This window comes from Ammodytes marinus, assembly GCF_949987685.1.
Source record: "Ammodytes marinus genome assembly, chromosome: 1".
Classification (NCBI taxonomy): Eukaryota; Metazoa; Chordata; class Actinopteri; order Uranoscopiformes; family Ammodytidae; genus Ammodytes; species Ammodytes marinus.
Window position 1 is genome coordinate 28,802,804 of NC_137230.1, and position 72,089 is coordinate 28,874,892.

General features: G+C 41.1%; 3 protein-coding genes across 4 annotated transcripts in view; 1 reads left to right on the forward strand and 2 right to left on the reverse strand.

Annotated features, from left to right (window-relative positions):
• Positions 1 to 210: 210 nt before the first annotated feature.
• Positions 211 to 29,651, reverse strand: wdhd1 (WD repeat and HMG-box DNA binding protein 1). Of its 2 annotated transcripts, none has more exons than XM_080034253.1 (26): positions 29,606 to 29,651; positions 29,202 to 29,295; positions 27,001 to 27,112; positions 26,703 to 26,854; positions 25,645 to 25,756; positions 25,457 to 25,507; positions 24,879 to 24,974; positions 24,616 to 24,708; positions 23,504 to 23,610; positions 22,939 to 23,080; positions 22,505 to 22,715; positions 22,163 to 22,347; positions 21,805 to 21,989; positions 21,481 to 21,722; positions 20,940 to 21,077; positions 20,627 to 20,783; positions 20,239 to 20,353; positions 19,722 to 19,853; positions 19,387 to 19,604; positions 18,656 to 18,798; positions 18,490 to 18,546; positions 18,317 to 18,348; positions 18,060 to 18,224; positions 17,458 to 17,600; positions 17,217 to 17,352; positions 211 to 610 (listed from the first exon to the last, which is right to left on the reverse strand). In XM_080034253.1, exons 2-26 carry the CDS (start codon positions 29,276 to 29,278, stop codon positions 410 to 412), a joined length of 3,402 nt encoding a protein of 1,133 aa, XP_079890379.1. In that variant the 5' UTR covers positions 29,279 to 29,295; positions 29,606 to 29,651; the 3' UTR covers positions 211 to 409. The 2 variants fall into 2 exon arrangements, with proteins under 2 accessions (XP_079890379.1, XP_079890380.1); XM_080034254.1 differs by having other exon boundaries at positions 29,551 to 29,645.
• A 3,656-nt stretch (positions 29,652 to 33,307) lies between these two features.
• On the reverse strand, positions 33,308 to 34,480 carry socs4 (suppressor of cytokine signaling 4; the record flags this gene model as incomplete). The annotated part of the gene is made up of 1 exon (XM_080031221.1): positions 33,308 to 34,480. One exon carries the CDS (start codon positions 34,478 to 34,480, stop codon positions 33,308 to 33,310), a length of 1,173 nt encoding a protein of 390 aa, XP_079887347.1.
• Positions 34,481 to 61,458: 26,978 nt separating this feature from the next.
• LOC307254394 (C-myc promoter-binding protein-like) overlaps positions 61,459 to 72,089 on the forward strand; it is a gene marked incomplete at both ends in the record, with an annotated part of 37,406 nt that continues 26,775 nt past the window's right edge. Inside the window, 5 exons of the mRNA XM_080032777.1 lie at positions 61,459 to 61,769; positions 65,262 to 65,508; positions 67,419 to 67,488; positions 69,304 to 69,473; positions 72,009 to 72,089. The exon at positions 72,009 to 72,089 is cut by the window's right edge and continues 215 nt beyond it. Coding sequence (XP_079888903.1) covers positions 61,459 to 61,769; positions 65,262 to 65,508; positions 67,419 to 67,488; positions 69,304 to 69,473; positions 72,009 to 72,089 — 879 coding nt within the window. The remainder of the gene's footprint in view (positions 61,770 to 65,261; positions 65,509 to 67,418; positions 67,489 to 69,303; positions 69,474 to 72,008) is intronic.

The window sequence follows — 72,089 nt, forward strand, 5'->3', positions numbered from 1 at the left end:
CAGACTTTTTCCTTTTTGTTCCTTGTAAAAGTTCACAACTGTAATTTCTCCCTTTGAACTGCTTCATGTGAATAAAGTCTATGCCAGTAAGAGGAAATCAAAAGACCAAAATGTCAACCAACAAACATTTACATTTATTCAATTGTTAAAATACAGTAAAGAGTTTTAGAAATATTACAAATGTAAAAAACAAAACAAAAACACAGGAAATGAAAACAAGCATACTCCATTATTGATAAATGTCACTGATCCATCACCAACGTCGAAGGCATTTTAAGGGCTTTAAATGTTCCGTCTTAAGTGCCTCAAATCACAGAGAACGTGGTCATCAACACAGCGAACAGATTAAACCTTGCTTTATCACACATAAATCTGACCAAAAAATTCCTCAACAATCCATCAAAAATGTTTAACTCTTGTTAAAAGCAAATGCCGAGAGCTTGGCGAAGGGATCCACAGATTTCTTCTTCTTGGCATTATTTTCATCTGCTTCTGCCTGTCCATTTTCATTTTCATTTTCAGCTCCTCCTCCTTCACCTCCTTCTGCTCTTTTCCTCTTCTTCAGATCTGCTGCATCTCCAGTCTGACCTTTCGCTTTTTCCGTCCACGACTGAAAAACAAAGAGAAAAAAAATATGAAATGCACACATGACTAAAACAAAACTGTATTTTTCTTGTGTTTCAATCCAGGCCGCAAACACCTACATGATGCTGACGACTAAAACACACACACACAAACACTCAGTCGTGCAGTTTGCAATTGCATCCCGTCATGTATAATCACTATTGACAGGCTGCATCTCTTTGGCCTCTTCTCCTACTCGTGCTTTTATTCCCCCCCGCCCTCCGCTCGGAGACAAAAGGAAGCGTTTTGCTGGACGTAATGGAGCCGGGATGAATCATCAGGCCTGGTGAGTGGACTGGCATCACACACACTTGAGTGGACTGGCAGCCAGACAGACACACACACACACACACACACACACACACACACACACACACACACACACACACACACACACACACACACACACACACACACACACACACACACACACACACACACACACACACACACACACACACACACACACACACACACACACACACACACACACACACACACACACACACACACACACACACACACACTTCACCTCCAGCGCTTGATGAAGCGCTGCCATTAACCCTGTGCTTATTCAAAAACACATACACACAGAGACCGCCATTACAGAGCTGGTACAAGCTGTGACATCTCGCTATTCAATTGTCATTTTATTGTATTTGGACAAAATAATGTGATCAGGAGCCACACGCACAAGAGTCCAGGGTCAGACACTAACAGGGTTTCAGGCTAAACGCACCTCTGCCTCTTCATTTTTTTTTCAGGACCTATTCACAACTTAAATATGCTTCAAAACACAAATGAAAGCCTCAGCTGTGACTGAGTTAAATTTGTATCGTCAAAATAATATAGAACAAAAGATTGTCTATTTGGGAGATTAAAGAAGAAGATGGAATTTAAAATCAAAAAGTCCAGTTTTAAGGATGCAAAGGTTAGTAATGAAATAAACCCTACATCAGTCGATGACCTGTTATGTGGCAGACATAAAGCAAGTCACCAGTTTAGGACATTTATTAAGGAAAATTCAAATTATTATTTGGTTCTCAAAAGTGAGGATTTTTCGCTTTTCTCGTTTTATTTCACTGTTAATTGAATATCTTTGGGTCTGGACTTTTGGTCAGATGAAGCAAACAATTGGGAGGAGTCTAACCGCTGAGTGTTTGACCTTTAATAGCATTTTGGAGCAATATACTGTATTTGCGTTTGGGTATGTTCGTTTGTAACAGCATTTACATCCAGCCGATGGTTTCAAACTATTCCAGAGCAAAAGGAATTAAGGATTAAATATAGTAGATAAATAATTGGTGAGGAGGGTGGTGGTATGTCTCCCCTTAATCTTAGGGATTATTACCGCTGTGCCCAATTAAAAACTAGGACTATGGTGTGACAGTTGATATGAGGCAAGATTGAAGAGGACAGTGAAAGTATGCAGAGATAATCACGTACAAACTATGATTAAAGATATAAAAAAAAAAAAGCAATAACTTATTGGGACAACTTGAGCTCCTTCATACAATTGTGTTTGGTTAAAAAAGGTTTCTTAAGTCTGAGGTCCATCTCCTCCAAACGACACTTTCACTCTGTTCAGTTTTCCGAGGACTTGAGGTGAAAAGCGTCTTTGACACAGTATTATAATAGGATCAATGCTTTGTGCCCTCACTGCCAGACAACACTCCACAAGGTTCCCAGGGCAACAGGCGTGCCCCCCTCCCCCCTAGCGACACATCCACTTCCTCTTTCCTTTCTTACTGTCGAGTGTCATCCAGTTTTTTTGTGCTGAGAGTCTTGATGTATGCAGGGTCAGGACCTGGTTATACACAAGCGTGCACGCATTGACATCTATTAGCCCTAGTGTGGATGGAAAGACGAGGTGGTTCATTACAGGCACAATCGCCCCTCATTTGTTCACCTATCGAATGGACGCAGCTGACGCATCACATTCGAGTGAAAATGTGTATAAAAATAGTAATTAAAAATAATTGCGTGAATGGGTTTCAGGCGCATGCTCGTTAGTGCTTTTTGCACAATGACACAGTTCCTAGAATAATGTTTACAAAGTGATAAAATGTGCAAGCACTTGGGTGGTTAATCATGTAACTGGTCGTTAGGGTTTTTATAAGGTATTTTGTTAGCGGTCGTTCAGAATGTTTACGTGCACACGATCCAACAGATTACACAGGAGATCAGGCAATTCATTTACATGCTCCGTAGTGCACTGGTTACAGCCTGCTGTTTTACTATGATTTCCCCCGTCTGTAAGTCTTTGTACATATGAAACCTGGAACGCTGTTACACACATACATGGTGGGGAAATCTGCTTTGTCTCCTCACACAAATCCAGCTGGGAAAATAATTCACGTGACATTTAAGAAACCTGATTACTGCAGGAAGCCATTTAAGCAGAACATAATTACTTAATAAATGGTTTATAACAAACAGAGGATGATATTGTATACTATATAATATATTTTAGAGATTACAACTGTGCTATATTATCTTGTTTAGCATTCATTATTTTCTTTTAAAACAGTCACAGATGGTTCATATGGGTGTGATTCTGGAGAGCGCTGGTTGTAAAAGCCTTTTCTCTTTAGAAAAAAAAAAAAATCAAAAAAAAATCAGTGAATATCTCCTCACGATCCACTACCTGACTGTACTGTGTGTGCGCTGCAAAAAACAATCCAGTGTTAGTACACAGCCTAGGCTCTGTAAACAGGTATGTTGTGAGCTATGGTGGGCCCCCTTTGTTTACATACCCGTTGTTTACTTACAAGTTGCAGATCGTGAAGAAATATTCACTGACTTTGAAAGAAAGCCATTTTGTCAATAAGTTCTCTCAAGAATAGCCGACTCCACCTTTAAAATCGATACTAAAATGCACTTTTTAAATCAACTACATCAAAATGCGTTATAGACCATTTATTACTTTATTTAACACTGATTATAAATGCAATAGGGGGTTAAACTAAAGTGTTTTCTAAGTAGATCACTGATTATCATCAATCGGGCATCAGAATAATATTCACAAATATGCATTTAAATATATGCATCTTAATTCTGCTGTTTGTCCAGGATTTAAATTAGATACAAGGAGGATTTGACAGAGAGCGCAGAGACAAGTGAGGAGCTTCTTTGGGCTGCACTGTGAGGGAGGGGACGGGTTAGTGGATCTGCAGCTGATGATCACGACTGCCTGACAGACTGTAATTGATGGCTTTCACTGGTCAATTGTCCCTTCAGGGTAAACCACACGCAGGCAGGATGAACTGAAAACAGCTCACTATTACGTATATATTGTGATGGCAATTCTTTATGTAACCATGTTCTTTTTAGCTATCTACCATACGCATTCAGTTCCAAATGTATTTAGAACTTTAGAGGAGGGTTCCTAGAAACTGTAAGAGATGCTCTCAAAGAATGTTTAATAGGATGTTCCTGTGTCGTCTGAACAAATGGTGACGTATGTCATTGTAAAATTGTATGACGTGAGCGGTTTGAAGGAGGAACATTGTCATTCTTCCAATCCATTCGTGGAAAAAGAAGTGAGAACCTTTTCAGCTGAGAGGTACATTTTTTGACTCGGTTTGTTTTTATCCTTTTATGTTGAATACTTAAAAGGTTCAGTAAGCGGAATGGTCAGTTTAGCTAACTTCCTGTCAGTTACTGCAGTTAGCAGTCCCCTCCCTTGTCCCCACGTCATCACATTAATGCACTGTGGTCTTCAAGAAGCGAGTTAGCATCATCTCATATCCGTAAGTGTGATAAAACATGATAAAAACAATCAAAACAGACATTGGGAATTTTTACCTGCTCCGCCATTGTAGGCGCATACACACTAACCCATCTGTTGCTCTGCACGTGCACCGTCAGTGAGAAGGGTGCCGGTTTGTAGCGTTCTCTCTTCTGATTGGATACCAGTAGTGGGTTCACAGAAAAGTTTATTTGCTGATTACATGCACAGCGGGTGACTTTATCAGCTTTATGAAACGCGCACACTGTATAAGTAAAGAGCGATTTAACAATTATATTAACATAAATAAATCACTTACTTCACCTTTAAAACTCAGTTGAGTTTTAGTTTTTCTTATTTCTGTACAAAGTTAGATATGTCAAAATTATACGTCATATATTTAGACCATATCCCTTCTGAGGGAGACAATGAAGGCTTGTGTGCAATTAATTAATTTTTTTTTTTTTGATAAATTGTGGTTTTGGTCTCAGGTGGCAAAGACATCTTTATAAAGGGTCAATTGATTTTTGACAAGATGGGGACATGAATAAAGAGAGACAGAGGTGGAATCAGCAGATGGTGTGTCAGGATTTGTAGATACAATCTGATCATTAAGGCTTTTGTTCTAATTTGAGAGATACACCAACATTATAATATAAAAACTATTTGAGATTTTAGTAGCCTCATAATGTTACAAAAAGGAAGAAACAAAAACACTGTCTGAAAATTTTAGTGAAACATTTTTCTACTTCCCAAATATCATTTAAAAGTTCAAATGTGACTACGATGGCCAGAAGAAGATCATCTGAATTTGTCTGTTCAAAAATAGCTGATGATTAATAATTGATTTGAGTTGAGCTACATCAGTCAGTCAAAGGCTCACTGAACACTAGGGCTGGCCCGAATTATTCGAATATCCGAGTATTCGTTTGTTAAATTAGTATTCGGAGCTCAATTCAGTATTCGGGATATTAGTTTTTATTTTATTTTTTTAAAAATGGTTTTAATTTTTTTTTTGCAAAGGTAGCTCAAACTGCAGTATATTTTGTCAGCAAACAATATTTGGATACACAAGTTATAAAACAATTGTAAAATACAAATTAGACGTTCATTTAAAATATATTATCGAATTATTTGAACTTTGACCTAGTTGGCCGCTGCCGGTGCAACCGGTGATGTAGTAGGCTATGTGATGTTACAAGAGTGAGGCAAACTAAAAGCGGCACCAAGCGCAGGAGGGAGAGAGAGATGGAGGAAGAATAGATTGTGTTCCTAATAACTCTATAGGCTACCACAACATTAGCGTGATTTCGGAAGGAAATGTACCGTACTTTCCGTACTATATGCCGCACTGGACAATAAGCCCCAGGTGTTATAATGTTTAATTACCATATGTAAAAGTTTGTGCACAGAGGGGATTGTCGGGAAAGAGATGGCTGCTTGAGGAAGCTCCCACATTTCAACAAACAAGTTGCATATTTGCATAACGTACGTAAGTGTTACCATTTTGTGCAATAGTAGCTATTAGGGATGGGCACGAGTGTTTTCGCTACTCGTGTGATCGCTTGCATTCCTCGAGGATCAATCGATTCCTCGTTAAACTTTTTTCTATTTTTAGGACGCAACGCATCTGTCTACAGAACAACGGTTGACCGCAATAAAGCGCTCAATGCTTATGTCAAACAGTCACAGTTGCCATATGATATTAAGGATTTATTTTCCACAAGTTTAAAACACATTTTCCTAACTGAAAGTAATTAAATAAGCGGGCCACAATTTAAACCGATAGAGTAGGTCTGCGGTGGAGAGAGAAAAAAGAGAGAGAAAAAAAGCATGGGCTACAGTTGGCTAAAATAACGACGCTGAAGTTGGCAGCTGATTCGCAGCAGCCGATTCGGCAGTTAAGGAAAAGTTAAGGGATTCTTAAGGAGCGGCGAAGTGACTGATTCTCCGTTGTTTAACCTCCTAAATCGCCGCAGTAAAGCCACATTAATTAGTCTAGATTATCTAAGAGAGTCTAACCATTCTTTAAAAACAGTTTAAAATTGATTTAACCTTTATTAAGTTTGTTTAAAAGAAAGAGAGGGGAGATTTCACAGCTTTTTTTGGGGTCTAGACCGCATTAGAACTGGTCCTGATTGAAAACCACTGCACCTAGACTCTTCAAATCTGGACTAGAATATCACAGTGAGGCTATACATTATAGAAAACATAGTTTCTGATTTGTGAAACTTTTTTTCTATTTGTGAAAATGAAATAAAGGCACATGTCAATGCTTTTTTGGGGTCTAGACCACATTAGAACTGGTCCTGATTGAAAACCACTGCACCTAGACTCTTCAAATCTTGACTAGATTATCATAGTGAGGCTATAGATTATAGAAAACATAGTTTCTGATTTGTGAAACTTTTTTTCTATTTGTGAAAATGCAAAGAATGCACATTTTAATGGTTTTTAGTGGTCTAGGCCGCATTAGAACTGGTCCTGATTGAAAACCACTGCACCTACACTCTTCAAATCTGGACTTGAATATCACGGTGAGGCTATAGATTATAGAAAATATAGTTTCTGATTTGTGAAACCTTTACCCTATCTGTGAAAATGCAATAAAGGCACATGTCAACGCTTTTTGGGGATTCAGACCGCATTAGAACTGGTCCTGATTGAAAACCACTGCACCTAGACTCTTCAAATCTGGACTGCATTATCACAGTGAGGCTATACATTTTGGAAAACATAGTTTCTGATTTGTGAAACTTTAACCCTATCTGTGAAAATTCAATGAAGGCACATGTCAATGCTTTTTTGGGGTCCAGACCGCATTAGAACTGGTCCTGATCGAAAACCACTACACCTAGACTCAACAAGAGAAAGAGCAGGCTTCTAGTACAGGCATTTTGTGAGAAAATATGGGTGGACCTCTCAAAAATTGCAACAGAAGCCATTTAAACTGTTTTTGACTCATGAATATGTAATTAATAACATACTAAAAGTCTTAAGGAATCCAAGTGGTGGAAAGTTATTTTCTAAGGGGTTTCTTAACCACACCTTTATGTCAATTTTCGGCTTCCTAAAGTACTGTTTTATGGTAGAGGGGATATGTGCAAAATTGTTAACCCCTTCAGAAAAGCTTGAAACTTGGTACACTTATACAGTTTGGGGCTCTGAACATTTTCAGATATTAAGCCATTGCAAAATTGAATCATGGTTGCCATGGAGACCATTTTACTTTCCGCCATAGCCTAATTATGCATTTTTCATCACAACTCCTGAACCAAACATAATACCACATAACTAGTGATGTCTAACCCTATGTTTTCATGGTCAGGGATTACTATGATACCACATACAACATCATAGACAGTTAAGGTCAATAGTTAAGGGTGAATCCAATGTTAATTTTTATTTATTTATACATACATTCTTTTCTGATATCCACACAAATCGTTCATTACTGTCCAAATCAACCGACAACTTTGTTTAACAAGAGATATGGTACAATGCATGTGAAAATAAATGATAACTATGAAGTCATAATATTAATTTGATTTAATTTTCTTGCCATAAATTTATTAAACGTTTTCAAGATAACAATGTCAAGTTATTTTTGGGTAATTTTTGCCTTTATTAGTTAGAGAGAGAGATCAGAACCATATGACCCGACAGCAGACCTGGAACTCATATGGAAAACTGCCATCCTGTTTGTCTCACAAAGGCCAGCATGGTCTAGTATGATGCAATTTGCACAGCATGGCAATCACCTGGGGAAAACATCCTTTGTGTTTACCCCATTGGTTGATATGAGACGTAGTGACCCTACATGCATCTACTCCGCATGTAAGTTCCTATGTGAACATGCCCACTGCCACAATTCCACCCCAATCATCAAATTTTATCAACCACTGGTGGAAGGCATTTCTTATGAAAGCAGCTGAGCCAGAGGTTAGTGACATGGGGGCTTCCACACTGATATTAGTTGTTGGGGTCCATTGGGCATGTTATGGTTGATGCTGGCAAGAGGAAGTGATAATGATTTTCTATGCAGCTGTTGTGCACATTATGACAGGGAAGATGCTAGGATTGGATTTGCATTGAAAGAGTCCTTAATTGCCTGATTCTGCCTGATGCACTTGTTGTAACTCCCCATTAGCTGCAAGGAGATCCAAAATACTATGATGAAGAGATGTCATCAGCAGATGATACCTGCTGGAGATTGTTTATAAAACTCTGGTGTCAATTAAGTTGCTGCAATATATGCAAAGCTGATAGTCGATGTCTGCAGAGAAGGCGTGCCATTCTGATGTGATTCTCAGAATAAGATGACTTCTCAAATGCAAAACTGAATCCTTAAAATCCATTGGTAGACATATTTTGCAAGGTTCTGAGAATTGGGAACTTCACCTTGAAACAATATCAGAAATGCTTCCTTTCATGGTAGTATCAGGGCATAATCTCTACACAAAATCAGCTCACATCTACAGTATGTGCAGACAGGGGTAGAAAGTGTGAAGGCTTTCTAGGGCCCAGCCACTTGGGGGGCCCATGGTCTTTGGAAGCCAAGAACCTACCTAGATAACCTTTATTTTTAGATTTTTAGATATTTATGTCAATATCTATTCAAAGTTGGGTGTTTACACAGAGCCGCGGCTCCACTTAAGGCCATTTAAAAAGCAGTAGAAAAGCTACTTGTGTCTGGGTGTGGTTGTGAAAAGTATTTGTACCCCATGAAAAAACAGGTTGGGTACCTTTTGTAGTTCTTCTACATTCTTATAAAGAGGACAGGCTAGTTACTCTGTCATTGTCCTGAGTCTACAAACAGGTTTAAATTATCTCTCCCCATAAAGTACATTTTTGTGAAAAAGAATTTCCCTTTGGGGACTATAACTTCTAAAGGCTTTGACATAAGTCTTCAGGTTGACACGACCAGCCAGGTCTGACCAGTTTTTCAGAAACCTGGCCAATCGACCAACCAGCCGGGTCATACCACAATGAAGCTGACAAGCAGCATCATCCTGTTTTAATCATTGTAACCACCAAGGAATTTGTTGTTGATGTTAATTTTTAAGCGTTATTTATTTCAACAATACCACCAAAATATTTCAAATGATTTATTGTCATCAACAATCAACAACAAATTCTTCACACAAAAAAGAAAAAAAAGGCGGTTCTCTACATGAATAACCAAACCAACCTACCCTTCAAAACTATAAAGTTGGCCTATATTTGGTTGCAACATTTAGGCTTAGTTCATTCTGCTCTCATCACTGCAAAATTACTGAAAACATTACTGAAATCATTACAAAAAATGTCTTAATCTTTGAACACAAATCTGTTCCTTCAGTTATTTCCAACTTCTTTGTGCCTTGTATCTTTCTTTGCATTAAGAACTTTTTAAGGTCTATTTTCATTTTTTATTTTTAGAAACAATACAGAAAGCAGGACCATGGTGGTTACAATGATTAAAACAGGATGATGCTGCTCGTCAGCTTCATTGTGGTATGACCCGGCTGGTTGGTCAATTGGCCAGGTTTCTGAAAAACTGGTCAGACCTGAAGACTTATGTCAAAGCCTTTTGTTTGTAGACTCAGGACAATGACAGAGTAACTAGCCTGTCCTGTTTATAAGAATGTAGAAGAACTACAAAAGGTACCCAACCTGTTTTTTCATGGGGTCCAAATACTTTTCACAACCACACCCAGACACAAGTAGCTTTTCTACTGCTTTTTAAATGGCCTTAAGCGGAGCCGCGGCTCTGTGTAAACACCCAACTTTGAATAGATATTGACATAAATATCTAAAAATCTAAAAATAAAGGTTATCTAGGTAGGTTCTTGGCTTCCAAAGACCATGGGCCCCCCAAGTGGCTGGGCCCTAGAAAGCTTTCACACTTGTATACCCCTTATGGGCGGCCCTGTCTGCACATACTGTAGATGTGAGCTGATTTTGTGTAGAGATTATGCCCTGATACTGTCATGAAAGGAAGCATTTCTGATATTGTTTCCCAATTCTCAGAAACTTGCAAAATATGTCTACCAATGGATTTTAAGGATTCAGTTTTGCATTTGAGAAGTCATCTTATTCTGAGAATCACATCAGAATGGCACGCCTTCTCTGCAGACATCGTCTATCAGCTTTGCATATATTGCAGCAACTTAATTGACACCAGAGTTTTATAAACGATCTCCAGCAGGTATCATCTGCTGATGACATCTCTTCATCATAGTATTTTGGATCTCCTTGCAGCTAATGGGGAGTTACAACAAGTGCATCAGGCAGAATCAGGCAATTAAGGACTCTTTCAATGCAAATCCAATCCTAGCATCTTCCCTGTCATAATGTGCACAACGGCTGCATAGAAAATCATTATCACTTCCTCTTGCCTTTGTGAGACAAACAGGATGGCAGTTTTCCATATGAGTTCCAGGTCTGCTGTCGGGTCATATGGTTCTGATCTCTCTCTCTAACTAATAAAGGCAACAATTATCATGGTGCAATTCGAGACACGGCCCATGACATTCTCCAGTTCCTCCAGGAAATGTTGGAGGTGGGCAAATCTCCCTCGACATTGAGGGGAATAGTGGCAGCCATAAAGGCAGCCCGTATTGGACCTCGGAAGCTGGCAGAAGGCTGTTGCGACCTTATTGCTCAGTTTCTTAGAGGTGCTCGTAGGGTTACTCCACATCGCAGAAGGCCAGCTGTCCCCCCATGGGATTTGGAGGTGGTGCTGTTGGTCTTGCAGAATGAGCCATTCGAGCCCCTGGATACAGCTAGGCTACAATGGCTTTCTCTCAAGACAGCGTTTTTGCTCGCAATTAATATGGGAGAGCTGCATGCTCTTTCAGTGCATGAGGACTGCTGCCGCTTCTTGCCAGGTGGTGCTGGGGTGGTGCTGCGCCCGAACCCTGCATTCCACCCTCAAGTCTGTTCTGAGTCCCACGCCGGTCGATCTATTGAGCTGCACCCTTTCCACCCTCCTCAGGAAGGTGAAGCAGGGTGGAGTCACTACTGTGCCCAGTCAGGGCCCTAACAGTGTATCTGCATCGGACACGTGGCCATAGGACAACGGACCAGCTCTTTGTCTGTTACAAGCCCAACCGTCTTGGACAGCCAGTCTCCTAGACCAGGCTTGCCCACTGGGTTGTGGATGCTATCCAGCAGGCATATGAGAGGGCAGTCAAGCCGACCCCAGTAGGGGTGCGGGCGCACTCCACACGGGGCATTGCTACGTCATGGGCACTATGGCAAGGGGCCCCTCTATCGGAGATTCGTACGGCGGCCTCTTGGTTGACCCTGTCGACTTTTATCCGGTTCTACTGCATGAATGTGGCAGCCAGCACCCCATTCTTGGAGCGAGTGCTGGGCTCAATGCAGCAGGACGGGGCGCGTTTGGGCAAGGCCATCTACCCATTCATGGCTGGCTTTAGCGTCTTGCAGGGCCAGATTAGCCTTTGTAGCGTCTGGCGCCTTGGCGAGGAGTGTGTACATATGTATAATTGTAAATAGTTCCTTTATACTGGGCACATGGGTGAACACTGGTGGTGGTGACGTGTCATTCGAACTCAACTGCCTTTTTTTATTTAGGCTCCCGCAGGAGCAGCTGGGTCTGCTTGGTTTCCTCGCGGTGTGTCTTACAGAAGTCCCCGTACATATGGAATATGTAGGGTGGAGAGATAGTCTTGACACGATAGAGAACGGTTGGTTACGTTGTAACCCAGGTTCTCTGAGTGGAGAGACTATCTCTCCAGCCAAGATGCCGCTCAGAAACGCGTTCCAATCAAGGTTCAAACCGAAGAGGCCACACATGTGTGTAGTTTATATAGCCATGGCAGGCAAATCATGCGTGGCCGCCACAAGTGATGTGTCTTAAAGAGTATCCACGTCAACTGCCCCTGTGGGGGTCAGTCCCCGTACATATGGAATATGTAGGGTGGAGAGATAGTCTCTCCACTCAGAGAACCTGGGTTACAACGTAACCAACCGTTCTCTGCATGTCACTCCCCTCTCTGCCCCATTTCAACTCTGTCTCTACACTGTCAATAAAGCATAAAAATGCCCAAAAAATATCTTTAAAAAATAGAACAAAAAAAAAATATATATAAAGACATCAGCTTCAATCAGGACCAGTTCTAATGCAGTCTGGACCCCAAAAAAAACTTGAAATGTAACTTTATTGCATTTTCACAAATAGGAAAAAAGTTTCACAAATCAGAAACTATGTTTTCCATAATGTATAGCCTCTCTGTGATATTCTAGTCCAGATTTGAAGAGTCTAGGTGCAGTGGTTTTCAATCAGGACCAGTTCTAATGCGGTCTGGACCCCTAAAAACCATTAAAATGTGCATTCTTTGCATTTTCACAAATAGAATAAAAGTTTCACAAATCAGAAACTATGTTTTCTATAATCTATAGCCTCACTGTGATATTCTAGTCCAGATTTGAAGAGTCTAGTTGCAGTGGTTTTCAATCAAGACCAGTTCTAATGCGGTCTGTACCCCAAAAACGCCTTGACATGTGCCTTTATTTCATTTTCACAAATAGAAGAAAAGTTTCACAAATCAAAAACTATGTTTTCCATAATCTATAGCCTCACTATGATAAACTAGTCAATATTTGAATAGTCTAGATGCAATGGTTTTCAATCAGGACCAGTTCTAATGCGGTTTGGACCCAAAAAAAAACTTGAAAAGTAACTTTATTGCATTTTCACAAATAGGAAAAAAGTTTCACAAATCAGAAACTATGTTTTCCATAATGTATAGCCTCTCTGTGATGTTCTAGTCCAGATTTGAAGAGTCTACGTGCAGTGGTTTTCAATCAGGACCAGTTCTAATGCGGTCTGGACCCAAAAAAAACCTTGAAATGTATCTTTATTGCATTTTCACAAATAGGAAAAAAGTTTCACAAATCAGAAACTATGTTTTCCATAATCTATAGCCTCACTATGATATTCTAGTCCAGATTTGAAGAGTCTAGGTGCAGTGGTTTTCAATCAGGACCAGTTCTAATGTGGACTAGACCACTAAAAACCATTAAAATGTGCATTCTTTGCATTTTCACAAATAGAAAAAAAGTTTCACAAATCAGAAACTATGTTTTCCATAATGTATAGCCTCTCTGTGATATTCTAGTCCAGATTTGAAGAGTCTAGATGCAGTGGTTTTCAATCAAGACCAGTTCTAATGCGGTCTGGACCCAAAAAAGTAATTGAAATGTAACTTTTTTGCATTTTCACAAATAGGAAAAAAGTTTCACAAATCAGAAACTATGTTTTCCATAATGTATAGCCTCTCTGTGATATTCTAGTCCAGATTTGAAGAGTCTAGATGCAGTGGTTTTCATTCAGGACCAGTTCTAATGTGGTCCAGATGCAAAAAAAGCGTTGACATGTGCCTTTATTTCATTTTCACAAATAGAAAAAAAGTTTCACAAATCAAAAACTATGTTTTCAATAATCTATAGCCTCACTATGATAATCTAGTCCAGATTTGAAGAGTCTAGGTGCAGTGGTTTTCAATCAGGACCAGTTCTAATGTGGTCTAGACCCCAAAAAAGCCTTGACATTTGCCTTTATTTAATTTTCACGAATAGAAAAAAGTATCACAAATCAGAAACTATGTTTTCCATAATATATAGCCTCACTATGATATTCTAGTCCAGATTTGAAGAGTCTAGGTGCAGTGGTTTTCAATCAGGACCAGTTCTAATGCGGTCTGGACCCCTAAAAACCATTAAAATGTGCATTCTTTGCATTTTCACAAATAGAAAAAAAGTTTCACAAATCAGAAACTATGTTTTCTATAATGTATAGCCTCTCTGTGATATTTTAGTCCAGATTTGAAGAGTCTAGGTGCAGTGGTTTTCAATCAGGACCAGTTCTAATGTGGTCTAGACCCTAAAAAAGCGTTGACATGTGCCTTTATTTCATTTTCACAAATAGAAAAAAAGTTTCACAAATCAAAAACTATGTTTTCAATAATCTATAGCCTCACTATGATAATCTAGTCCAGATTTGAAGAGTCTAGGTGCAGTGGTTTTCAATCAGGACCAGTTCTAATGTGGTCTAGACCCCAAAAAAGCCTTGACATTTGCCTTTATTTAATTTTCACGAATAGAAAAAAGTATCACAAATCAGAAACTATGTTTTCCATAATATATAGCCTCACTATGATATTCTAGTCCAGATTTGAAGAGTCTAGGTGCAGTGGTTTTCAATCAGGACCAGTTCTAATGCGGTCTGGACCCCTAAAAACCATTAAAATGTGCATTCTTTGCATTTTCACAAATAGAAAAAAAGTTTCACAAATCAGAAACTATGTTTTCTATAATGTATAGCCTCTCTGTGATATTTTAGTCCAGATTTGAAGAGTCTAGGTGCAGTGGTTTTCAATCAGGACCAGTTCTAATGTGGTCTAGACCCTAAAAAAGCGTTGACATGTGCCTTTATTTCATTTTCACAAATAGAAAAAAAGTTTCACAAATCAAAAACTATGTTTTCAATAATCTATAGCCTCACTATGATAATCTAGTCCAGATTTGAAGAGTCTAGGTGCAGTGGTTTTCAATCAGGACCAGTTCTAATGTGGTCTAGACCCCAAAAAAGCCTTGACATTTGCCTTCATTTAATTTTCACAAATAGAAAAAAAGTTTCACAAATCAGAAACTATGTTTTCCATAATATATAGCCTCACTATGATATTCTAGTCCAGATTTGAAGAGTCTAGGTGCAGTGGTTTTCAATCAGGACCAGTTCTAATGCGGTCTGGACCCCTAAAAACCATTAAAATGTGCATTCTTTGCATTTTCACAAATAGAAAAAAAGTTTCACAAATCAGAAACTATGTTTTCTATAATGTATAGCCTCTCTGTGATATTTTAGTCCAGATTTGAAGAGCCTAGGTGCAGTGGTTTTCAATCAGGACCAGTTCTAATGTGGTCTAGACCCTAAAAAAGCGTTGACATGTGCCTTTATTTCATTTTCACAAATAGAAAAAAAGTTTCACAAATCAGAAACTATGTTTTCTATAATGTATAGCCTCTCTGTGATATTGTAGTCCAGATTTGAAGGGTCTAGGTGCAGTGGTTTTCAATCAGGACCAGTTCTAATGTGGTCTAGACCCCAAAAAAGCGTTGACATGTGCCTTTATTTGATTTTCACAAATAGAAAAAAAGTTTCACAAATCAGAAACTATGTTTTCTATAATCTATAGCCTCACTATGATAATCTAGTCAAGATTTGAAGAGTCTAGGTGCAGTGGTTTTCAATCAGGACCAGTTTTAATGTGGTCCAGATGCAAAAAAAGCAGTGAAATCTCCCCTCTCTTTCTTTTAAACAAACTTAATAAAGGTTAAATCAATTTTAAACAGTTTTTAAAGAATGGTTAGACTCTCTTAGATAATCTAGACTAATTAATGTGGCTTTACTGCGGTGATTTAGGAGGTTAAACAACGGAGAATCAGTCACTTCGCCGCTCCTTAAGAATCCCTTAACTTTTCCTTAACTGCTGAATCGGCTGCTGCGAATCAGCTGCCAACTTCAGCGTCGTGCTAAAATAGACATTTTAAATAAGAAGGGCAGCAAATACAATACAATTATTGTCCTACAATTTAAACACATAGATAGGCTAAATAACTCACCAAAGCAGTAGAAGTAGTAGGCTAGTATCCAACCGCGTATGCTCACTCCTGTCCGTGACTAATTACCGCGACTAATTCCTCGTTAACGGAACGTTACACCGTCGCTTTTGAATCTCAATCCTATATTCCATAATAAAGGCTTCTTATCGTTTGCTCGAATGTGCCCGAAGTCAGCCTGGCTTCTTTACGTGCCTTTCCAAGTTTTCCAGCACCGCATTCAGCTCCGCGGTGCTGTGGAGACCACACACTGGCTGCGCTGCACGGAGGTGGCAGTTATTTGCGGTTTCTGTTTGACACAACGCTTAGTTTATTTAACTTGGATCAAAATATTTAATTTTGTTAAACTTTACATCCGTTTTGTGCCGTTTTGTACACGTATATAACATTTTAAAATAGGGGCGGCCCGCCGGCCGGCCTAAAGGCTACAAACACTAGAAAAAACAAAAAACTATTTTCCTCATCCACCAATCGAGATCATTTGAAACGAGGAGTACTCGATTACTAACGCCCATCCCCAGTAGCTACAGAATATATACTGTGCTGTGTAATAACAGGGTCGAAAAACGGGGAAAAAGTCGCGGCTTGTAGGCCGAAAAGTACGGTAATGCTTATGCTTGGCGTAATGCTAACGTTAGCTTAGCTCAGCTGTTTGTTTACATCAGCCATCATCAACCGTGACTCGCTTGCATCATGGGAATAGGCGGTCAATAATGGATATAATATGGACAAAAAAAGACTATCAATATTGGATCTTTGTATGGATTTATAAATCGCCGAAAAGATGCATGTTCCTGGATGAATTGATAAGCTCCTGTATGGGTTACGATGGCGCAGAGGACAGCTGATTTGGAACGAAAAACAGCTGTTGCCTCCACGGGGAAAAAGTAAGGAACTCCAACTTTACTACCGTTCGAAAGTTATTAAAGCATCAACAAACTACGCAGATTGCTGTCTCGGCTCACACACTCGGTTTCATTGAGTACATTGGCATTATTAATGTTGGTTTGATGGTGTGTTTTTCTGGAACGAATATCCGAATATTCGCTCGGAAAAACCAACGAATACTCGAAGCCTGAAAAATGGCATTCGGGCCAGCCCTACTGAACACAGCTGTAATTTTGAATAAAATCTAAATTCAAAAATTTTACCGGGCTTTTTGAACTTTTTGGGTAGCAATCCCTTAGTGTGCCCCACCCCCAGCCCTCTGAACCCAGCTGTTTTCCCTCACCAGTCGATCGTCTGCAGACAGAGTCCTGAAGCGTCCCATGGCCTCTTTGATGACGTCGGTCTCCTCTAGGTCTGGCAGATCGGCTACTATAATCTTCCTGTTCTCTTCAAGCCACAGCTGGAAGCCTGTCTTTGGCCTGAAGGGAACACAGTCAACAACAGCAACAACCAAGTTAACCTCAAGTCTACCTGGCAGCTTCCAACCAAGTCATTTCAAAAGGTTTGTCAGTTCCATCCGTTACCTCTTGTTTTCAGTGTTCTCTGCAGGCGGGGTGGGAGGAGGGACGTCTGCTTGTTTCAGCTGATCGGCAGCCGGCTCTGTGTTCTCCTGAGGTTTCTTCTTGGCCGTCTTTGTGCTGGTCATCTGCAGCAGAGTGGACTGAGTCTGGAGAGAAGAGAGAGAAAAGATAAGCAGAGAGCTAAGGAAAGGTGTAACAATGTTTCACCTAAATGTATAATAGAGTCAGCAATTCTGGAGAATGATTGTTGTCAAAATACATTTCTGTCAAAATCAGTGAATATCACCTCACCGTTGGATACCGGTCTGTACTGTGTACACTGGGAAAGCCAGCCTAGGCTCTGTAAAAGGGCATGTTGCTAGCTGTGGTGGGCCCTTAATTTACATACCCTTTGTTCACATACCAGTTTATAGAGCCTAGCCTGTGTATTAACACCATTTTTTCAGCGCACACACACAATACAGACAGGTAGCGGAGTTTGAAGATATATTAACCAATTTTGACATAAAGTTATTTTGACAACAGTTTTTCTCAAGAATCGCTGACTCCACCTTTAACAATAGAATAATCTGTATTAGTTAAGAGCAGTGTGGAGATGATGGTACCTTGGTCTTGGGCCTTGGGGCCAGTGGTTTGAGAACGGGGCCTTTGTTTGGTTTCCCTGTATGTGCACTGAGTGGAGCAGACTTCTTGCTGGACGGCATGTTGTCCAGGATGTTTGTCACTCTAGGCTGACCGGACGAAGACGAGGGTTTCCCTGAGCCGAGCATCTGCATGAAGCACAAACAGAACAGTTATTACTCTTGCACAAAAAAAACACTTCCTGCATATTCACTTTGTTTCAAGTTGTTTGTTTTTTTACCTTAAAAGGATTTGCACGTCCTGCTTTAGTAACTGTAAAAAGAAATTATCAGATGCTTATTTAAATGCAGAATATTCCAATCACAACCCTAACTTTGAATCACATTTAAAATTAACAAATATTATGGTGGATCTCTGTAAATGTAACAGTTATACTGTGTAGTGTGTACTCACTTGGTGTCAGAGATGGCATCACAGGTGAACTTGGACCTTTAGCAAACGGATTCACACCTTCAGTATAAGACAAAAACACATTAAAAACGTTAGCTAATATCATTGACATCTTTTGCGGAGAACATTTGTGTGCCATCTTCAAGCTGGAGAACAAAGTGGAACTCACGTTTCCTGGGTTCTGCTGCTTCCTCTGTCTCCATCTCCTGTCCATCCTCTTCCTCCCTCAGCTCTACTTCTTCCTCTTCTTCCTCCTCCTCCTGATGACGTCTGTTGCCGTAGCGTCCTGCTGTAGCCTCACTCTGCCCATACCTGTCCACATAATAAACTTATGAATCACACACACTGCCTCTGCACAGTAGCTTTGAGTAGGTTAATAATACCTGTATCTGTCGATACAAAGTCCAACTCAAAACTTATGATTACTTAAATTGTCATAGTGGCTTTAGGGTAAAAAAAAAATCAATGATTGCCAAAGAGAGCAGTCACAGGGTCAGGCTTATTGGGAAACAGTAAGATTTCAGAGATGGTTTGGAAAACTGAATTCCCAAAATCTGCTAGGCAATGGCATGAGCAGTTTTCAATTGTTGTTTTTTTTGTATGCCGTGACAAAAACCCCTTCTGCCTTTTTTTTCTCCCATAAACGATTTTTATTGAATTTTTCCTTTTTTAACAAACATACAAAACATTTTTAACCCCACCCACCCCACCTTCTGCCTTTTAACACATAAAATAAATAAAATCTACGGCCCCCTGCACATCTAGGGAACAGTTGACCGGCCAAAGGCAAAATCTCATAAGACACTGTCCTGGTGATACAGAGTCCAGTCTTAAAAGTACAGTTGACACTTATCTACAACAAGTTAAAAAGGGACAGATATGTATTTTTTTTTTTTTTACCCGGGGGTCCGTCTGGAGTATTGGGGCTCCTCTTCCTGTTCCTCTGGCTCTTCTTCCAGGACCTGGTTGGATTTCTCCAGGGCGATCTCACTGAGCCGCTGGGCCAGGGCGATGCGGCGCGATCGTGACGCGTATTTAATGGCCAGAGTCACAACGTTCTGAGTCATCAGCTCCGCCAGCTCCACACAGCGGAACTCTCTCTCCAGCTTACAGGACAACTGGAGAAGACACCATCCACTCTGCGTTAATTAACCACCAGGAGAGTCTTGAGGCAGCTGACATAAACTTTGGTGTGACCCCCACAGCTGATGTTTGTGTGGAGCTTTCATACTCACTGCAAACATCTTCATGAGCAGCTCCTGTTGCTCCTTCTGGGACTGACTCTGTCCCTCCTCGTCCACCTCATATCCGCTGGCAGACAGGAAGCTGTAGTGGTTATGGAAGAGAACGGAACGCAAGAACTGCTCCTGGAGGACAGAAGATGAGGACATAATGAATGGAAACTGTGGACTTTTCGAATAGCTATTTAAACCTTTTATTGGTAGTTGAGAGGGGAGAGTAGTAGGTGGAAATAGGGAGAGAGAGGGGAATGACATGCAGTAAAGGTCCCCGGGTCCGATTTGAACCCGCGACCACTGGGAGAAGGACTGCGTCTATATGGTGCGCGCTCTACCCACTACGCCACCGGATCGCCCAGTGGACTTTTTAATTAACATTAAAAGACAACTATTAGCGTTTATCTGCCATCAAAAGGGCATTGTAATTCCCCACCACTATTACTAGAAAATATGTGAAGGAAATCCTGCTGCTGAGTTAGCGTCTGTGCAGTTTATCTGAGTTTGGTTCATTTACCTCCATCTGTCCTTTCTCTGTGCTAGTCTGACACAGAGGCAGCTTGAAGGGAATGATGGCCACGGCAGGTCTGGGCAGGGTTGGGGGAAACCGGGAGCCTTTACATGGGATACACCTGGCAAGACAAAAAGGAAAAAAGGCTGGATTTAGGACAGAAACACAACCTTTAAAAACTTTATTGTTCATCGGCAAGAACAACAGGATTACATCACATAATATCCTGTGTTTTTTGTTTAGTAAAAAAAAAAGAGTTTTGAATTGACCACGTCCTTGCAGGTGCAAATATTTAAAAGAAAAAGACACAACATTTTGGCAACTTCTCAGATATGAAAAAGTCAAATCTGATAGGAAAATGAAGAAAGAGTTTGATGGATGAGAGTGAGGTCACCTGAGCTGCTGAGGGTTCTCGTGCACTCCCACCACCCAGTAGTGGTCTGATTTGCTTTTGAACGTCTCTCTGGTGTTACACACTGGTGTCCACGTGTTGCCAAGGGAACGGTTCAGCATCCGGACCACGCCCTCTGAATCCACGTAGCATGGGGTACCTGGAAGAAAAAAAAAAAAACACACACACAACCGGTCACATCTTACAAATCCACAAACTTCATTTTGTTAACATTCTGTTCATGAAAAAGGTGAAAAAAAACAAGGTGAGGAAAATGAATTGTGGGAGGATGTAAAATATATCATTTTACACTGACCTTCTGCAGTGAATCCCAGCCAGCACAGGTGTGACAGGTAGGACAGAGGGAGCGCTTCACCGTGGATGAGCTGTCTCCTCCGTCGACCCAACTGCAGCAGCTGGACACCCAGAGCCTGTTCCCCATCGAACCCTGTCGCTGATGACGTGAGATGAGACACATGCGCCAATGTTAGGCCTCGGGTGATGCATTTCATTTCAGCAAATTTACATTATACAGCATTCACTACAAATAACCTTGCATCTCTTTTGACCCTTTTCCAGATTACTTTTTATTTTTTTTAAATCTTGCATCTAGTCCATTCAAGTGTTTGAATTTAACGTAACTGAGGTTGTTGTGGATTGGACAGACGGGCCTTTCTCGTCTGCGTTCAAATACTTTTTTTCTTTTAAACACAACTTTTCGATAAAAAAAAGTGTGTATAGGAGACACATATGGCAAATGTAAGCTTTTGTTGAGGGCAAATACATGTAAGAAAGCTGGAGATTCTGCATAATAATCCAGAGGAGGGTGTACGTGCATGCGTGTGTGTGTCTCTAACCCCGGTGGTAGACGATGAGCAGCTGCTCTCCGTGTCCGGCCATACAGACCACCGGCCCGGGCAGACTGCAGATTTCTCTCTGGACTCCTCCGCTGGAGAAGAGGCGGAGCATCAGCTTGTCCGTGGCGACCGCCGCCCAGCCCTGACCCATACACAACGCACGCACGTCCTCGCCCTGAGGCAGGTCCACCATCCACTCCTTGTTGGTGTCCCACGAAGAAAAGTGGAGGCACTGAAGCTTGCTGAGACGAGAAGAGAAAAATGAGCAGGTTAAAAGATTTAAAAAAGAAAGAAAGAAAAAAAGAGGTTAGGTAGAATGTTTACCTGGCCAGCTCGTCCGTGCTGGGGCAGGCCAGCAGCACGGCCTCCTGGGAGATATCGGCCATGGTGTGACCCAGGGAGTTTGTGAGGTGCATGGCGTGGTGCACCGCCGTGTCGTGAAACTCCACGTCGATGGCGTTGTCCAGGTCGTCATTGTAGCCGCGCACTATTCCCACCGAGTTCCACATCTGAGGATCAATCACAATGAGGCCGTTAATACATGAGTGGAAACCATTTTTATTTCCTGTTTAGTCCAAGATAATGTTTCATTTTAGTGAGTCTTAGAGGTCATACAATGGAAAAATTAAGATAACATGATTAAAGCAGCCTGCTTGTTTATTTGTAGTGTAGTGTGTCTTACCATAAAGCGGTGTGTGAGGTGCGCGGGGGTGGAGCCTGGTTGAAAGGCTTTCTGTGGAGGGGTTGGCATTGGTCCATCATAGACGGGACGTAAGGGCACCATCGGGGCGACAGCAGGAACAATGGCACTGCCCGTGTCATCATCGTCCCCATATTTATCCTGACCGAGTCTAAGTGATCCGGTGTCTGAACAAAGTCACACAGGCAAAGATGGAAAGATCATCAGTAACATGTTAACTACAATTATTCTCCATTCACCTGAACCATACATTCTGACTGTCACACACTCAAAGAGTCAGAGGTAGCTCATGTATATTTTGCAACAGAGATCAGAACCACTCACCTAGCGAGTTCTCATCATCCAGGATGGCCCCTCTGTTCCTCACCCGCCCTGTAGCAGGCATGAGGATATCATCATCATCCTCGTCGTCCCCGGCAACAGCTTTCTTGACAGGCGAGTTGGTGTCACTCAGTCCTTCATCCATCACTCTATCATCATCGTCATCATCAAACAGGGCGTCGTAGTCCTTTGCTGCCTTCTTCGCTGGTGCTTGCTGAAAAGCACAGGCAGAGTTATGTGTTTTTGCCACCATTTTGCCATGTAAATAACAGGATCAAAGCATGGGTTTAGAGAATAGTTCTGGATATCTGCATGGTTCCATACAAAAGAGGCTGTTAGAGGTAATCAGCTGCTTTTTTTCCCTTTAAATTCCAAACCAAATCACCGTAACTGCAGTAAAAAAGCCTTAAATGCTGTGTGTGTTATGTGAGCAGTACCTTGGTGGTGTTGGTGCTGGGTGTGGAGGTGCTGAGTCCGTCCAGCAGGCCCAGGCAGCCCTCTGTGTCTGTGTAGACGATCTGGTTGCCGGAGGGATGCCAGGCCAGACCGCACACGGTGAAGCCCTTCTCGTGCTTCTGTCTGCAGCATAGAAGAGACAACTTTAACTGTAGTGACCAAAAGCTTCTACTGATGACAACTCCTATTACCCAGTAACTTCATTTGATATAGGCAAACGTTTATTTCTATGTTAACAGGTAAAATGTGTCTTTAGTAATGCTGGAAGTTTGACAATCGGCCAAATAGCCCGGTCAATACTTAAACAGGTGTGGAAGTCAAATACTTATCAAAGCCAAAGTAGCCTTTAAGTTAGCCTATATCGATAGCATTGTTGATAGCCACAGTGGGTGTGTCCGAGCCCCTTTGTTTTACAGAGCCTAGGCCCTATATTAACAGTTTTTTTTTCAGTGCACACACAGTACGGACAGGTAACAGATCGGATCAGATTGTACAAATAAGACATGTGTTTGAGACAGAGCAGTTCTTAATTTCCTTGTCGCATACCTTTCAACACAGAGCTTGCTTTTCACATCCCACACTGTGAGTGAACCCCCCACGCCGCCGGCTGCCAGGAACTGACCACAGGGAGACCAGGCTAACACGTTTATGGGCTGCAGAGAAAACAGGATTTCTTTTTTTTAATGACTTGAAAATCACACTCAGATTCATCAACAGAGCCCTCAAACCATCAGTGTGGCTGGCTGATGGTTTTCTCCACCACAGCCTTAGAAAGAGGTTTTCATTCCGCTGCTTTCAGATTGTATCGAGATCAGATATTTGGTCTGAAAGTGTACGTCACGACTCAGCAGACGAAGGGCTGCAGAGAAAATTCATGAATATTTTGCCTGGACTTCAGATAAGGGAAAATGAGGGGATAGAAAGATGGAAGGAACCCAGGGAACAAGAACAATATGAATTGGGTAGAAAAGTATTACTTCACACTGAGCGGGCATCAACACCTAATGAGCTTTGGCACAAAGAGTTCAATTATTTTATTACAACAGCTACAGCAGGTTGGGGTTCAGCCAGTTCATGTTGCAACATTCAACACCTCCTTGCTTCCAGGAAAAACAAGGTAAGAACAGTCCAGAGGGGGGGGGGGGGGGGGGGGGCGGGGGCATACAAATAATAATCATTATTAATATTCTGAATAACTTTGAGAGGATTGAAGACAAGATTTCCCTTTTAAGATATTTACAGAAGCTTTTTATGCGCATTGTTTTGAAAAAAAAAGACATGTAACACATTTGAAGAGGAAATAGTATTATAATGGTGTGAGCTAATTGTGTTTGTATGGTGCCTAGACACTGTGACTGTGAGCCAAACTAAAAATTGAGTCTAATAAAATCGCATAATGTACCCAGGCAGGTCAGAGGCTGCAATGAAAATCAGAAACGTCATCATCTTACATCATTAATCTGGACCACTCTTAGGTTTTGAAAATGTAGCAAAACTATTAGGGGCTCTCATGTTAACATATGAAGAAAACCTCAAGAGAGGAGAAGATTGAGGACATAGTGAGCTCTGTACACAGAACACATTTTTGTTTGTGTACACAGTGGTGTTTTGAATGAAGAAGACTTGACTGTGAACATGACTGTATGTTCACACCTCACCTGTGTCAGCAGGTCATCGGACAGGGTGCTCGCATGATCCCAGGACCCTCGCTCATACAGGTTCACCTTTGACTCTATAGGAACCGCTAAAAACTGAGAACACACACACACACGATTTCTTGTTATTTTCAAGCTTGTGTTCCGTTCTGCCTCTTACATTAGTTATAATCAACCCCTTACATCAATTAGTCACTGATATGGTTTGCACTGAGGAGATAAAGAGGGAGACAATGGGGTTCTGCCAATCCAGTCATGTCACTGACCTTTCCCGTCAGCGGCTGCCAGGCCAGTCGACACAGAGACTTTGCGTTGCTGATGTCATTGGTCTTCTGCAGCAGAGGCCAGCTGATCAACTGAGTCTGAATGGACACAAATCAGATCAGCATCAGGCTGCCCGCATGGAGAGCACATAAAAATCTAAAAAAAGAGGTTGTGCCGGAGCCATTTCTATTCTGTTTTACGGCCGTAGTGGGCTGAGACCTGCGTCAGCTAGTGGCGCTGATACGTTTGAAAAGAAGTTAATTAAACCAGGTGTGCAAAAAAAGGACAAGATGCCTCCAATAATACATTTTAAAAGGCACGCCTTTCATTTTGTCGATTAGATGTATTAACGTTTTTCTTCCTTTGACCCATTTAAGCCCTTTTGAATGGACTTCAGGTAAGACCGCCATAAACACATTTACATTAGGAAATATAAACATTCATTCATCTCATCTTTAAAAGAGACCTGCAATCAAATCAAATTCATCTTACAGTAAGAAGACAAAATGTGCATGTTGAAAGTATCATGGCTAGCAAAAAAATCAATCAATCTGTCTTAGGTGTAGAAACACTGACGTACCTGCTCCTCTATATTCCACACCACCACAGAGCCATCGCAGCTGGCAGAAGCCTGACAGAGACAGCAGAAGTAGGTTTGTACATTTTGTTTTTTCATTTTCACAGCCATAATTTCAAAGCACAGTTTTCATAATCCCCAACACACAAACAGCGATTTCTGAAATCCACGGGGGGAAAAAATTAACCCACCAGGAAGTCGTCTTTGGGGTCAAAGGTGACACTGAGGACCGGCGCTTCGTGGCCTCGTAGCGTTTTCTGTTGGCTGCTGTCCGCCACCTCCACCACTTTAACCATGAAGTCGCTGAAGAAAACAAGAGATTGAATAAGATTTTGAATGCATAGGTGCAATGTGGCCTGTGCATTCAATCTGTGTTCACACGTGAGGGATGGACAGAAGGGGAACATCAGCTGGGAACCAACGCGATAATTATTAAATCAATGAGCAATGTAGAAAAGTAATCCTTATTTCCTCCAACGTCCGCCCGGAATTCATACGGCAAATCTTCCTCGACGGTCTCAGATGCCTGAATTTTTATTTAACAATCAATAGCACAACAGGAATGGCCAGTGTGGAAATAGCCACATCAATACGCGCTCATGCTCTGTGCTTTTATTGCCGTCATAAACCCGTTTAGGGCTAAATCAATCAGGGTAGCGAACAAGCGTTTATCTCCAATCAGGTCTGATCATAAACCAATCCATGGGCAGAAACATCATTCAAGGTCAATTGTTGTGTGCGGCTCATTCTGCACTGGAAAAAAAATAATAGTGAATCAGATCTGGTCTGAGGTTTGGTCATAGTTTACACCCCACTGAACACGAAAGAGGTCTTAAGAACAGCTTCACCAGCCACCACGAGAGAAGCCGGAAAGAGACATTCAATTGTCCCTGAGATGTGGCTCTTCTCTGGGATCACGTCACTGGTGAGAAGTACCTCAGTATGTTAGCTTCAGGAGATGCTAGTAGGTCTAAGCAAGGCTAGCTTTTTATCCTGCCCTTCCGTATATACTGTATACATTTCTTTCTTCATAATTTAAGAGCTTTCTCTTTTCTTCCAGGTCGGTCTACTATCTTGAGCACCTTTTTTTTAATACAGGTAAATCCCATTAAGACCGTAGACTCTTTTTCAAGGGAGACCTGTTCCCAGTCCAAAGTTACCCTTCTCACACACATTCATACACCGCTAGCAGGCTAACACACATGTGGCGGGGGATCGAACCACCAACCCTGCAGTTGAGTCATCCTACCTAGATCCGGCGGCGACTCTGGTGCCGCTGCGGTTGAAGGTGACGTGTGTGGCGTTGGTGGTGAAGCGGGTCAGGATGCCATCTGGATCGCCTTCGGGAAACGTGTGGATCTGCACCGTGTTGTTGGAGCTCGCCGTCACCAGCTTGCCGTTCTGTTGGGGCAAAGAGAACTCATCTCATTCCACTTCTGACAGCGGATACACATATACAAAATATCTCAAGTAGAAATCGTATAGAAAAACTGAAGAGTCAACGCGTCAAAAGATCTCGACAACCTGAATTTGCCAGGATGACCTACCTTGAGTGCGAGGGAGTAAGCCTTTTCCCCCACGGTGATGAACCTTGGATCGTCGTCATCCAGACCTTCCCATATGCGAACATCTCCATCGTTTCCACAGGTTACAATGAACCTGAGGAACAATTGATCAGGGTCATTATTCGGCAGAAAGGAAAACATAGTCCAACTGATTAATTTGTCATTTGTGTTAATGAACAGCAGCTATTGCAAGTGTCTTTACTGCTGATTCAGTCAGTGATTGCAATTCAGCTTGAATACTTGGTGTAAAGATTAAAAGATAGGTCTATTACAGGGTTAAAGCAGGAAAATGGATATGTTTTTAAGTCTCGCCTCTTTATATATCCCCAGTGTTTGACAAAAGAACATAAAAACACACTATTCAAGCCAGACTGCTCATTTACTCATCCGACCCACATACTGTATCTACATGGTCAGAAAGCTAAGTGTTAATAATACTGCAGGGTTCGACATAACGTATAGCCCGATGGCCCGGGGCCAGTAAAATCATATGCAGGGAAAGTTGATTGGCCAGTCACTGGCCCGGGCGGGCCAGTGACTGGCCAATCACAGTTCAGTATCTTTTTGTAGACTATATCATGGTTCATTGAAATGCGCGTTGAGAGTCGGAATGAAAGCAGTGTTTATTTAAGACTCAATATAATAAACCTAATATAAATTATATGTTTTAACGAAAGGCCAGTGGACAAACGATGCGTGGGCGTTTTGACAGGCGGAGCAACAAGCGGGTGCACTCTCGCTCCGTTGGCAGAGCTGCCTACCTTCCGCCTGCGAGTCGACAAATCAATCGACTTGCTTTGCCCCCTTTCTTTCTTCCCACAGCAGAGGTTGAGGTGCAGAAAATGATAACTGCGCTTTTCCTTTATCTGCCGCCGTAATGTTACAGTATTTGCATCCAAGCCCCAATGGTAATACAAATGAGAGGCTTTATTTAAACGCTGTGAATGCGTCTCCGGTGATTGTGTCGGTTGTAGACAGAACCGAACGGAGGGACTCCGCTCACTGTACAGTTCCTATAGTCGCGCAGTTTGGCACTGTGTTTTCAGGCTCGAGACATTCAATCAGATCGCGGAAGTCTTTCCCATTGAAATCGCTAACGGGGAGAATATCCCCGGTTATTATTTTAGCCACAAACCACAGTTCATCTGCGCGACGGCTCACTAGCTGGCGAGATCACACGGTGAAACGCTGCTGTGATCGGACGAAGGCATTGTGTGTTTCTAAGGTGATTTAACGTCATAGTCTTAGACGAGCGTTTAACTTATGTTGCATATTTTGCACTGCATTGTTTTTTTATCAATAGTTTGAAAAAATTGTCCCACACCGGACTCTTATGTGAAGCTGACACTTCATGGAGAAGTGACACTCCTGCAGCGCGCTCACGACCAGACGTGAACTCCCACGGTGAAATCTCCCATTAAAAAAACGGCATAACCCAGTGATTTTCGGATTTCTATTCTATTTTTAAAGTCAACTTGAGCGCAAGTGGAAAACCGGTCATTCGGTCGACACATTCACATCCCTAATGCGAAATGAGAAAGTAATAAAAACAGCCTACCACACCACAAAGAATGATCAGACCTTCATCCCTTATTTTTTTTATTTTTTTAATGTTTGAACATGACTTCTTCAGGTGAACTATTCATTAAACTGCCCAAATTCAAGAATAAAAACAACCATCAAACTACTGGACTTTAAAATACTGGCCCACTCTTTCAACATACTTTCAGTTGTAGGCTTCAAATTCAATATGTTTGCCTGGTTTTATATTATGTGTATGAGCAATATCAACATTTCATATAATTAACTAAAAGAAAAATAACCAAATCTAAACGGAATATCTATACTGTTACAGTATAGATATTACCTTTAGATATGGTTATTTTTCTAATACAGGTATTATAATAATTGACACTAAATTATGAAGAAAAAAAAGTGTGTGCAGGGCCAGTGAAAATATACAAGGGGCCAGTAAAACTCAGATCCACTGGCCCGGCGGGCCAGTAGGAAAAAAAAGTTATGTTGAACCCTGAATACTGATGTAATGGTCGAACTGACACAGAAAGAGGAGTTACAGTGACATTCATAAACAATGTCCGATCACACTTATCTCAACATGAACAGCCACAGACTTGTTAAAAGGTAACGTTGGATACATTAATCCAATATGATTTCAGACTTACTTCCCAGTGTCATCGAAGCAGACCTCGGTGTGTCCCTCTGAGTGGCCGTAGCGCATCGGCTTCCTCTCACAAGGCATTTTCACAAACCACCAGACTGACGAGCGGAAAAACAGACACAGTAATCAATGCCCGGAGTTATGTTGGGGCTAACACAAGAACATTACATATATGTGACACATCTTAACAGCACAGTTATCCTCTGTAGGCTATTGTCATTACTGGCTCTTAGCTAGAAGAAGAGTGGAGCTAACGCTAACAATACAAGCGAAGTAGCTCGCTGCACTCGTTCATAACCAAATTTAGTTTGACAAACGGGGTCAACTGAGTGACAAGTTTAATTTGGACCTACCCAAGAAATGATCTGACTGGTTGTGACGTGAGAAGAGAGATGTTTGACAACTTACAACTTGCCCGGGTGACTCTGCAGACTAGAACCTCTCCTCCTGAATCTCCCGCGCTGCGTTGAAAACAAGGAAAGACAGCGTCACAACTCCCGCCAGCTACGTCATGACGCAAGTATAAGCCCCTCCTACGTCTGAGGCACGCTGCAGGAGAGTCAAAATTTGAGTATTTTTTGTGTGAATCTGTCTGTCGTGCACTATTATTTACTATCTATGGTCGTGCATCATGGAAGAAGTAATTTTACTTGGTAAGTTATATATTTTATGGGAGTAAAAGTAGTAATACAACAAATAAAAGTTATATGCGACAAGTGAAATGATTGCATTCAAAATGGTACAAGAATGTTAGCAGTGGAATATAGGCTAGGTTACTTAAAGTAGGGCTACCATATAGGCTATAAAAGTACTCATTGTGTAGAAATTAATTATTTTATTAGATAGCTGTTAGATTAATGTATCAAATATGCATTGTTTAAATGTTTTAGCCATAGGGAAAATAAACCATAAAAAAAGGGGGCGCCCTTAGCTCAGTCACTATTAGTCATTTTAATAGTAGGCATAGTACTAATTAATAAATGCCATAGCACCCATTGGCTGACTCTACTCCCCTGTTTGAGCCATGGGTTTGAGCACTGTCTCTGAGGAAAATGTGATTAGTGCAACAGGAAGTAGGCTACTCTGTTGGCAGACAGCTGGGTATCTAAATATTACATCACTGAAATATAATAGTATGAGCATGTACAACAGGACTGGTGCATGTGCTTTAGGCTCCATCTGGTCCTCAAAACATGCAAACAACAATGTTTTATTTCTCAGATTTGGATATCAAACATATCATGAAGCTAATGTAACACTAGACGCTTGCTTTGAGCTGCTGAAAAACGATGCTCGCTAACTGGATCATACAAGACAGCATTAATATTTCATGTTTGTGGTTCAGGAAAATCGATAGATATGGCTCCTGACTCCTGTCCACTAACTGAGCCTTGGTGTTTCTCACACAGAGGCAGACTTTGTTGGGTGTGTGAGATATAAGTTCATCCAAGTTGCCTCACTCTTGTTTACTTCTATTGATTTGTATCGCCCTATCCTTACTCATGTCAGAGTGATTCTCATAAGGAGCAGAATTAATCCTACATTTCCCATAACGCCATTCCCAAAGCTAATGGCAAGTTTCCTTTAGACTCTGCACCTCTGGTTTGTAATCCAAACTTTATGTTATAAGTGTGTATTGTCCATGAAAAGTTAACTACCTTCATGTGTAAAATCAGTGGCATCCACCTTTAAGTAAGACTATCGTTCTGTAATGGAGTTATTCATTAAATCTCCTTTGACAGTGAAAAACGTGGCCGCTAATAATCTCTTTCGTCTAACAGAAAATGTTTATATTATGGGAGAATTTACAGGGATGTTTATCCTTGTTCACTTCTAGCAAGCCAACATGCATAATTAAACTGAAGCAGCTAAATGGAATTCAAACATCATTTACCTATACCTGTGTGTTTCCTATTGTGATGTGTCAAAATATCTCCTATTTAAAAGGCCTATTTAGCCTTTAACTGTGAGCAGATGTCTCTGATTGTTGTCATGGAAGCACGGCTCTCAGTTGTGAGATAGTCTGCGTGTAGAGTGGCTAAATTTGTAGGCGTACATTTAATCTATTTCAGTGAAAAACATCCTATCTCCGTGGACAAACCAGGTCTAAACTGAATCAGTGTAATTGAAATAGAGAACATTAAAGAATATATAGGCAAGCACAAACCAGACACTTTACTCTAACAAATACTAAAGAAAAAATGTATTAAACTTTTTCGTACCTGAAAACCTAATTGCCGTGTATGATGAATATTTCATGCACTGTTTGGTATTCATACAAAAAACCCCAGGACACATTTGTTTTAACACTTCTAGTTGGAGGGCGAAGTTGGCTGAATGACACATGAATCAATTTTGAAATTTGAATTCCAACCCAGTTATGAAGGGGAGAGGGGAGTAGTCTTTTTCATGTTCTTATCTCTCTATTTGCTCAGCAGAAGCACTGGCATTTAGAGGTGTCCTTTGCAGAGAGTGTGATGAATTGTTTTCAGAGTGATACTTCTAAAGAAAGCATTTTCCATACCATTAGCCTGTCTTACTTTGACACGGCCCACAAATGCAGCGTGAAAAGGCATGGATACGCATGACTTGAGCTGCACCATTAAATCGGTCCAGAACAAACAAAAGGAAAAAGAACCCGAGAAAGAGGCAGGATAAATGGCATTTATTTGTTTGTGTGTCAATGTGGTGAATGCAATATATGCCTCCAGGGGGATCACAGTGATTCAAATACTTTGACAATAGTGCTTGATCCTATGGTGTACCATTCTCCACTCCATCATCTAAACAGTGTTCAAGAAGAACACTTGTGAATGCTGCAGAGGCACAACTCATGTTAAAACAACATATACAGTTAAAGCCAAGATTGCATTGTTAAGAAGCTGCTGTGTTGTGTAAAGACAGACAATTGAAGCAGATTAGGTTTTCCAAAGATCAGATCGGTGCAGTTGTGCCGTCCTCTTGTGGCTGCGGAGAAGAATGCAATCCCAATAGAACGAGCTCAAGTCCTCATTAGAAGGAGCTGACATTTGTGCTTGTTTAGAGCTGTTGAAAGCCACAGTGACATGGTGTTTTTACTGTTTTTGATACAGATCATCAATATAGTCTCTTTTTCAGTCACTATGTATCCCTAATGATTGCAAACAGAGTGCTTGAACCCAAACTCAAGCTGAAAAAACCTTGAGTCCTTTCCTCTTGACAGCGTCTGACTCAACTTTCAAATGAGAAGGCAAATGTGCTGCGTGATACATCAGGTATTGACATTCCCTCAATCTTCTTCTTCTCCAAAAGTCTTTAGAGAGAGAGATTTAGTTAAAAAGGTCAATTAGTTAGATAACACCATGATTTTCAATGAAATTTCAGGATCACTCTACCTTCCAAAGGTTTAAAGATTTTGTTAAGCTGGAAAGTTAATTAAGAATGAATGTTTTATTAATATTACTAGGTGCAGTTGGAGTGTCTGTACCTCTAACCTTTGACAGCATTGGTTCTGTGCAGGACAAGGCCACAGCAAAGCATCACCTTTTATCTGATAATAAAGTACATGAAAGGACATATGGTCTCAGCAAGATTCAATGAAAGGTGCAGTTATTTTAGTGGCCACTAGAGACACTAAATGCTCAACAAGGAAACTCTGAATAAGCTAAAATCAAGTGAAAAATACTTGTGCTTCAAGAGTCAGTATTTTTGGGGCAAATTTGCCCAATGACAGGTGTCTCAGCATATCACAGCTGTAGCTATTGCTTCCTTGACCCATGATTCCTTGACCCTGGTTTGAGTAACTGTCAAGATGACTGGAAGCAGCAGACCTTAATCCCATCCCTCAGTACTTTAGGAGAACGTAAAAGACATTAGGTCCACATGTTCTTATATGGATCTAGACCTGTAGCATGATCCTTTGTAGGTTTGGTTCATACTTCATCATCATTGGTCCATCCATATCTTGGAGTATCAAGATCAACAAGCATCTTATAAAACTCTCCAGTTCTGCACCTTAAATACCTCAAATATCTACAACAGAAATGCTACCTAAAATTCAATTTGCCAAGACAACCTGCCTTTGTTTGTCCTATCTTTGCCTCTCATGGTAAGAGGTGCTACTTTGGACAGTCACACAGCACAGGCTCCATCACACTTAATGTGGTACTGACGGAGGAATTCCCTGAGCTGAGCTGGCAGCAGCAGACTGTCTATGCCCTGGTAGGTGGTGCGGCTACAGATCACAGCCCTGCTCAGGTGCTGCAGGGTGAAAGGGAAGGTCCTTTGTAGCGGCCGGGAAAGGAGGGGTTCAAAGAAGAGGCAGGTGGCCGGGTCACTGTAGTGTCTTATTAGTCCTGTCACACTGGGATCCCGGTACATGCACGGGTCGCGCACATCAAAGCTGAAACGCTTGTCGTTCTGCTCGATCCGTGCGTGAAGGGAGCGGCTGTAGCGGCGGAAGCTGACCGAGAATAGAAACTCGTCCTGGGCAGAGTCTCGGAGCAGAAACGTTCCCTCCGGTTTGCCCTCCAGTAGCTCTTCAGCCTCAAAGCGGTTCAATACGCCCCAGTAACAGGAGCTGTTGTTGATCTGAAGCAGATCTGGGACCAGAATATAGTCAGTGTGGCCCTCTACTCCCCCATGAGGACAAGAAGGGTCCCAATCCTCCAGACTAGTGCTTCCAGGCCCAGGAGAGCAGCAGATGTCGTCCCATGAGAGGGGGGTCAGTGGTGGGGAGGTAGAGGACGATGAGACACTGGGTTTGAGGGGAGCCTCCATGTCTTTAAGGGCATTTGAGTGGGGATTTTTAATAAGGTGCCAACATCGGGCCAGTTCAGATTTGGGCGAGAAAGGACACTTGTCCTGCATGAGCTCTGAGACGTGGATCTTGCGTTTGGACCAGAAGAGCACCGAGAAGGGTCGTGACGAGCCCGAAGCGTGGTGGAGATGGTGGTGGTGGTGGTGGTGCGTGCGTAGAGGAAAACACTGGCCCACTGCATCCTGAAACTTCTGCCGCAGAGAGCGGTGGGACAAGGCCTTTCGACAAACAACGTCAATGTCTGCAGAAGTCAATGCATCCCCAAGACCGTTGCAGCTACACTTTCTCTCTCTGCGCCGCCTCGAACAGGACGTTGACCGCACGCCCAGCTCCTCCATCCCGTCCGCCTCCAACCCTCCGGGACTTGACCCGTTGCGAGAGCTCCGGGAGCGTTTCTTTCCCCGCCACACATAACTGTCTGCACTCCAACTGCGGAAGCCACTTTTGGGACGCGCGTCTGAGCCTCGTGGCTTCTTGTCTGACATGATGTCTTCTTCTTCTGACTCTGTTGCACAATTAAAAAACAAAAATCTTGGTCAAAACAGGATTTTAGGACCATACCTTATATCATTTACACATTCATGAATTGAATGCTTACATATTTCATAAATGTAAGCATTTTTGAAATGTGCTTACAAGAAGTAGTTGATTATTAAAAAAGTTGGTTTTAATAGAAATGTCTAAAAGGGAAATGGAAGCAAAAGGCACAGACACAACATTATCCCATTGTCTCACAAATGTCCACACAGGTTCTCTTTCAGACTATTTAATTTTTTTTTGTTGCCACACTGGACTCTTTACTTTATAAATGTAATGTATTATTATGAATTTTGATCACACCCAAAAATAAACGTTCAAGAATGCACAATTGCTATTTAATCATTTAGTACAAGACTAACAGAATGATGTGGAGTCTTACTGATTCTTTCTGATCTCCAGTGGAAAGAAATCAAATTAAGACTGCAGAGTTCAGAAACAGCCCACAGACGCAAATGGATCCGTTTCCGCAATGCCCCAGAAATTGGTTTAACATCTACCCAGGCAGCAGACCTTTCAGGCTTCATTCAAAGAGAAGACAGTTGTGTGAACTAATTCCAAAGTTATTGTTTTACCACTTAACTGTTAAAGTCTGTTGCAGCAGTTGGCAGAGATGGTTACTGATAAAACAAAATCTAGTGAAACTGAATATAAGGCTAGTAATCACTCTATGGTGTTTGTTAATAACTCTTTGTAGCTAAATGCAAGAGATTATCTTACCTTCCAAACAGTTTCAGAATTACAGCTCCAAATCCATGCTTTGACCAGTTGGTCACTCACTGCACATTAACGGACATGTGTGACCAGCCTGCAGCCTCTCCAGCTCTAACAGACAGCAGACTGTTCTGCTTCCTATATAATTATGATGCCAAATCCCCGAGGGGGCAGCAGTTTCCTCCCCGCCAGGGCCGGGTCTGAATGAATGAGGGGAGGTGGAGAGGGTCCGGGCGGGGAGAGGGGTAGGAGGGGCCACGGAGAGTGGAGTCTCAGGTTTATTACATTGAGACATCCTCTTCTCTCTCTCTCTCTCTCTCTCTCTCTCTCTCTCTCTCAGATTTCTTTACACATTCATTGACAAATCCCATCTCCGAGAAACAAAAGAGAGAAAAAGGTAACCAGAGGTTTGAGAGTGCTTCCCATTCACAAAGTGAATTATTTCTGCATGTAATTCTATTACTTCATGGCATGCTGATTTAAGTGGTTTTAATTCCATCAGAGGCCAATAGCTTAACTTTAAGAATAAAAGCACATTACTTTTATTTTTTTATTTTTTTTATCAGTTAAAGTCCGTCTGTAGAGGATGTCAAACTACAAACAGATTATTTCTCAGGTTTACTGCTAGTGGACTACTGTGGTTTTACACTCCACCTGCATTGGCTGTTTGGCATAGCATACTCTGCCTAATTAACAATTCAGCCCAGTAGAGGAAACAACCACACATTTTAAAAAGCTTCACTTATTGATTGAATAACCTTTTGAGTTTCCCAGTTAAAACTTCCAGCAAGTGCCGTTGAAAGAACTCATCTGTCAAGGTGATGTCATGAAGGAGCTATACTTGCTATTGATGACATTTTGGAAGATATATAATTCATGAAACAAATAGACTACATCTATCAGACGAATAATATTACTCCCAGTGGTTCAGTGTGTTTGAGTGTCTGTGTGTTTGTGTGTGCCTCCTTTCATCTCACGCAGATAAAGGATAGTCATCAATAAATGCCTGACATCTCAGATAATGTAGTGACACTCAACTTCCTCTTAACTGAATATTTAATGCTCTTCACATTATCACACAGCGCAACCGGATGAAAACGCCACATGTTCTGGCAAACTACCAGATCAATTTATTTGACTTAAAAAAGAAGTAAGGACTCTGAAAACTAAGCTGTCAATACTAGTTGTGATGAAGGGACTGGACATCTCCGGGTTGCTGTGTGCTAAATGCTACCACCACCATGTTCACAATGACAATGTCATTCAGTATAACAATGATGATAATATTAATATATAACTTTATTTCTATAGCGCCTTTCATGCATATTGTTTGGCCAAATATGAGTTAAGTTGAGTTTATTTGATATGTCAGCTAATCCAAGAGCCATCTGGGGCATCATTATGTGTACTTAATAGGTAATCTGTTTACATCAGAGGAAGATTACTGCTGCTAGGCAACACATTTCCATCATGTCATTCACAGATTCTCAGAAACTCACCATTTACCGCACTCGCCATGAAACATTCGGCTTCTTCATTGATTTGGCAGAGTAATCGCTTGGTGTAGACACAAGTTTAAACATGCATGCACGTGCGCGCACAGACACACACACACACACGCACTTTGGATATCAATCTAAATAGGCAACACACTACAACAAACCACTAGCAGTGATCTAATGAGTAAAGTTGTAAAAGTTGAGTTGGTTGTTGATTCGGTTTCATAAAAAACAAACAGCTGACAGTATCTCCACGTTTGCAAAGTATTAAAGTTTCTAATGTAAAAACCTTGCCCTTACAAATATTATTTGGTCAGATTTTTTACAGTATAACCACACAAGCCTGCCCGTGCGTGTCTGCTGTACCAATACACAGACGGATACAACTTATTGCCATTTTAGAAGGTGTGTCAGTGGGGTAGGGTTCAGAGGTTTGTGCAGGGAGTGCCTGCAGTGGTGGGTGAAATTCAGTCGGCCCATTAACCTGCTGCAGCCAGGACTGGACCCGGGGCTCGTATCAGTCCACATTACAGAGGCATCGATCTCAAGGAGCAGCACAGCCAACAGCAACGTTCATGAATAATTGATGGCGCTCTGATTGAATGGAGACTGTACTCTGCTTGTATTTTTATATGAAGGCTATTACAGATTTTATTGACATTAATGCAGCCGGAGGGGGAGGGGGTGGGGGTTGAAACTACAAAATGCATGTGTTACAGTTTGCAGAGGCAGTTTGGTTGCACTCAGCAATGGATACACACATGTATGCGCTTTCATCTTCTGTGAAATCATCATATCTACTGATTTTGGTTTATATTCTTTTAAATTGCTCACTGTAGGCCTATTGGTGTCCTACAGGGAGGCAGTGCTGGGCTCATACCATCACAGATCTGCATTTTTCATAGGTGAAGTGGTCATATCTTAAGCAGCTCTTATCAATATTTGATATCAACAATTGATTACATGCATTTGACTATAGTTACTGTACATGTTCCCTCAGCTCTAAACAGCATTTTAGCATCTTTCAGCTCATTGTTTTGATTTTCCAGGCGGCAACTTAACTATTTTGGTAGCTTTATGTCCCACTGTACACTACCTGCCCAGCACCAAACGGCAGACAAAGTTAGCATAGCTGGTGAACACAATGGAGCTCTTAACAACTAAAGAGCGGGATATTTCCCCCAGGGGGGTGATGGAGAACCAGAGCTGAATGAAAAGTTATTGTCGGGCCGACATACATTAGATGGGCACAAAAATAAATCAAAATGAATGTTACTGTAATGTTGACATATCTTCATATTATAAAATTGACAATATGTCAGTGTGTACTGGCCCCCCCAAGTAGCCTAAATAAAATCAGTTAAAGCAGTTTTTACATGGATTAAATACACCTGCTTCAGCTATCTGCAGGATCTGAAGTGGTTTGGATACTGATTGACTCCTAGGCTCTTAACCACTACACTGATCACAATTGGACTAAACGTCAAGGTGCAGAATTATTTAAAAAAATACATTATTTAATTTATGGTTAACTTAATTCAAGTAATGTGGTTTAAATGACAGAAACACTATCTGTTGTGTGTGTATGCATTTGTCTTTGAAACATCCCAGTGTGTGTGTGTGTGTGTGTGTGTGTGTGTGTATGTGTGTGTGTGTGTGTGTTGGCTGAGAGGCAGTACGCGATCATGTGCATTATAGAGATGGTAAATTGAATCAGCAGTGAGTCTCTGGCTCCACTGGTCTCAGTTGTTTCCATTGATTTGTATCAGAAGACTCATCTGACCAACGGCAGCGCTGCATCTCTCACTTTAGATACCACAGGCTCTCGTTACATCTCGCTTAACAAAATATTCCACCTTTTTTTGTGACCACGCAGCAACCTGAGATATCAGAGATTGGCCTCAGAGCAGAGCGGATGCTAAAAACGTCCTTCAGTGTCCTTCTGTTTGCTCAGCGTTTTTCAATTCGTTGTGCCCTTGTTTTATTCTGTTGGTAAATCATTTTGCTATTTTGAGCTTTTTTAATTTTTTCTAATTCAACTATTACTACTTCTCTTTAATGTAATAATTTGCCATTTTAAATAAAACATCTCAGCTCCCAGATCCCTGGCTTTAACCAGCGGGGGTTAATTAAGGGACTACCGATAAATTACTTTCAATGCCTTTATGTTGACTGGCCTAAATTGGTAAACAATATAAACATTTGCTAAGGTTTAGATACTGGCCCTTTACTTAAAAGAAAACATCTTTTTACTTCACTATAGATGCTACTCTCCCTATTCTAAAACCTAACTCTTAATCCCAATGAGATTTTTTTTTTAGTTCGGCTACATTGACAAGATTGTTAGAATTTAAGTACTTTTTCTCTGTGCTCCTACTTTAACTGTAGGCTTCGAGTGCCTCTTCTCCATATTAAGACGGCACATGTTTGTGTGGATCATATGCACATTGTTTTGTAGCTATTAAGACACAGACGGGCCAGGTCTGGATATTCATCTGTTGCGGACATGTGAGCCGCCGTATCCACTTTCCTCAGGGGAGGTTTATTTATGCCTGCAGCCGCTCTGCTTCCCGCAAGCAAGGTGCATCTAGAGAGGCTTCTCCTCTCTGTCATATTAGAATGAGCGTAACCCAAGCCAGGATGGACACTGGGATCAGCCCGTGCGCACACACACACACACACACACACACCTATAGGTATTTCCAGTATAGACCTACAATGTAAAGAGAAACTTTGTTTACAAGAAAACTTAACATCACAGTTAAGTCAAAGCATCACCGTAGGCTATTGTGGAAAGAGGTCAAAGTAATAAATCTACTGACTGCAATTCCTTCCTTATCATTTTGTTTTAAAGCATTTCAAAATCTGCATTACTGAATTGTTTGCATCAATATTTATTGGTGTCTTTTCCCCAAACTTTACAGCACTTCACTGCTCCATTTATTGTATTAGTCAATGGAATAGCAGCAAAAATATGTTCATGTCATCTGGCTGCTTGTGTGTGTGTTTCTGGCAGAACGTGTGATACAAACACTTATGAGGAAATCAAAGCATTGCAACCACTAGCCAGAAAAAACACCACAAGGAACCTTTAACACAAAGATGCTTTCCAACGTATAAACTCAATGCCAATAAAATCTAATTCTGAAACTGTCTGCAACCACGGATGGAAGCGCACATGCTCAATGCTGTAATTGCACTTGCACATGTCGGCCTTGCTGTGCTCACTGTGATGCAATACACTGAGGCTGTGACTGGAGGCAGCATCATTCCCCAACCCCCTTTCATTGCCGTTCTTTCAGACAGGACAGCAGGATGTGAGTCAACAGTCATTTACACTCCATCAGATCCTCATGTCAAGATGCATTGACAGGACGTAACGGCATCTGAAACAATATTAAGCGGATAAAGAGGATGGAACTCCAACCAGATAACAGAGTTATTTCTTATTATCATCAAGCTCCCTTCATTTTAAAACTACAGCCTTGCTTTAAGACCAACACACTTTATTTAACACTTTATTTTATGAACTGATGGTTACAAAATACAGACTTATTAAGTATTAAAGGTGAAGTAAGCGGTTTATTTATGTTAATATAAGTGTTAAATCGCTCTTTATTCATACAGTGATCACTTACATAATGTGCGCGTTTCATAAAGCCGATCTCTCAGTCAGCTGCTCTGCATGTAATCGGCTAATAAACTTATTGGAGGATCCCGAATTTTTTATCCAATCACAAGAGAGAACGCTACAAACCGACACTCGTCTCACTCATGGTCTCACTGCCGGTGCACGCCAGAGCAACAAATGGGTGAATGTTTATGCGCCTACAGTGGCGGAGCAGGTAAAAATCCTTCCCAATGTCTGTTTTGATGGTTTTTATCATGTTTTATCACACTTATGGATCTGAGATGATGCTAGATAACTCGCTGCTCGAAGACCGCAGTGCATTAATGTGGTGACGTAGGGACGAGCGAGGTTGCAGTAACTGACAGGAAGTTAGCTAAAAGAACCATTCCGCTTACAGCACCTTTTAAAGTGGGCAAAATTCTCTTTATTTGGGGTTCACTGAAGAAAAGGTTCCAAATTTTGTTGAAAGCCTGGTTATGCCTGCGCCTTTAAAGCTAAAAAGAAAAATAATGGAATGATTTTGGATCTAAGGACGGTGGTGACAACCTTCCATTACAAGAAAGCGCATACATTGTTCTACAAAATATCAAAGAAATTCCTTCAACTTAGATGTGTTTCAGGATCCATCTAAACCCTCGCAGGGAGGGATGAAGTTACAATGAATTATTAGTCATCAGAAAGAAACTGCAGTGAAACAAGAAACTTCATACCTCGAAAAGCTAAATATTTCAGCTGAGTCATGATCTGATCTAATATCTGTTTGACTTTGTCCGTCCGACATTCATCACAATACTTCCTGTATACCTTGAGTTAAAACACTGATATTACGTTTCTCTGTCTCATAATGTATCTTAAGTGCCATTTGTCCTGACCGAATCCTTTAATTCTGGGTGACAGCTTAATAATATGGAACTGTATTGATCAAGAGAGGAAATTCCTTTTCCGGTCCTCCCCCCTTCAAAGGTCAGAGGTCAAGGTTCTTTAAGAAACATGAGGTCACTGCTCTGGATTTAGTGTTGACGCTAGTGATTTCTGGCACAGAAAATAAAAACTCTTATTTCCCCTTTTGGCTCTTTAAAACAGCTAAAATCGATGATATGAATGATGAATGCAATTGCAGGTTGCACTGGAACATCAGAGTGAGATTGTCTTTCCATTTCCAGGGAGTTTCCTTCCTCTGCTGCTACTAAAGTGTTTAGTTATATCCTGAGAGCCATGAGTGGTGTTGCAGTTGGTGGGTTTAAACGTATAGAAACCACATACTCTATATGTTGGCCTACAAACTTAAACAAGAATAATGTTCAAATTGAGCATTTCAGGTATTGGAGCATCACTCATCATGCTCTGTATTATCAAATCAAGAACATTATTAGTTCCCCAAAGCAATGTAAACCACAAATACTGTGACAAACCCAAGACCCATTTCCTGACACCCATTATATCATTAGCCACCACAGTAACCACTACATTTTTACGACTTAAGCACATTTCACCAATTAAAGTACTCAACGTAACAATGGCCTTCTTTGCGGAGAAGCAGTCTGACCAAGTCTTCGATAATTATACTTCAGCCAATAACTACCATTAGAGGATACAAACCAAAAGAGCAGCTGCTTGTCTGCTTTGCTGTGCCGTAGGCCGGACACTTAGTATTGATTAACTTTGGATGTAATTGTGTACTTTTGGGAGCTCTTATCACAGCCTATCCCACTATGATTAAAAACTAAAATGATTTCAGTTGCACTGATTTCTAAATACACAACTTCTCGAACAGTGAAGTAAGTGAAACTCAGACAGTTTGGCCTACATGTGTGCGTGTAGTTTGTCTGAAACTGACAGACAGTCCACGAGAGAATCTCCGACAGCCTCTCTGTTTCTCTGCAGCTTTATCGGCCGGCTTACATCCTGCCTTGTCTCCGGCCCTCTAATGCACGGAGGAGGAAGCCGGGAAAGGGGATCATTTGAAAGAGCTTGTATGTCTCTCACTCGCCATGTAAACATTTGCAAACCCCACCGAAAATCAATAGCAGAGAGGAGAAATTCCAGTAACTCTGGGTCTGTTCGCATAGCTTGTCTTACAGCGGAAGTGTGAGCACCGGTGTCACAAACACATTAGCATACAGAGACAGCCATGAAACGTGGTCTTTTCTAAATCTGTTTAGCGTGCCATTGGTAATAATTTTTTAATAATTAATTAAATAGGTGTGTAATGTGAGAAGAGTCACCTGTAAATATCACCTGCAAGTCAACAGTTCTACAGCATTTACCTCCAAGTGTTGGTTGGTTTATACATTTGTATCCATTTTCCAGTCCAATGTTGTTTTTCTTTGTAAAGACAGCTATTACTGAGTTCTCTCCAGCTTTGAATATTCGTTATATTGTAACTAGCATTTTATCTTTTGTTTCACTGATATAGGACTTCTTGTTGAAGGGAGCCAATTATAAATTAGTGGTGATCCCCCCCATCTATTTTATATTTGTAGTGGTGGCATGTAACTGGCATGTACAATCACTTAAGTACTGCACTTGAATACAATTCTGAGGACTTTTGTAGTAAGTCTATTCTATGCTAGTGTAGGCCTACTTTATATTTGTACTCAACTATATTTCAGAAGCAAATATTGTACATTTTGCTTTACTACATTTATATAGTTCCTTAAGTTCCTGGATACTTTGCTTGTTTAGATTGTAAATTAATTAAAGATTAAAAAACTAATAAATTCTGGTACATTAATAAAACTAATTGTAGTAATCAAAATTACACTATTACCACCGTAACCAGCTGCACCATTAAAGTGATGAACACATTAAACAGACATATAATAAACATTATTTTGTAAAAGCATAATGATAATACCTACATAATTATTTTACATTTGGTACTTCAAGTATATTTGGATGCTTCTAATTGTAATTTTTGAATGCAGGACTTTGGTGGTATAACACATTTTCTTAAATAAAAAAATGTAATACTCATTCACTAGCTCTAATAAAGTATATTATGTTATTTGAGTGGAATAAAAACCTGTAGCCCGTTCGCTTGAGGGTGGACACAGGCAGGCACCTAAGCCCTGCTGTGCGATGAAACACATGCAGTCATCATTGTGGCTATGATACCACAAGTTGTTAATCACCTATAAAACCATTACATCTGCTGTATAGCAGCAGGCAGTTATCTCCCATCTGTTATCTGGAAGCTTCTATAATCGTAAGGCTGATGTAAAATGATTGGACAGCGGGGTTGATGATAACCGTCCCCAGGTGGCACGTTTCAAATTAAGAAAAAAAAAACACAATTTGGTAATGGTTATAAAAGAGGGTCATTTTAACTTTTGCTCAATACTATGAGTTGTCTAAGCAAAATGTTAAGTGGCCATCTGTTCATAAAAACAACTGCAATTCAGGCATTTTATCAACATTTAAAATGGTGGAAAACAACATTTAAGATTCAACAGAAAACCTCATCTCCAAAGAAGAGTTACCAAAAAAATTAACAGCTGTTGTGTGTATCTGCACCTACATTATAACCAAATTTAATTCAATTGTTTTCCACACTACCCCATTGCCTGCAGCAAGCTGGGTCTGAATACAATGTGTTTGGCTGCATTATACAGTAGATGGCAGCAGTGCTACAAGTCTTAGACATTGAAAAAGACTGAGAAACAGTGATGCACTAAGTTTTACTTGCTGACAAAGCTAGATAGCCTATGTGTCCTCATGTCTTATCTACTGGGTTACGTTTTAGATTATTGCAAATGCAAGACCACAAATAGATTAGAAAACACTTAACAATGCTTTAATTTTCCATTCTCCAAAATGATTAGGATGTCATCCCATACTATTTCATAGCATAATACTTGATATCAACTAATCACAGAAAAAAAGTAATTGTTCTCTTCATATTATTAGGCTTGGAGTTAAAAGGGCATATAATTAGATACTTCACTTAACTTAATCCATAAATGTCTCATGTAAAATGCTATATGTTTTTTCCAGTCTGCTCTTACATTGTATATGTCATTAAAGGAACCTGTCCTGTCCCTATACCTGGCCTGTATTACAACATTGTTCTTCTTAACTCTTAACTCGCTTCTGAAAAACAAGAAAAAAATGTAGGCCTTAAAGGTGCCTTTTTTGGTGCACATAACATCTGAGAACATAAGGGAAAATGTACATTTAAAAGATTTGTGAGTCTGTATGACCTCACACCGAGCTGTTTCAACCGGTTTCATCATGTATTCTGTCCCTTCAACACGAAGTGGAGATGTAACTATGGATTTATTCGTCCTGAAAAATGAGCAAACAACTTGTAAGTGACGTGTCACAATAAATCAATGACATCATTCAGTTCAGATCAAGACTTGGCCGCTGCTTAGAGAATGTGTCAGCTCCCATCACTCATTCATTAGTTTTTCCATTCACACTTAGGAGTTAGAGCCAATCCCAGCATGCACCGAGGGCAAGCCAGGATAAAACTCTCTGACCAGTTAATCACAGGGCGAATGCATTACACACCAACATCATTACATTCTACAGTCCTGCTGTTTGAAGTGTGAAAATAAAACTGTCACAAAATACAAAATAAAGACTCACTCAGGATGACAGTAAAATATGTGTTCTATAAAGAGATGAAAGTTTTTGTAAATTGCATTAAAGCTAAAATAGTCCAGTTATTAAAAAGAGTGCTCAAATACATTTTCCACAGTGGCACAGCACAGAAGTCACAAATATCTTCCTTTTTTTTGCAGTATTTGGAAGCAATCCAATACCACAGTTTTGCTTTCTGCAGATTAAAATGTATTTCATTCTTTACAAACGATCCCTCTGACATTCAGTAATAACCTGAAGTGTCAGCTAAAAAAAATATTTAAATTCTGCTTTCCAGCTTCCATTTAATCACTTTTCTCTCAGAGGGCAATATCGCTTTTATTTTTACATTTTACAGAGTCCTTTGTATAATTTTGCTTGGAGCAAACAGTTTAGATAATAAATTAAACCTTTGCACTCTAAATTTGCACAACAAAACTAAGATTAACCTGTCAAGCATTTTTGCTGGAGCAACAGAATCACACTCCTTTTAAGATGTCAGTCCAGGCTGACAAATTACAAAGGCTGAGACTTCATTTTCAAAGAAACATGACTAATTTACCTGCTCATCCCGAATAGCAGCTAGCTATCTGAAGTTGATAAAGGGCCAGAAAAAGGAAATACATTTAGACTAAGTTAATGCAAATATATGAGTATTTAATTTGGTCTTGAACTGCACAAAGTGTCAATTGTGTTATTGAAGCTTTATTATTCAAAATCAGACCCACACAACTAGTTAACACTTCACAATGTTGGTCACTTGAGGGCATAGAACACTCCATTATGAGCTGAAAAACACAAATATCAGATTAATTATCTGATTAATTATTATTATAGGGAGCAAACAGGTGGAGGCAGCAGGTACAAAGCTCCATGTTCATCATGTGATAATAAAGCAAGAGCATTCAGTTGGCTGACATAGTACAGCAATCTTTCTATTTGGATTCAGCCACTACAAGCCTTGTGAAACATGTTTGTTGGTCTGTACACATGGCTTGTTTACTTGTCACTCCGAGCTGTCAGTTCATGTTGACACAAGCTGCATGTGCTGCATTGTGTGATGAATGCAAACCACGCCAAGCTGGCTGTGGCACTGTGCTGGTCTGATTTTGGAGCGCACCCAGTATTATGAGGACATGGGACAGTGTGAAATAGTGTCAGCTAGAATGAATAAATGGACTGAGAAAAAAAATTCATTAGCATTTATGCTGAAAAAATCTTCTCATTAGCCTATTGCATTCTTTATGATGTTACTCAGATTTAAAATACTAGCTACCCTCTTTAATAATACAACAGGGAGATATTTACTATTTAACCCTTTAGAGGTACATAGAAGCTATATTTTCTAGCATTAGGTCAGCGTGTTTTGCCATGCAACGCATTTGCTCCACAGGATGAGCACCATAGGCGCTTTATCACATTTTCCTGCACATTAGGCCACTGAAGAGGGCATTTTCCACCACCAAGAGTAGGCTAGCCTATTATAAGTACTTGTGTTTTCTGCTGAATGATTTTGGCCCATCTGGAACTCCATACATGGAAACCAAGGAGAAAGATAATCTATAAGGGAAAAAAAAATGGGATTAATTGCAAATAAATAGCCTATAAAAAATGTCGGCTATTGGTGGATTACAAATAGAAAAACAGCATGGTTGTCAAAAGTGTAGGCCTACTACATAGCCTACATCTGTATTTTATGAAATGAATTAATTATGATCAGAATTAGGCCACTATAATTTAGAAAAAAAAGTGTCAAGCATAAATAATTAGATAACAGTGTGGTAATGTGATTCTGAGCACTGTCTGTCAGCATCAGGTAGATTACATTAAATCCTTGCTACTGGGAGAGGCTGGCTGTGATGTGAAAACTGCCACCCCAGAGAGACGTGTGTGTGTGTGTGTGTGTGTATGTGTGTGTGTGTGTGTGTGTGTGTGTGTGTGTGTGTGTGTGTGTGTGTGTGTGTGTGTGTGTGCGCGCGCGCGGGGCCGGGCACGGCGGATTCCCATCACAACCAAGATGGCGGCAGAGCGGACAGCCGGTTCGGCACACTGACTGACAGACAGAAGAAGCAGAAACCTCGTTGTGTTTGGACAGCTAATGGTCAGAGTATTTAGACAGAAAAAAATTATTACAGCAACAACAGGTCGACTTCTAATTTTTTCCCCCGTCAATGACATTGCTGTGATGAAACAACGCCGTTAGACGACACCGGCCGAAGTTGTGTGCGCGAGGACTAATTTGACGTCCACGAGCGGGGTAAGCACAAAATGATGAACCGTTATAGTAACTGACAGGGATTTGACCGACCGCAGCCGGCTACAACAAGCTATAAATCCTGTATGCTAGCTCTTGCCTCCTCACTTTGTGGTGTCTATTTGTTTACATGTCTGTTTTATCTTTATCCAATTTATTGCCAATAACAATTGTGCACTTGAATGTCGTTTGACCCGATGCCCGTCATGCTTCTCCCCACCCCTCGCTGGTTCATCCTTGTCTGAAGCTAAGTAATATGCCACAGGTTGTTGGCCATCAACGCCAATTCTCGTGAATATTTTCAGTCACCTATGCTGTGTGCGTGAGTATGTGATGCAGGCGACACACTTGTCACACCACAATAAACCTCTGAGGTCTGATTTGTCCGGTGATGTCTGTTTAAAGGCACTCGCGTGCGGTCGTTCAGACACTAAAAATAACCCAAAACATAACCCTCTCTTTGTGCACCCCAGTGCCTAGGGATATTTTAGGTTGTTCGGTTTATACTTTGCCTCAGAAAAGAATACCCCTCATTGTAACCTTCTTATTATGCTGTAACAGTGATTTCATGATTTAATGTCTTGTTTTGTGAATCATTAAAAGTCCAGACCATAAGACTGCCAGTAGTTTTCACAGGAATTATTTTTAAAGCTGTCAGTTGTGGTGCAACAAGGGAAAAAGAGAGTTCACCAAAGGGTGCTGAGTGCAATGCTATTGTAGCTTTGCCATGAAAGCCCATGTGTACGCTTGTGGGAGGCTTCCACTGGTATTATTGTTGCATCACTCACTACACATCTTCTTACGTGAGATATTTGAGGAAAACTGAGCTGCAGAAATGGGAAAGTCCAATTGGAGTGTAGTACATTTTTCCTTTCTGATAGTAGAATTCAGACAGGAGCAGGACAGAGCAGTGGCGTCAGCTGGCGTCGGGGATCGACAAGCTGAGGGTTGACTTCCCAAAGAATTCCCCTCTGCATCGTTTAGTGGTGTCGCACGGGACAGGCAAGTCTGGTCAAATCACATATGTGACAGAAATACTCGCAAGCCTGTGATTTAAAAACCTCAGCTCCACATTCCAGAAAGGTAACCTACACTGTCATTCCATGAAGCCTCTGCCTGTTGGGCTTTTTTTCTGTTGCTTTTCATTCAAGTGTCTCTTGAATTCCTCAGTGCCAATTGTGTTGTGATGGATGGGATGTTTTTCTGCTGTCTTTATCGCCTTGTCTGTTCACGTTCAGAGGGGCAATGGAAAGAAAGAATTTCAAAGTATTTCAAATGTAGCCACTGTTGTCTGGCACACAAGAGCCAAATGGCATGGATTAATCGCATAGGTTGCTGAATGGGGTGTGAAGTCTTGTGCAGGTCTGAGAGGAGGATTTACGACACTGAGTGAAAAAGATCAAAGGACAAACAGCGTAGACGTGTCTGCAGCCTCGCTTCTTGAAGGATACGGTGAACCCTTAGTAACCCTGATTCTTCTTACCCTGACACCAGCCTCAGGGTTAATGCCTGCTGCTGTCCACCTATAATTGTCAACAAATATTCCCTCCTGTGGCAATGGTCTGTTTTAATACCTCCTGAAGGCATTGGGTGCATGTTTTTTTCCATCTTGCGTAATTCAGTGAAACAAACAAAAGTCGGCAAATCCCACTTCACAGAGCAGCCAGCTACAGAGTGTAAGTGCTCACCCCTTCTCATAGTTGAGGAATATTTGTGTGTTTTTCAATTTAGTAATGACTTTAAGTTGTTCTTCATAACAGCACATGCTAAATGCCTGAACTGTAGATCGTAATAACTATTTATTTGGTGGTAGTGAGTTGAAGTTTAATGGTGTAGTCTTCTTTCAAAGGTTTGATTGAATCTCCAAGTAGTTCAGAAGTTTGGCCTCAGAAACTACAAGCACATACGGTATTTGGTCATATCTTTATGTTGTTATTATATATGTTCTTGTATTATTTATAATAATAATAATAACCTTTTTTTGTTAAGCACTTTTCAAAACAAAGGTACAAAGTGTCATTAATGCAATGTAAACTAATAATCAGCTGCACTACGCTAGTCATAATTTATCAACAAATAAATGCTTGTTTATCCAAAAATCTAAATTTTGCCTTTTGAGTCAAACAGCCACCGCTCTGTGAATGTCCCTGGAGAGATTAACATGGCAACTCTTACGGTGACAGTGGTCCGGTATTCACAAAAATACTAAGTTCTCTGCGTTCCTGGTGTAGCTGTAGCAGAGGTTTGAAACCGCTATGAAGTGTTTCCTTTTAGTTTTACCCCCTCCATCAGTGATGCACAGCAGGTCAATGTGTTAAGCTACAGAAGCTTACAACCTACTTTAGCCCATAGTGAGTGAGTAGGTTAGCCTGGCTCCGCCCGCCTACCTAGTTCCGCTCAATTTTCATTTCACTTCAGTAGTCAGTCTGGGTGTGCGGTGTGTTCATGGAATTCTGCTCGTCCAGATTTTTGGTTATCCAATCAGCGAACAGAGCGAGTGGCTGAGAACGATGACGTCGAAGTCGCGCTCCAGTTTCAGTTGAATGCTGCGTTCCTTTATACTCGGAAATCGGAAATTTCCGACTTTGTAGTTCCGAGTTCCGACCTGTCTGTGTTCCAGTGCATCTACTCGGGAAAGTATGGACGCCTACAACCTATCTCGGTACCGGTAGATCCATAGACTACAATATGTAGTGAAGTCGGAAATTTCCATACGTCTGACCAAACGTTATGCGATTGGTTGGCTAATCCAGAGTTGCACTGGGCAAATCCAATAGTTTTAAACTTCAACAGACACCCGCCTCCAAGTGAGTGAACGTTTGTCAATTACAGCACTTCCAGACCTTCTGTACAAATGAAATGAAGTACGATGGTCTGGTAGCACCAGGCTATTAGGTTACACTAGGAGGTAATATCTCATTCATTAAAAATAATTTTTTTCAGATATTTGGTGCCAAGTTATGAATATTTGATTGCTTGCTCCAACAGACACATTTGTGAGTGCAAACAATTGGTATGGTATTGAGGTATAACACCCTGCAGCAGAATATGCCAGTAACCTAACATCTTAAAGACCTGTTGGAAGCAGAACTGATGTTTCAGAGATTCAACAGATTGTGTCTTGAAGGTTACAGCACAGCGTGGTCGTCATTTCAATTCTATGGAGCCAACAGGAGACGCTGTACCAGAAAATAAAACCTGCTATATTTTACATGGAGAACAACTGAGAATGGGATTACAACACAGTTCCCAGGGAATCCAATCCACAAACACCAATTAGCTGTAAGCTCACAGTATTGTCTGCAGAGAGAAAGGTTGAGAAAGGCAGGATGTGTTCTCAGTTGGTGGGTGGCATCTGGTGTTAGGCATGATGAATTTTGGGGCGTTGGGCACTGATCTCATCCTTTTAGAGAGATTTATAGCTCCTAGAAGACAACAATCCGTTTGACTTGGTTCAGTTGTTCCTGCTTTATATCTGGGAATTCATTCAGCAGTCTGAAATATATATATGTGAATTCAGTAGGTAAAGTTTGATTCACTCCGTAGTATGGACGTAAAAGTACATGACTCAAATAAGTGCATAGTTAGATAAAAATGACTGGAAAACTACATAGGAAAATTGTTTAACAATCAACAGTAATAAAATCAACTTCATATCATTGGTAATAGTAATGTAGAAAAGGCTGAATGGTGCTTTGGAAACATAGAGTTTTTTCAAACAAAACGCTACTTCAAGGAAACTTTTGGTTTTATAGATCTAACTGAAAGTTGTTTGGGTGAAGCCTTGCTGAAGTCAGTGGTCCAATAGTGAAGGCTGTATAGCTAATTGACTGATTTTTTACCGACCAAGTCAAATGTGCTGCAATGGCCCTAAGCATTTCCATCATTAGAAAAAAATACAGCAAATGGAAATGTTTTGGGCCGTTGTAGCATGTTTGCCCTTGTCGGCCACTGTAGAATTTTACATTATTCTGCTGCTGCTGATGCTGCTGCTGTGTGGTACTCACAAGGGTAAAAGATTATTCCCCATTGTTCCCATCATGCAGACAGAAATGGCTCCTACAATCAGTAAGCAAGCTGCAAATAAAAAGAGGTCGCATTGGTAAACAAATGTCTGTGCAAATGACTTTGTCTAACAAAGGAGAAACACCAGCCGTAAGAAGGGTTTTCTGCCAACAAGGGAATTCAGAGATCAGGCTGGGAGAGAGGACAGGTTGATGAGGTCGGGTTTCCATTGGACACACATGGCTAGTTCCCACAGGGCTCTTCATTTGCACTTCCCTGTGCTAATACTGTACACCCCAACATGATGGTAACCTCTTGTATAGTGTTGCGGCCTGGGAATTGTGATCCCAGTATTTACCTTGATATCTCTATGCTGAAATGACCTTGAAATGCATTACTTGCTTTCGTGTCTAAATGGTGGCTCGGATAAATGTCAGTGACATGGTGTGCAGAATCTTTCAATGGAAAATAAGATGTGAAGTTCCATCTTTTATCAAAGCCTGTCTTGCAAAAGTCAGAGGAACATCAAGCAGCAGGAACGTCAAGTGAAGAAAAAAGATGCAATGTAAAAAAGCATCAACAACAATACCACTGGGCCAAAACCTTCCTGAAATGGCTGCATGCAGCATATTGTCGTTCTATATGTAGTATGCTATATGCCCAAACAGGAACTAGTATCCTCAGCCTTGATCCATCATCTATATACAGCAGTGGTTTTCAAACTGTGGGGTTATGGCAGGGGGGGCGCGGATGAATATGTGAAAAAAAAAAAATCTAAATTTAAAAAAAAAAAAATTATTTATTTTTTTGAGTTTGTGTTTTTATATTAAGATCATGGCATAGCTGGACAAGAGTTCTTCTGCTTCGTTCCTCTTACTGCATTTAAATGCATTCATTATATTACAGAGAAATAGGTCTTGTTAAAGAAAAAGACCGCCAAGCCCAACCCAGAGGACCCTGCACAATTTTCTTAATTTTAAATTAATATTTTTATGGAAAATCCATGTGTCCTTCTTCAATAACTTCTAATTCATCAGACCCAGTGTCTCCAAATTATTTGTTCACACAAAATTCCTCATATTTAGCCTCTTAATTTTCCTCTCAAAATGCACCAGGTTCATGCATTTCACTTTTAAAAGGTGAAACAAAAATCTCCCGGGGGGGCATACCCCCGGACCCCGCTAGGAGGGTCTGGTTCTCCACTGGCTACTATTTTCCTCCAGCAGGACATTGGAGGCACTAGCGAAAAAACACTGGATGTGTGAATGACATTTAACTAGTCAATAATTTGGGCAAGTCTGTCTGTCTATCTTTCTCACTCCGCTGCACACTCAGTTACTACTATCCATGCTTAAAGGAAGCAGGATTAAAACACTGGATTTAGATGTTAAAATGTATACAACATTTTTTAGAATGTTTCAAAAATATGTTTAAATTTGTAAAATAATTAAAAGATTTTTCAAAACACAGGGATTTAGAAAAAAAAAATGGGGGGGGGGGGGGCTCCGCTGAAATTTGTTCTCTGAGGGGGGGCTCACTCTCTCACACTTTGAAAACCCCTGATATACAGTATAGTATATAGATATATATAGTTCGGTCAACACATACAATAAAGTACAAGGTATGTGTGATTTCAATGGGTGGCTGACTGTAGACTAGAGAGAATATGGTTCACAAGGCGCGCAACCGAATAAAATGGATTGAGTGCTTAAATAAATCATTGGTATTGAGTTTTGTCTGGGCCGAGACTGATGAATCTGTCTGAATGATACATTTGTTACTAGCTAATCGCATATTGGTATAAGTGTGTGTAAGTTAGGAGATAAGCCAAAACAAATCGCAGATGGGGTGGGGATTATTGTTGCATCTTTCTCTCCTTTGTGACCTGTCACACATGTACCACATGTGTCTCCCTGTGTTGTGTCCAATGATACATTTTTATAAATGGAGGACTATTTGTTCCAAGAAACACATATAATGCTGGAAGTTATGAATGCCACTGCCCCTTTAGGTTTTTCACCCAGCTTATTCGTAATATCTTCTTTTGTTTATTTTTTTCTAGATTTGATCAGATAATGATGTTAGTAGTAGCATCAGTTGCTGGCTGTAGAAGTTGATGATGATGATCCATCATAGTTGTTTCTTAATTATCCACGAACACAAACACATCCCAGTCTCCATTGCCCTAAACTTGAGTCAAGATTCAAAACATATTTTGAAATGTAGGTCGAGACCTTGTACAAAGTTTTTCAAGGCACTTGGTATGCTGCTCACCGATACTTTTATACTGACGCACCTCATATTACCATTAGCATATTCATGTTAGGTATAGGTTAGTCCCTGCCTAGCATGGCATAAAGTGCGAACGATGACATTGCTATTTCCATTTTCTACCCATTGATCCTCTGGTCTACACAGCTAATATAATTATGATCTGTTACATTGGTCTCATTGCTCATTTTAAAGGCAAATAGTGATCGTGGATGGATAAAACATCCGTGCCCTGCCCTCCCCCTGTTTGACAAGTGCTTCACTTTGAAGATTTAATTATGAAGTCAAGGAGAGTTATTCTGAAGGCAAAAATAGGTGTCATAGCTGCAGCTAAACCTTTACTATTTTCACTGAAAAAGCAGAGCACTCTGTCACGCAGTAACCTTGATGTTTGTTTGAAAGTAGTTTTAGATGTGAAGACACTTCAGAAGTCCCATCTCAGTAATTATTTAGTAGGAATATTCTGTACGCCTCTAGATTGGAAATATAGACACAAATATAATAAACGGCTACTGTGGTTTAAGAGTTTTCCCAAAGGTGATTTATTTCATTTTATTTGAATAGTTGTAAAGGTAGCCACTTTTGCGATGTTGTTGAGAATTAGCACTTTCTTTAAATTCTGAAGTGAAACCTACATGTCACAACATTAATTCTCCCACAATTTTCAGCCAAATCTTTACAAAAGCTCCAATGTGAAATGTAAACAGCTAACTGTAAGTCTGCCAACATCAATGATGATTCACAAATCCTTAATCCAACCAAATCCTGGAACCTGCTGCTTAAAACTTCTTTCATTTCATCATGGTTGTTCCCAGTCACAATGTCTAGCTCTGTTTGTGTTGCCAGGTTTATCATAATTATTGCATTCTAATCCGTTTGAATCTAATTTATCAGATCTGCTGAGATCTCTAGAGACTGTCTACACAACAAAACATATTTAAACTCTTAATAATGTGTCTGCATTTGGTAATGTTTATGGTACAAAAATGATATAGCCTTCTTCAAACCTGTTTGCACAACACATGTTCTAGTCTTCATTACGAATGCATTATAATAGGTGAACCATGGATGTTTTGTTACCTTTGGCAGCGATTAATATAAACTGCAAATCAAATAGTTCTGTGTTATTTGGAGACTCATAGAGGGATTGGATAATTTGTGGGGAATACCATGTTTATTGTAACCTTGTTAGATGCTTTGTGCAGGCGCTAAATGATGGGTGGTTGAAAGATAAAATTTACTTTATTAGTCCCAGAGGGAACATTTCTTTCAGACTATGAAGAAAGCACTGCTGCCTGCTTAAGTATGGAAACACAAAAACAAATTGACAGCAATAAAGGGACCCATAGTTAATTAGAAATACAATGTCTGTTGACAAAAGGTTAATGCATCCTAACTATCTCCGATGATACAGAGAGCAATTAAAGTGCATGTTCAGTGCTAATTGTGCTACAATTAGCCAAAGGCCAAACGAGCTGGTATAGTAGAAACATTTGCTGCAGGGCCAACGATAAATATGAAACTTGGCAAAGTCTAAAGATGGTTGCCTGTTCCTCTATGGAAATTGTTGGCTCCTTTTTTTGTGTCTGTGTGTTGACTTCTTTTGATTTTAATTTTGGATGCTTGGAGTTTAGAAAATACAGACAAGTCGGACTCGGGACCAGCAGTAACTCCACTACATGTTAGCTCAGGTGTGTCAAGTGTTTGGCTGCAGAAACGTGGAAGACCTCGTCATCATTTGGCTGAAAACAGCAAGTCATGTTTAGAGATCCCAGCTCTCTACATTGGAAGACCAGACCATCGTCTCTCAACAATGTTTCATGACCTGATGCCACTATAAAAGGCACCAAAAAGCCGAACGCCCACCACCACCACCACCCCTCTGGGCTAACTAGAAGCAGATGCTTGGCGAGTGAGGCTTCCTATGGCGTGTGTTTATGTTCTTGAGCACATTCCTTCTCACCTCCTACACGTGGCTGCCCTGCTGTGGCCGTCTCTCTCTGTGCTGGATGGATGTCTATACAGCTGGAGCCCAGAGAAGTGAGAGCCTGCACCAGTAGAGCCTCCAATGAGAGCCCCAATGGTGAGTTTCATTGGCCCAGGGTTCTCTTGAACTCAAGACAGCTGGAAATAGTTCCCTTTGTCACGTTTTGCTTTGCACAAAAACCCCTCGTGGAAGTGACTGAAGGCCTGTTGTTGGGTCTGGACATCTTACTGAACTCCTCCCTGATCTCCTACTGTGGTGAGGAGTCAGCGGGTTTGGGGCTGGGAAGCTTTGTCTACGGCTCTGGCACCAATGCTCTTCATGTGGCCCAGTTTAAAGTTTCTGGGCCTGCGGTGCTTTCCAGTAATGCCTTTTCTCTTGTTTCGCTGGCTCTCACGCTTCTCTCTACCCTGTGTGAGTATCAGACAGAGCCCAGAAAATCTGTACATCCAGCTGTGTCATGTCATTAAAGCAAGTTATCCGTCATTTAGGATATTGCAGTCAAATGCTGATTTCAGCTTTAAAAAGACAAAAAGTTAAGACTTAAAGCACTTTCACTGAATGAACCCCCCGTTATAAATGATCCAGTAACACATTCATGAAATTTGGTCTATAATGCTTCATGACCACTGTGATGGGCTCCAATAAGCCTTTTTAAAAGGGGCTGGCGACCTGAGCACATCCTCTCTTAAACATTCACTGCCTTTTTTTTGCTGGGAGCAATCAGTTGTGACTTCACTCTGGGCGTTTACCTCAAGATCGAGTCAGGCTTTCCCTTCCAGGTCAGTCTGCCAGGGCAGAAGTAGGGCAGCCAGCAAATTAAGATATTTGGATTAGAGTACCTCTTAAACTGTGAAGTAGATTTTTATTCTTATGTGTAAGGCACAGTGTGGCTGAATGCCCCTCATCTTTTGGATGCAGTATCCATTACCTTGGAGGGAGTCCCAGTGATGGTCTGTGCATTGTTTACCACACAAATGATGAGCTTTTCACGCGGTAAAAATCATCATTATATTTTTGCTTAATTTCTATATCTGTAAGGTTACCGTTTCTGCGCAGACTGAACATCTTGTATTTTGTGAGATTCCTTTTAAAAGAATGTCTATCGGATCAATTGTTGTTGTGGGAAGTGGGTACCCAATAATATTGCAAGCCATTACATCGACTGAAGGCTTAGTGCAAGTAGGAACGATTAAATTTAGTATTCATTTTGTATTCTGCCTCTTGTGTTTTTATCTTGAACTCAATGCAATGTTGATATCTGTTATCGAAATGTGGGCCAGTGCGGTTTCAGTGGGAGCCCTCTGTATGCAGTGTGTGTGTGTGTGAGAGAGAGATATCTGTGCCACAGTACTGCTGCTTTGGTTTGCATTGTATTTTTAGCATGCTGACAGCGTGGCAAGGATGAGTATCATTCTTCAGCCCGTCATGTGGCTCTGCAGTCAGTCTCACGGGGAGGCGTCACTGCAGAGCTTTCCATTGCTTTGTATCCATAAGACCTGAAATGGATTTTGCCAACATTTTTATTTTTTACTGTTTACAGCTTTGTCCTTAGTGAGGACTTAACTGTGCTTTTTCTGGGTCAATATACCCACGTCAGGTTTTTTGGCAGTCTCATGCAAAATCCCTGTGGGTGAATAAAGCAGCAGTCATTTGCAAGTAACGAGATAGCCGCTTTACTGGCCGACACCCTGTGTAATACATTGCATATGATATTGTAGTTAGTTCCCTATATGGACCATGTAGGTTTTGAATGTGGCATATGTGGCTTGGCATACTTGTTCTACTGGGTTGTCCTACGCCACAACAGTTTCCGCCTTTCACCGTGACTGTGAAATAGAAGAATGTGACCCCAGGACCTTGTGCTTGCCCCAGGACACACACAGACACAGACACAGACACAGACACACACACACACACACACACACACACACACACACACACACACACACACACACACACACACACACGTACACACACACACACACACACACTTGCGCCAGTGCTTTTGTATTTTGTACCGTGTTCAATTCAAAAGTATATGAGCATGTGTCCCACATCCTGTCCTCTGGGTGTTACACCAATGTGTTGTAATGCGAGTGTCCCAGGAACATTTATGAGTCTGCTCTGTGAGTTGGACAGGAAGTTGAACGTAGACGGTGGTCTTTGGCTCAGGATGCTGTGCAGATGTGTGGCCCTTAAAACTCCTGTGGTCACTCTCAGTTTAACCAATTATTTCTAAGTTGATGGCTGCCACTATCAAGTATGATTTAAGATGTATGATATGGACTAAATATGAGTGATGTGTGGACTCAAGGCCTTGGCCCACACATCACCCCCTTCTTATTCTGCCTTCTCAGGGATGACTAGACTAGACATCACAGCAAATTAGCACGTTGTGACTGTCCTATCGTCAGCTTCTCAGAGTGAGGAAGTGATGAGGTGAGATGCATATGTAATCTGAGAGCTAGAGCAGGAACTTGGTGAACCCGTATTTTCTCGCCATCTGTCAATAGCTGGGGGTGATAACTTAAAAACAGAAACACAAATTGCTTTTTGTTTGGATATAAGCTTGGCTGATTGACCCTGCAAAGAGGATTTCATTATACCACTAAGCATTTTCTCCATCTAATGTCATGGCGGAATAGATATAACCACTCAGTAAACAAAAGATTTATGAATAAATCAATGACAACTGTTAACAATACAGATCTAAATGAGATTATGTTACAGATGCCTGCAGCTTGGATGACAGGAGGAGTTTGAATCTGCATGATTTTATATGGAAGATATCCTGGCTGTTCTTATATTGGTGCTTCTCGACAGTCAGTACAGCAACATGTGTCACAAAGAAAGAAACTTTAACGTAAAGTTTTCAATAGTGAAGCTGATCAAAAGGCTTTATCAAGACCCAGAACGTGCAGATGGAGGGGCATCACTGGTAGAGGTGAGACGGGAGAAGGAATGTGTCACTTTGATCCCTGCTTGACTTACAATATTATTCTGTAAAAGTCCGGAGAGAAAAAGGAGGCCATTCCAGTGGTTTATATACCTGCCGTGGAAGCTGAGGTCTTTATATCATAACATCACACATACTGGAATTGGCAGATTTTTTTCCCTTGCTGACCCAACACTTTTAGACTAGCTGACACACCCTGCTAATTAAAAACCTATTTTTCCCACACCCTCTTTCAGTGTATGGTTTAAATCACAGATATGTCCAGATGGATCATTCAGAATGAAATTGGGGAGAAACCCTTGGATTACAAAATCTGTTTGGAATGAAATGGCTCTCAGGATGGGATTCTGTCACCGATGTTGACATTAACTTTGGAACCAAATAAACAGCTTTCAAATCCTATATTTGCCTTCAGTGCAGATGTTTTGTCACTAAAACCTTAAGAAATATTTGAATTGTTTCTTATATTGTACCTGTCTACTTGCACATTTCCTGACTGACCAGGACAAGAGCAAGAGTGCTGACAGGGGCGAGTTTCATTTTAACCCACAGAGACAAACTCACTTCCCAGAGGATTGAGTGTCAAGAAGAGGCTGAGTGATGAATCGAGTCACTTAGTGAGACTGAGACTGAAACACACTCACTGGCTGACAACGGAATAAAGTCCATTGTAAACAACAATATTTATTTGTTTTTTGCTAGACTTTCATGCGAAAAGTGCAACCTACTTTGTCAAAAACAGTTAAGAATATCATGTAATTTCTCTTTAGCCAAACGTAGAACATTTCTTTCAATTTTCACGTATACCCTTGAGGGGGGTGGCTGTGGGCGAAGCGGGTAGGGCGGTCGTCCACTGGGTTGCAGGGTTTGAAGGTTCGATCCCCTGCCATATGTCAAAGTGTCCCTGGGCAAGACACTGAACCCTAAATTACTCCCCAATAGTTAGCTTGCACACTGTGTGGTAGCTGCTGCTATCGATGAATGGATGTGTGAATGGGTGAATGTGTACAAGACAATGTTAAATGCTTTGGGTCTGTGAAAAACCAGGAAAAAGCGCTATATAAGTGGAGTCCATTTACCTTCTTGAGGGTCACTGTATATGATCTTGACTTGAGAACAAATATATTTTTAAACTTGGTCTGAAAACTGGATGCTCTGCCCGTCATGGTACAAAAGTCTGGTGTTAGATGGCAAATGGACTGCATTCATATAGCGCTTTTTTATCCAAGTGGTCTGACTCAAAGCACTTTACAATTTTGATGTTCATTCAACCTTTCACTCACACATTCATACACCTATGGAAGCAGGCTACCACGCAGGGTGCTATCAACTCCTCCCATTGGAAGAAATGTGTGGTTAATTGTACGAGCCACAGCCGCCCCTTACTGTATAGCTCTATTTATGTGACATAGTATATTATGTTTTGACATAAGAGGTAGTGGTTTAGTCATTTCATACGTCAATCTAATGGCCTCATAAGGAACAAAATTCCCCTTAAAATCAAACCAGAGAAACAAAAAAGCACTCCATAAACGAAGGCGGCAACAAAAAGCTAAGACATCATTTTTGGCCAAGCCTCCAGCAGCTGCTCTTTGTAGATATGCCATAGCTTCTCCTCACACCATTATTTATTTTCTCAGTTTGGGTATTTGGCCCCAACTGTTTTAGTAGCTTCACACTATGACCTCGGTGATCAGCTCCTCAGTTTTCTTTACGTGGCACTTTGATTGCTGCACAGCAAACAATCAGTGGACAATTGCAAAACTTGACCATAATAGCACTGACTGAACATGCCTGTCCTTCTAAATTTGTTTGTTTGTTGTTTGTTGCTGCCTTTGCTTCAATATATTAATAAAGTCTTTAAATGTGCTCCGAGGAACTTTCAGTTTTTGTTAATTCTTGCACCCCCTTTGGACAAAAGCGGTAGTGTTTTTACTACGCCAGCTATATTTCCAGGGTGATGACAAAGGCATTAAGAAAAAACTATTTAAAAATAGCATTCTTTGCACTGATGGTCTTGTTTGCTGTTGTATGTCATTTATGATCATCAGACAAAAAATTAGACTGTTTCAGAAATATTCAAAAGTTCTTCGTAACTTTAACTAGTCGCTAAAGTAAGCACCTTTAATAATCAATACTGAGGTTTTGTAATAATGCAGAGTTTATTGAGTGTAGCTTTATAATTGAAAAATGTCTATTTTCATTATTCTCTTGCTGAAGTTGACATTTTGGGTAATTTTGTTGCACTGACTTGCTCACCCATTCATGTCGGTATTACGTCTCAGTCGTGCTTCTTAAGAAAGAGTTGATGAAGTTGTGCCCTTCTTAGGATAAAGGAAACTACCTTAGCTTTTATCACTCTGCTTAATAGGCTTCATAATATCACAGAGCTTATAATAGGCAGGTTCCTTTTTTTATGTGGGAGTCGGGGCCAACCGGCCTGTAATTGAGGCAGAATGTCATTTGTGAAGAAACACCTCACTGCTCCCTCTTTAAAATGCACACTCAGGTCTGTGTAGCCAGTCAGGCTTTAACTGTGCGGTTTCAGTTTCCAGAATTAGAGAAATGTTCAAAACCCTCAATGCCAACCATGTTGTGTTCTTTTCAGAGCCGCATGTTTTTATCAAAGTGTCCTTGAGCCAGGACGCTGAACCGTCAGCTGCAGGCCATGTGGACTCAAGTCAATCTGGTCAAAGAGCATCCGCTAACTGCCTTAACTGTAAATGGCTTCTTCCTTGCACCTAATGGTAGCCCTTCTGCTCCTTACATTTTTACCCTCTCTTTTCATTTGCCCTTGTACTGGCTTCCTCCTCTGTAAGATTTATCACTGTCAGATTTTTATTTTATTTTACTGCCATAGCGAGGACTCAAGAAGAACCGTCTGTACCTGCTACCACAATGGAAATAAATTTCCCCCCTTCTCTCTCTCTCTCTCTCTCTCTCTCTCTCTCTCTCTCTTTCCTTCTCTGTCTCTCTCCCTCTTTTCCTCTGTAACCGTGCAGGCAGTTGGCGGGGATGGGAGATGATGGAGGACAAAGGCCCTCGTGTAGCCGACTACTTTGTGGTGGCCGGTTTGACCGACCCGTCCAAGCCGTTGGACCAGGAGATTCACTTTGACGATGACTGCCACAAGACGGCCAAGCCCAAGGCGCCCATCACCGATGTGGCGGTGGTGGTGCGCTCCATGGGCGAGGAGGTGCCACCAGGCTTCACCTGTGTAGAGGAAACACCGACCCGTCATTCAGCTGATCTAAACAATGGCGGCCTCATGGCACCCCAAATCTTCCTATGTTACAGGCGAGGTCGGGACAAGCCACCACTCACCGACTTGGGGTAAGTACCAAAAGAGTCATTATCTTTGTTTATGATAAGATAAGATTCTTATTGCTATTGTACAAAACTTTCGTACGCCTCCTTAAAATGTTCACAAAGACCTCTGCACACCTGAGCGGAAGACTGGTGCGTTGTAGGAAGATGCAGCAAAACCATAGAAAAAAAAATCCTGCACACTGTCTCGTTTCTCGCTGATAATAATTGATTAGAAATAAGGCAACGTCAGGCACAAACAACAAAATTGTGTGGGTGCACTCAAGGACCGGACTCAATAAAATAGATTATAAATAAATAATGCATTCATTTCATTCACTAACTCACTCACATTCTGTATAATACTCTCATACACTAATTGGCAACGTATGCAACGTGATTGAGTCTACACTCTCTGAGGCTGTGTTAGGCCAACCCGATCTCACGCCGAGGCGTGAGATCCACACGCATGGACCGGCGGCTCTATTACACGCCTTGCCTGACCAGGGCGTGTGAGTTACACGCGCACCTCCCGTTGTCAAGATGGCCGCCGCGGTCGCGCACCTCCCGTTGTCAAGATGGCGGCCGCGGTTTTCCGTCAATGTTTTATCTATATTCTAACCTCTCCCTGTCCCCTTGCCCTAACCCTAACCACCCAGGGGGCTGCAGCTAGATAGTATTGAAATGCTGGGAGAACATGTCGTGTTATTCCTGGGAGAACATGTCGGCCCCTGTTGGTGCTATTCCTCCGTTCATTTAGACTATTACTCCGTTCATTTAGACGGCGGGAGGTGCGCGTGTAACTCACACGCCCTGGTCAGGCAAGGCGTGTAATAGAGCCGCCGGTCCATGCGTGTGGATCTCACGCCTCGGCGTGATACCGGGTTGGTTAGGCACAGTGCGGGCCTTAAACTAGTCGCTAAAGTAAGTGAGCGTGTGTGTATTTCAAATGCACCTAGATCTAGTGTAGTTTGTGCTTCTGCTCCATCTGCTGTAGAAGACATGATATAAAATGATGATGATGGAAACATATAGGTTTCACAGAATGTTCTTAACAACAAAAGTGAATCACTGTAATTAAATGCATCATCCACCTAACCAACAAGGCCATGTTATTTATTCATGTATTGCAACATGTTGCTGCCTCCATTGTATGTCTCATTCCTGGAAATTATCAGCTGATGCTATCTGCAAACATTGTGGCTGCTGCTTGTTTTCAACAATCAGCTTTCTGCTAAGCGTGAATCTCTGCCCTGCTGTTCCTCGCTATTGTGAATGAGGCGTAGGGGTCCTTTCTAAGAAGTGGTCCATCATGTCGGTTCAGAAAGGCAGAAGGGCTCCTATTTCACCAAGTGCTCTGCTCTGCCTGAATAATTCCTGCTGTGCAGCAGTTTTCCCACCGCAGCCGTTTTCCATTGTGATCTTTTCAACAGAAAGTGGAACAGTGGGAAGCAGCACTGTGTTACAGGTGTTCTCCTCAGCAAGGAGGGAGCTCAATACTGTTTGTTCAGTGTGCTCTCTCTCTCACACCTCTGGCTGGCAGAGGCAGGCGGTGACAATGCTAAGGAGGCTCATTCTGGCCTCTGACATTACTGAGCGTAGTGCTTATCAGGCACTGACTTAGGCTTTGCTCACACAGAATCAGCAGCTTCTGTGTGCTGATAGCCCAGAGGGGCTGCACTTCGCTGACATTAGTAGGACTAATGGGAAGCTGAGGTGTTTGTGTTTGTGTGTGCGCAGGTGTATCATTTACATTTGTCTATTTCTACTGATTGCTACATGTGATAGTGAATGGTTGCTCAAGCTGCAGAGGGAATAATTAGTATGATCTGTGACCAGCGTTCGTATCAATGTCAATTTGGCTTTGCTCAATACTGAGGAATAGAAAGGAGTATGAGGAGCATTTGCACATCCAGGCTTTCTACCAGGAAAGCAGCAGAGGCTGTAATCCACCCAAACATTGACACCTCCTATCTTGGATCAGTTTAGTTAGTAGCTGACACTATTAACAAATGCCACACTCACATTGTCAGTGTTAAACAACCCCTCTGCTCTTTAATGTTTATTTCACAAGTCTTTAAATGTGTTATTATGTTATTGATTAACATGTCTGTGCCTTCTACCCTAAAGACCAATACATACTCCTCCAGAAAACACAGCAGAAAACTCTGACCTCCTCCAACAACTGCAGTTGTTTTTTAAAGTTACTCCAGGACTAATTTGGCACTTTCAATGAAGGAGGGACATCACCTGTGCTGGTGGACCGACAGATAAACATGGTGATATAACATCATAGAAGGATGTGCACAGTGTTTGACCCTGCTGCGAACAGAGCAGAATCGCCACAGCAATGACAATCTACCACTTCCATTTCGGTCCTCTTTTCAGCTTTCCGATAGTGCCACAAAATGCCTGCTGATCTCCACTTGAAACAGTAATGGAGCATAAGTGCATAATGGAAGCTACAAAGAGCGGTGTTTAAAATGACTGCTGCTACTGTTAAGTACCTTTGAGTAGTCGTCCTTTAAGTGGTGTGTGTGAGTGTCCTCTTGTGCCAGATTTTCATGCTTAATATTTTTTGACTGACATTGCATACACCTACATGCTATAAGGACTGTTAGATACAACACATGAATTACACGTTTTTAAGCATGGTCCACAGCAAAGCCCCAGTACACAATGTTTTAGTCAGGGATTACATCACCACAAGCAAGGCTGTCCGTCAGTATCAGAGTTCAGTTGGAGGTCCACAATTGGCCACATTTGATTCCTTGTGATTTCTGTTTGCCTGAGCTGCCATGTTACTGATACCTGACGTTAAATATGGCACTTGTAGCATGCAACATAGCTGCCAAACTGTCAGTCTTCTATCATCGGGTATCATAATAATTAGTTACAAGGATACTTACTGAAAGTGAAACAGGATAATCTGCACTTTTAAAATACTTGTTAGTTTCCCTTTAGTCTTCACTCTTGTGCATATTAATTTTGTTAACAATTCCTCAACTCAACTTGATGGCACTCATTTTGTTGTGACGGCAAGTGTGGACATTAGTGAGTGAGTTTGTCCACAGTTTATAGAGTTCAAAAGTAGCACAACGTCGGAATTTATTAACGAGACATCTGTACACCCTGACTGCCTAAAAAAATCGAGTGTATATAAATTAATATACAGCCTAGGCTCTGTAAATGGGTATGTAAACAAAGGGGACCATAGCTATCAACAAATCCTAGGCTGTGTATTAACACAATCATTTTCATTAGCGCACACACAGTACGGAGAGGTAGCGGATTTTGAGGAGATATTCATAAATTTTTACAAAAAGTGATTTCGACAAAAATTGTTCTCCAAAATGACTAATTACTAAGATCTTCAATAAGTCCAGTTAGATCATAACTGCATATTGTGTTGATTAATTCCACACGGTAATCACACTTATAACTACACGTTGATTTTGAGTTTAGCTGTTGTTGTTGTTTTGTTGTGCTGAATGCCGTGTTGTGCCTGCCCCCTCACAGTGTGCTGTATGAGTGGAAGGAGCGACTGAAGCAGGGCTGCCACATCATCCAGACCACGCCCAATGGCCGTCCAGCCAACATCAGCGGCAACTCCTCCCAGCGCATCTACGTGACGTACCGCCGGGCGCCTGAGAGCCAGCCGCACACCGCTCTGGCTGTCACCGATATCTGCATCATCATCCCCAGCAAGGGGGAGACGCCCCCACACACCTTCTGCAAGGTGGACAAGAATCTCAACAGCAGCATGGTGAGACAGACAGACACTGGTGGACAGAACACTTTGAAATGTCAAATTCTCCTACTAAATCATCCTCATGATACTGGGGAATTTGTTGAGATTTTTCTATGTGTCAGAGATATTTCTAACTCTGCAAATAAACTTATAATACAGTAAATATCACATTCATGAAGGGGCTTTTTCTAGAGCCTGAATTTTGCAAAAAAATATCCAACAATCATTTGAGGAGAAATCTATTGCATAACAGATGAAGAGACCAATTTCTATACCTAGAGCAACAGGGAGGATATATGAGAGTGCAGTTCAGACACCTTGTTAATTGACAAAATATATTTTAGTCTGTGTATACCAAAACTTCAATTGCTCATTTGATGTGGTTTTCAAAGGGAATTTCTTGAAGGAAATAGGTATACATTGTGGCTGAGGTTAGGTGGTACAGTAGTTACTACAGAATAATTTGATCACAACAAGGTATCAAGATACTTTCTAGCAATAAGTATTGAATCTTCATATCCTCAAATTCACATGCCTAGCAGAGGGACTTAAATTGGTGATGCAACATAGTTGACGTTGAGCCTTGCAGTTACTATGAGTAAGCTTCACAAACACAGAGAGATCTATCCCCCATTCTTTTCATTAGTTTAAGAATTTTAAGTTGTTCGAGTTGAGTTAGAAAAAGAGTAAAAATATTGCAGGAGACTGCATCTCACCTGTTTATTTATTTATTTTTGGTTTACAAGATAGATTTCAGGCCCTGGGTGAGTCAAGCCAGCCCCTCGCTGGCTTGTGCATCCAATTATGGAAAATTGTGTAAAACCATCCTGTATTGCCTCAGGAAGTTAATTAATGCCTTGTGTGTTTATACTGTTTGAGTATTGTATCTTTTTGTAGAGGGACATATAGTCCCTCAAGCTTTCTGGCCTCTAATCCTGTGTTTGGTTTCCTTTTCATCTGGTATTTGTGCTGTAGAAAAATATGTATTTCTTAATTCTGCCCTGTCAATCTCATAATGTCCCTTTCTCTACCACCCCCTCACACACACAGTAGAGTCATCTTGGTCCACATTTGGCATCTCATAGAGCAGGCATTGAGAAACTATGTGTGCATGTTGGTCTTGGTTTTGTACATATCACTCTGTGATATGGCCAAAAATGTTATCAAAAAATACAATATAATTTAACTATATAATATATAACTTATAAAATGCATGATTCCCTATTCGCTGTCTTCTTCTTCTGTTTAATGACGGGTGGCAAACAGCGGTAAAGGTTCACCCCTCTCCCAGTTTAATTATATCAAACTTCTATTGAACATTTGTTATATTAATATCAAGGAAAATTATATAGAGATAATAATTGTATCGCTTTATCATCCAGCCATTACTCCACTTGTGTCTTAACATCTCTGCAAGCAGAGAGTAACTGTGCCAAGTGTCTAGAATTAGATTAATCTACAGAGACTTGTGGTGCATGAAGAAGAAACTGAGGTTCCTACAATAAAACTGGGATTCAGCTACACTAATCTTTCCATCTGACTAGTGTAGGAGCTTTGATGATACTTTTTAATACTTCGGCACAGCTCTGGGTGAATATCTCATGTCGCTTATTTTGAAGGATTTATTTGTAAGTTTTAGTTGCCTTACACCTTCACATCACAGTGAATAATTGACACAAACAAGTTCCTTTATCCTTTATTTTTCCAGACAGCCATTGGTTCCCATATGTTTTAGTGTGATGTTTGTCATCAATCATCAAAATCCAGGAGGCCTTTAGAGTGGAGACACTGGCCCATAAAATTACCCTTGTAAATTATTTGAAGAATATAGGATAATTATTTGTTTTTGATTGGCCCAGGTGTAACTTGAATCATTCATACTTTAAAGGCTCGCTAACGTTTTCCCATTATGATCTTGTTTTCAGTGGGGCTCCTCTGTCTACCTGTGTTATAAGAAGTCTGTGGCCAAAACCAACACAATAGCCTACAAAGCAGGTAAGCCTTTCTAATCCCCATCACTCCCGGTGCATGCAGATCCACATAGTGACGTCACGTGTACCTCCAGTTTCCAGCGATAAGAGAGATCAAATAGCAATGCAGCGGATTAAAACTTTCTCTCCCCACCCATCTTCAGTTCTTCCCTGAGTCACTGGCTTCTTGTTTGTGAGAAAAACATTATTTCAGTGAATGAGGATAACTTGAGGTGTGCTTGGAAAGTAACCTTTTGAAAATGGACAGTTGTCCTAAAAATAAAGTTAATTTTGAAGTGATAAATATGTTTTACATTGAACATATTGCCCTTTTCTCTTGTGTCTGGGGGTTGTAGTAGAACTGTCTTTAGAGAGGGAGGGTCTGCTGCAGAGGAAACTGGCTGCATGAGCACATTCTGCTACAGCTGTGCTTGCAAGTTCAGGCTTGTTGAAGCATGTTGACTGCTCCAGAATTACATTTCTGAGATAAGCTTCTACAATATGCTTCTACTTTAAAGGGGTGAAATTATTGCCTTATGTTTAATAGTAAGTTGAGTATAAGAAACCATATGATTATTTCACATTAAATCCATCTACTTGTCAGTGCACTGGTAGTAGATTGTAATTTTCTGATAACAGTGTTGGCTCAGTGCTGCTGCTGTGTTTGGCTCAGCCTCACATTGGCTCGCTGATGTTTTGGTTGTCTTGAATATGCAGCAGACTGTGAATGGAGCGATCCAATCTGTTTCTCGCTAATGTTTTGGATGAGTCAGCTCATAGAAATGAAGTTGATTTTCAACATTTCAAGGCAAGGAAATAGGAAATCCAAAGCCTTTGAGTTATGGAACAGACGAGTTTTTGCAACGCCTGACTTTATTTAAGGTTTACTAAAGGCTTTAATAGACAGTTTGATCCAGAACGGAACATGTTACGTTTATTTTCTTGGTGTTTTGTTGATAAATGTTTTCCTTTTTGGAATGAAATATTGCAAATGACTGTGCACAATGCACATGTAGCTTTTGTATATAATAGACACTCCCCAGTGTGCCCAAGTCCTTCCATCAGCTCTATTTCCAGCAGCTGATTTCAGCTGATAAACCAACACAGCCGGCAGATAAAGTTAGCAGCTAGCTGGTAAAGAAAGTGGAATTTTTCGCAGCTTAAGAACCAGATCTTTCTGCATTCACTAACAACTACTTGCAAAAATACTAAGTGTGTTTTGGGCTATTTAATTCGGAATAATCTGGGCATAGTTCACCGACCAGGGCCAGATTCGTAGATTATGTAGCTGTGCACTCGAATAGTTATGTCAGACGTGTTCAGAAATACAGCATTTGAAGAAAAGTATATGAACCTTTGTGCAGCCCTCCATCATTTCCCTAAAGAATGGGAATGTCACTATGCATGCATTGAGCTTTTTAATGACACAAACCGTTTTCCAGAAGCTGTTTTTCCTCTATGGTAGATCGCTTGTAGAATGCAGTTTTTGAGGCAAAGCTGGGTGTAGCACAGAGAATGCACTCAAAAGAAAATCACTTATTTGTTGTTTTCTCATTTGCGTCCACTGACGGTGACTAATGCTCCACAGGCCTGATTACCAGCCACTGACTGCTTATTACAAAGCCAGGCCTTCATGTTGAAGCACAGCGCCCACTCAATAAAGGCCCACATTATCACTTGATTATGATGATTACAACACATTGAACTTGTTTTGTTTAATTTTGAGTTTAGTGGGAGGGCGGCTATGCATCCTCATCAGCTATTAATTGGTAATCACAGGAGAGCGGTTGCCCTCTAAATTGAGTTTTCTGTTTGTTTCTGTTATTTTTTTTCCTATTAGGGTTATTCAGCAGATATCCAGAGGAGGACTACGAGTCATTCCCCCTGCCAGAGTCTGTCCCTCTCTTCTGCCTTCCCATGGGGGCCACAATCGAGTGCTGGCCGGCTAACACCAAATACGCCCTCCCTGTGTTTTCCACCTTTGTTCTCACCGGAGCCTCTGGAGAGAAGGTAAAGTTAGCAAAATGGAATATATTTTCTTTATTATTCTACATTCTTACACTTGCTTTCATCCAGGCGACTAACAAACATCTTGGTAGCAGAATCTGATATGAGAGTGTGCCAGTGACTGTTACACCTCATCAACAGACTGTAACTGCCATCTATACAGCTGACATAACCACATACTATAAAGCATGGTAGTGTAGCATCAGAAAACCCACAATGCTCTGCATACCAGAAGGGAAACTGGGTCAGGCATGTGTGTTGCTTTTGTCAGGTGAAAACTCAAGAAAGCCACATCTAGTGTTTCTATTTTTAGGACCGGCCTGTTTACCTTTTATAAAATGCTGAAATCCAACTGAGTAATGTTGTAAATGTATTCATACATGTATTATAATTTCATTTATTAATATGGATGACAAAAAAACTAAAAACTTGGAGCTAATGTGCACACCAATGTCCCCATGCACATTATATTCTGGTTTCAGTGGCCTGGATTTGCTCTGAGCCGCAGCTGTGTCTTTAAACTGAATCATGTGGTCATCTGTCATTAAAACGCAATGCAACGCGATGATCTGAATAATAAAGTCAGTAAACGTCTTTCAAGGCAATATTATCAGCCGTCTTGTGATTGCACTGTCCGTCTATGTTAATAAGCCAAATCCTATAATGTTTGTTTCACGGATGTAGTGTTCTGTTTGCACTGTCACCGGACTGAAATGGATTTCTCTTTCCAGATTCCTTCCACTTTGTCTTTGCACTGTGGTTTGCAAAAACACTGACACTGCTTCTTTGTGGGGAAAAAAAACACGTTATATCCATAATCTGTACAGGAGAAACATATGCAAATACATGCGGCCCACAGAAGCATAATTCCAGTCAGAAGACACCACATAGTACACACAAAGACACACACACACACACACACACACACACACACACACACACACACACACACACACACACACATACACACACACACACACACACACACACACACACACACACACACACACACATTCTTTTGGTTTCCAAATCCAAACACAAGCCCCATCCTGCTGTGCTGGTCTGTGGCTTTAGAAAGTTGGGATGAGGTTTGTGTTGACACGTATTAGTGAATTATGTGGTGGTACAGAATCTTGAATGAAAACAAATAACGTCCAAAGCCCACTGATGTTTAGATAGCAGCAACTCTGCTGAACACGGCCAGTTAGGGGTCAACAGCAATTGCTGGTGCCGAACCCTTCCGGGACCTGCTGTTGCTGAGTCACGTTTGTGTGTGTACACGTGTGTGTGTGTGTGTTTTTGTGTGTTTGGACGGCCTGCTGCAGCACATGCAAGGAGATATGTGTGTATGTGTATGCTGTGTTGTACTGGCCAAGGTCAGTGGGATACACAGCAGGACTTTGGCAGTCTGAATACTCCATGTTTAACTGAATAGTAACCTTTTGACACGCACAAACTCAGACACACACACACACACACACACACACACACACACACACACACACACACACACACACACACACACACACACACACACACACACACACACACACACACACACAAACTAACTCTGTCCACTTACCTCTCCATTCATAACTTTAATTTTGTCTTACTTTGCTTTAATGTAAAGGTATACAACCCAAAGTTGTATATACCTTTGTGAATATTTGTACATTTGAGTTATGTGCCAGTTGTTTATGACTGACTTATCCCAAACGAAACAATCCCAAAAGGACTCAAAATAATACAATGCTGTCCAACAAATAATTATCATTTCTGAAAACAACATACACATACAAACACACAGGCGCCCTCAATTCAGTCATCAGCAAACAAAGACAGAGGCCACCATGGTCCGTTTTCGGGGGAACACACAGGCGAACAGAAGATAAGCCAGTAAGCTTTGATCTCTGTGTGAATTGTGAAAGTCTCATATTTCCAGGAGGCACAGGGGATTTATTTGGCCTAACGCTGCTGACGCTGGCTCGGCTAGACGCTTTTTGTTTGGCCACAGTTGGTACTCATGGTATTGATGTTCATAAAGTTTGAACAGCAGTGCACTATACTTACTTTATTTCTAGGTTTATTGATGTACTGTATTTAAGAGTGCAGGACTCCATGGAGGTTTCTTTTCATAACCATCTGAACAGTTTATGTGAAGGTGAGGGTAAGGCTTAGGATAACCTTAGGCTAAAGGTTGGGGTTTGTTATAATGATACATAGCTGAAATTGGTTTGATATGCACAAAATGTTATTGATTTACTATTTATTATTTAATAACTATTTTCACAATTGACCAAATGTTTCAGTTGATTTCCAGTCGAACTGTGAACATTGGCTGCTCATCATATATCATTGTAAACTGAATATCTTTGAGTTTTGCACTTTTGGTTTGATAAAAGAAAAAAAGTAGCAGAAGTCAATTCGGAAGGAAATTCTAGACGCCCTAAGGCCAATGTAAACAGGACTGTTAAATAGATGGGAGAGGGGCTTTGCAGAAGGTTTCAACTTTTGCATCCAACATTTGAACTGTTTCAGGTGTACGGCGCGGCCATTCAGTTCTATGAGCCCTTCCCGCTGGAGTGTCTGACTGACCAGCAAAGCTCCCAGCTGGGTCTC

What these genes read in the sequence shown, in the direction of transcription:
- wdhd1 (XM_080034253.1), bottom strand. Translation starts at nt 29,278, where the DNA reads ATGCCTTGTGAGAGGAAGCCGATGCGCTACGGCCACTCAGAGGGACAC. An exon ending in TGTGGAATATAGAGGAGCAG is followed by an intron (nt 24,975 to 25,456) that starts GTACGTCAGTGT and finishes GTGTCCATTCAG; the next exon opens with ACTCAGTTGATCAGCTGGCC. An exon ending in TACTCCAGACGGACCCCCGG is followed by an intron (nt 18,799 to 19,386) that starts GTAAAAAAAAAA and finishes TTATGTGGACAG; the next exon opens with GTATGGGCAGAGTGAGGCTA.